Here is a 71,906-nt window from a genome sequence, read left to right as displayed (position 1 = left end):
CCACAGGCCAAGACCACAGTCACCACGGGTCAGTGCTGAGGGTGCCTTCTCTAGAATACAGGCCGTTTTGGCCTTGCTACACCATTGTTATTTTAGAGAGGAGAGGACAGCCCTCCCTGCTATTATTTTGGCGGCTGGAAGTTCAGTGTGTGTGTGTGTGTGTGTGTGTGTGTGTGTGTGTGTGTGTGTGTGTGTGTGTGTGTGTGTGTGTGTGTGTGTGTGTGTGTGTGTGTGTGTGTGTGTGTGTGTGTGTGTGTGTGTGTGTGTGTGTGTGTGTGTGTGTGTTAGAGAGAGAGAGAGAGAGAGAGAGAGAGAGAGAGAGAGAGAGTGTGTGAGAGAGAGAGTGTGTGAGAGAGAGTGTGGGCTGAAGCAGAATAGACAGGCAGACAGGCAGACAGACAGGCAGACAGGCATACAGGCATACAGGCATAAAGGCAGACAGGCAGACAGGCAGACGCCTCTTCTAATCTTGGGAAACAGTTCTCATCTCTCCTCCCTTCCACAGACACACGCTGGTACACACACACACTGTACACACTCTCTCTCTCTTTCCAAAGCAGCACCACAGAGTTGGAGTCAGTATTCACCCTCCACAGGGCCAGACTCTACTGTTAACAACAGAGTTGGAGTCAGTATTCTAACTCCGCAGGGCCAGACTCTACTGTTAACAACAGAGTTGGAGTCAGTATTCACCCTCCACAGGGCCAGACTCTACTGTTAACAACAGAGTTGGAGTCAGTATTCTAACTCCACAGGGCCAGACTCTACTGTTAACAACAGAGTTGGAGTCAGTATTCTAACTCCACAGGGCCAGACTCTACTGTTAACAACAGAGTTGGAGTCAGTATTCTAACTCCGCAGGGCCAGACTCTACTGTTAACAACAGAGTTGGAGTCAGTATTCTAACTCCGCAGGGCCAGACTCTACTGTTAACAACAGAGTTGGAGTCAGTATTCACCCTCCGCAGGGCCAGACTCTACTGTTAACAACAGAGTTGGAGTCAGTATTCACCCTCCGCAGGGCCAGACTCTACTGTTAACAACAGAGTTGGAGTCAGTATTCTAACTCCGCAGGGCCAGACTCTACTGTTAACAACAGAGTTGGAGTCAGTATTCTAACTCCGCAGGGCCAGACTCTACTGTTAACAACAGAGATGGAGTCAGTATTCTAACTCCGCAGGGCCAGACTCTACTGTTAACAACAGAGTTGGAGTCAGTATTCTAACTCCGCAGGGCCAGACTCTACTGTTAACAACAGAGTTGGAGTCAGTATTCAACTCCGCAGGGCCAGACTCTACTGTTAACAACAGAGTTGGAGTCAGTATTCACCCTCCGCAGGGCCAGACTCTACTGTTAACAACAGAGATGGAGTCAGTATTCTAACTCCACAGGGCCAGACTCTACTGTTAACAACAGAGTTGGAGTCAGTATTCACCCTCCACAGGGCCAGACTCTACTGTTAACAACAGAGTTGGAGTCAGTATTCTAACTCCGCAGGGCCAGAATCTACTGTTAACAAACAGAGTTGGAGTCAGTATTCTCCTCCAAGGGCCAGACTCTACTGTTAACAACAGAGTTGGCAGTTTGTTTTCCAACAAAGATCTACTCAAACAACAGACTTGGTTTTGTCCAAAAAGGGCCAGACAGTACTGGAAAAAGAGAGTTGGGAGTATTCTAAAAGGGCCAACATGTTAAAACAGATTTGGAACGAGGTCCAATGCCGCAGGGCCAGACTCTACTGTTAACAACTAGCTGCAGAGTTGGAGTCAGTATTCACCCTCCGAGGGCCAGACTCTACTGTTAACAACAGAGTGGAGAGAAATACTGGCCAGCTGCCTTTACCAGAGTTGAACACAGGACCAAATCAGGGCCAGACTCACAGTTGGAACAGAGTTGGAAAAAGACAACTCAGACAGGGCCAACCTACGAAAATCAACAGAGTTGGAGTCAGGTATTCTAACTCAGCAGGGCCAGACTCTAAAGTTAACAACAGAGTTGGATTCCAGGTATTCACCCTCCCAGGGGTTATATCTGTTAACAACAGAGTTGGAGTCAGTATTCTAACTACACAGGGCCAGACTCTACTTTAACAACAGAGATGGAGTCAGTATTCTAACTAGGGCCAGACTCTACTGTTAACAACAGAGTTAAGAACAGTATTCTCCCTCCACAGGGCCAGACTCTACTGTTAACAACAGAGTTGGAGTCAGTATTCACCCTCGCAGGGCCAGACTCTACTGTTAACAACAGAGTTGGAAGTAACCCTTCCCAGGGCCAGACTCTACTGTTAACAAAAGTTGGAGCTATTCTACCCTGGGAACAGGGCCAGACTCCTTTCCAGAGTTGGGTTATATCTGGAATCAACTCTACTTTCAACAGAGTGGGAACAGCCTAAGAACCCTTCCAGGGCCAGGTTCTATCTGGAATCAACAGAGTTGGAGTCAGTTTCACTATGGGAAGGGCCTAAGACCCTTTCCAGAGTTGGGTTATATCTGGAATCAAAAAGGGCTTTCTACTATGGGAACAGAGTTGGAAGAACCCTTTCCAGGGTTATATCTGAATCAAAAAGGCTTTCTAACTGGGGGCCAGACTCTACTGTTAACAACAGAGTTGGAGTCAGTTTCAAACAGGGCCAGACTCTACTGTTAACAACAGAGTTGGAGTCAGTGATTCACTCCGTAGGGCCAGACTCTTGTTAAAACAGAGTTGGTTGTATTCATTAACATAGGGCCAACTCTAAGTTAACAGAGTTGGATTCAGTACCCTCCGCAGGGCCAGATCTACAGTATAACAGAGATGGAGTCAGTATAACTCCGCAGGGCCATTCAGTAATAACAGAGGTGGATTCAGTATAAGGGCCAGATCTACTGTTAACATCAGAGTTGGATTAGTATTCACCCTCCGCAGGGCCAGATTGTAGTGAACAGAGTTCAGTCAGTACAGTTGTAAGATTAAAGAATAAAATTTTGTTGTTTCCATCCGCAGGGCCAGTTCATGGGAACAACAGAGTTGGAGTCAGTATTCACCCTCCGCAGGGCCAGACTCTACTGTTAACAACAGAGTTGGAGTCAGTATTCACCCTCCGCAGGGCCAGACTCTACTGTTAACAACAGAGTTGGTTCAAAGATGACAGGGGGATCCTGTTAACAACAGAGTTGGGTCAGTATTCTAACTCCGCAGGGGACTCTACTGGTTCAAAGATGACAGGTTGGGATCCACAACAGAGTTGGGCAGTAGTAACCCTGTGGGCTCAGGTTCAAAGTTGACAGAGTTGGGATCTAACTACAGGGCCAGACTCTACTGTTAACCAGAGTTGGGTCAGTATTCGGTTCAAAGGGACAGGTTAACAATCCAGAAAAAGAGAACAGTCCCCTTGTGGGCTTTGTTTTCAACAAAGTATGACTCTCAAAAAAAAAAAACTTGGTTTTGATCCAAAAATAGTCAACAGTGCAGGAAAAAGAGAGGGAGAAAAAGACAACATGTAAACAGATTTAGGGCTAGTCCCCCTGGCCTAACGAGGTCCAGATGCCCTACCTTCGCTGGTAGCTGCATTCTTGGGAGCTTTGGTTGAGTCCTGATCCGTGGAACTCAGTTCAAAGATGAAATACTGGATCCACCTAGAGGAACACAGGACCAAATCAGGACGAGACGTTCACAGTGGAACACACCATGAAAAAGACAACCAGACAGGCAAACAATCCCACTTGAAAATCTCTGGTTCAAACCAGGTAGTCTTTTCCAGCTTTAAACCAAAGTCACTAGGATCTAATTCCAGGTTGAACCCTTTCCAGAGGGTTATATCTGGAATCAAAAACACAAACATGGGAACAGTCCTAAGAACCTTTCCAGAGGGTTATATCTGGAATCAAAAAGGGCTTTCTAACATGGGAATAAAACTAATCCCTTTCCAGAGGGTTATATCTGGAATCAAAAAGGGCTTTCTACTATGGGAACAGCCTAAGAACCCTTTCCAGAGGGTTATATCTGGAATCAAAAAGGGCTTTCTACATGGGAACATAAGAACCCTTTCAGGGGGTTATATCTGGAATCAAAAAGGGCTTTCTACATGGGAACATAAGAACCCTTTCAGAGGGTTATATATGGAATCAAAAGGGCTTTCTACTATGGGAACATAAGAACCCTTTCAGAGGGTTATAATGGAATCAAAAGGGCTTTCTAAACTGGACCCAGATCTGTTTTTAGGCAACTGGCATTTTATTTTGAATCCCTTTACAGTCTGAACATTGACACTAGTATGTCAACTTGAAAATAGATGGTTGTACCTTGACATTAACATATTCCAAATCAAGTATAACGGGGCATTCAGTATAAGGGGCATTCAGTATAACGGGTCATTCAGTATAACGGGGCATTCAGTATAACGGGTCATTCAGTATAACGGGGCGTAATCGTCAAATCATTGGTATTACTTCTATACCCATGGCATAAGCATTGTAGTGAACAGTTCAGGTACAGTTGTAACATTAAAGAATAAAATCTTTGTTGTTTCCATCTGAGATAACAGTTCATTGGATCCACTAAGGGCTAGAAGTCCCCCTGTGGGCTCTGGTTCAAAGATGACAGGTTGGGATCCACTAAGGGCAAGTCCCCCTGTGGGCTCTGGTTCAAAGATGACAGGTTGGGATCCACTACAGGGCTAGTCCCCCTGTGGGCTCTGGTTCAAAGATGACAGGTTGGGATCCATAAGGGCTAGTCCCCATGTGGGCCCGGTTCAAAGTTGACAGGTTGGGATCCACTACAGGGCTAGTCCCCCTTGTGGGCTCTGGTTCAAAGATGACAGGTTGGGATCCACTACAGGGCTAGTCCCCCTTGTGGGCTCTGGTTCAAAGATGACAGGTCATGGGATCCACTAAGGGCTAGTCCCCCTGTGGGCTCTGGTTCAAAGATGACAGGTTGGGATCCACTACATTTGAGTCCCCCTGTGGGCTCTGGTTCAAAGATGACAGGTTGGGATCCACTACAGGGCTCGTCCCCCTGTGGGCTCTGGTTCAAAGATGACAGGTCATGGGATCCACTGCAGGGCGAGTCCCCCTTGTGGGCTCTGGTTCAAAGCACGGTGCCATTTGAAACACATGACAGGATCTAAGGTCAGTTATGCAGCATGTTTATAATCCCATTCACAACACAAACAAAACAGTCCTCGCTACATTTCACCATAAAAGGTGAGAGTCTTGCACCTCTAACATGATAAAACTATCCATTACAGTGCTTCTATAATGGCTAGAAGGCCTGTTCTACATTACATTGCTTCTATAATGGCTATAAGGCATCTTCTACATTACATTGCTTCTATAATGGCTATAAGGCATGTTCTACATTACATTGCCTCTATAAAGGCTATAAGGCATCTTTCATTACATTACATTGGCTCTATAATGGCTAGAAGGCCCCTTCTACATTACATTGCCTCTATAATGGCTAGAAGTCCCCTTCTACATTACATTGCCTCTATAAAGGCTATAAGGCCTCTTCTACATTACATCACATTACATTGCCTCTATAATGGCTAGAAGGCCCCTTCTACATTACATTGCCTCTATAATGGCTAGAAGTCCCCTTCTACATTACATTGCCTCTATAAAGGCTATAAGGCCTCTTCTACATCACATTACATTACATTGCTTCTATAATGGCTAGAAGGCCCCTTCTACATTACATTGCCTCTATAAAGGCTATAAGGCATGTTCTACATTACATTGCCTCTATAAAGGCTATAAGGCATGTTCTACATTACATTGCTTCTATAATGGCTAGAAGGCCCCTTCTACATTACATTGCCTCTATAAAGGCTATAAGGCCTCTTCTACATTACATCACATTACATTGCATCTATAATGGCTACATTGCCTCTATAAAGGCTATCACATTACATTACATTGCCTCTATAATGGCTAGAAGGCCCCTTCTACATTACATTGCCTCTATAAAGGCTATAAGGCATGTTCTACATTACATTGCCTCTATAAAGGCTATAAGGCATGTTCTACATTACATTGCTTCTATAATGGCTATAAGGCCTCTTCCACCTTCAAGGCATATCCACATATGGGAGAAGTCAAAGACCGACAGACAGGGGGACATGAGGAAGTGGCCTTTGCACAGAATTACTTCCAGGTGACATTCCTGTCTCCTTCTCTCTCTTTCTCAGTCCATCCTGTTGTCAGAAAAGTCCGTATGTTGTTGATTTTTCATCAGAATAGTCCGTAGGATTTTGTTTTATCAGAATAGTGTTTTGATTAATCACAATAGTCAGTATGGTTTTGCATTGTGGAGATCAAAAACGTGCTCAGTCTGTCTCAAACTATAAAGAAGTGGCCCACAAACTCTGCACAAATACAACTGAAGTACTAAGATGTTATATTGTCACATACAGCAGATAGGTGCCGTGTAATGTGTTGTTTTACAGGGTCAGTCATAGTAGTATGATAGGTGTTGTTTTACAAGGTCAGTCATAGCAGTATGATAGGTGTTGTTTTACAGGGTCAGTCATAGTAGATATGAGTGTAATGTGTTGTTTTACAGGGTCAGTCATAGTAGTATGATAGGTGTTGTTTTACAGGGTCAGTCATAGTAGTATGATAGGTGTTGTTTTACAGGGTCAGTCATAGTAGTACGATAGGTGTTGTTTTACATGGTCAGTCATAGTAGTACGATAGGTGTTGTTTTACAGGGTCAGTCATAGTAGTATGATAGGTGTTGTTTTACAGGGTCAGTCATAGTAGTATGATAGGTGGTTGTACAGGGTCAGTCATAGCAGTATGATAGGTGTTGTTTTACAGGGTCAGTCATAGTGGTACGATAGGTGCAGTGTAATGTGTTGTTTTACAGGGTCAGTCGTAGTAGTACGATAGGTGTTGTTGTACAGGGTCAGTCATAGTAGTATGATAGGTGTTGTTTTACAGGGTCAGTCATAGTAGTACGATAGGTGTTGTTTTACAAGGTCAGTCATAGTAGTATGATAGGTGTTGTTTTACAGGGTCAGTCATAGTAGTACGATAGGTGTTGTTTTACAGGGTCAGCCATAGTAGTATGACAGGTGTTGTTTTACAGGGTCAGTCATAGTAGTATGATAGGTGTTGTTTTACAGGGTCAGTCATAGTAGTATGATAGGTGTTGTTTTACAGGGTCAGTCATAGTAGTATGATAGGTGTTGTTTTACAGGGTCAGTCGTAGTAGTATGATAGGTGTTGTTGTACAGGGTCAGTCATAGTAGTATGATAGGTGTTGTTTTACAGGGTCAGTCATAGTAGTACGATAGGTGTTGTTTTACAGGGTCAGTCGTAGTAGTACGATAGGTGTTGTTTTACAGGGTCAGTCATAGTAGTACAATAGGTGATCTGGAACCATTCGACCCGGTGTAGATCAGTGATCTGGAACCATTGACTCGGTGTAGATCAGTGATCTGGAACCATTCGACCCAGTGTAGATCAGTGATCTGGAACCATTCGACCCGGTGTAGATCAGTGATCTGGAACCATTCGACCCGGTGTAGATCAGTGATCTGGAACCATTCGACTCGGTGTAGATCAGTGATCTGGAACCATTCGACCCGGTGTAGATCAGTGATCTGGAACCATTCGACCCGGTGTAGATCAGTGATCTGGAACCAGTTGACTCGGTGTAGATCAGTGATCTGGAACCATTCGACCCGGTGTAGATCAGTGATCTGGAACCATTCGACCCGGTGTAGATCAGTGATCTGGAACCATTCGACTCGGTGTAGATCAGTGATCTGGATGATAAGTTTAGATCAGTGATCTGGAACTTGTTATTTCGGTGTAGATCAGTGATCTGGAACCATTCGACCCAGTTTTTTCAGTGATCTGGAACCATTCCAGTTAGATCAGTGATCTGGAAATGACGGTGTAGATCAGTGATCTGGAACCATTTGAACTCGGTGTAGATCAGTGATCTGGAACCATTCGACTCGGTGTAGATCAGTGATCTGGAACCACACTCGGTGTAGATCATGATCTGGAACCATTCGACCCGGTGTAGAAGTGATCTGGAACCATTCTATGCCCGGTGTAGATCAGTGATCTGAACAAGGTCCAGATAGTGATCTGGAACCATTGACCCCGGTTAATCAGTGATCTGGAACCAGTTGATCGGTGTAGATCAGTGATCTGGAATCTTATACCGGTCAAGATCAGTGATCTGGAACCATTTGCCGGTGTCATCAGTGATCTGGAGCCAGTTGGGTGTAGATCAGTGATCTGGATGATAAGTTTCAGATCTGACTTGTTATTTCTGTTACCACATCTGCTCCCCTCCATTTTTTCTACTCCCGGTTTCCCTTCCAGTTTACAGTAATTAGAATGACTTATCTTGCCTCTAAGAAAAGCACATTTGAACTCAAGTAGCTAATTCTATTACCCACACTGGGCCTTATTATCCATGTCTAGTTGAGGTGGAAGGAGTTTTAATGTAATTCTAAACTAAACTACTGATAAAGGTCAATATTTTCTCAGACAAACAGTTAATGACAGACAGTTAATCTGATCCTAGATCAGTGGTTATGGGCATCTTATACCTCAAGCTATTGCTCCAGTGGAAATTTGCTGGTGTCATCAAACGTGAGCCAGTTGGGAGGACAGACAGACAGACAGACGTAACTTAGACAGACAGACAGTTTATTGACTTTGCTTTACAGACAGACAACAGACAGACAACAAGTCAGACAGACAGGAGAAGAAGACAGACAGACAGAAGACATTTTTTTTTTTTAAACAGTCACTGACAGACATTTGACAACAAAGACAGACAAACAATGAAATGGATCTAATAGACAGACAGACAGACAGACAGACAGACAGACAGACAGACAGACAGACAGACAGACAGACAGACAGACAGACAGACAGACAGACAGACAGACAGACAGACAGACAGACAGACAGACAGACAGACAGACAGACATACATACATACAGACATACATACATACATACATACATACATACATACATACATACATACATACATACATACATACATACATACATATAACAGTGTTCAATAGTATGTAGTGTGAACAAACTTATCCACAGAGAACACAACCTGAGCCACACACAGGTCGACCAAGATTTCATTCCTAGGTGAGGCACAGTAACCTATGGTCAGAATCTAGTCTACTGTAAATCTTTATTCTCATCTAATTCACTCACTAATCATGTTAATGTTGAACTCCACAAAGGGGTGAACATATACCAACATAGCATCAAATATACCAGACTCATTACTGCTGCGATCCCGGATAGTCAACCAGGTCTCGTAATATCCAACACATACAAAATGGATGAAATATAACCGTACCATATAAATATAATTACAGAATGTTGATTTGAATGGGGATGCATGTTCTAGAAACTCTATTTCTATGGCATTCCTAATGTATCTACAGTCTTGCGTAAGAGGCTGGTAATAACACTTCCTGTATGAGTGGCATTTTAGCCACATGGCCTGTACAGGAACAGGGAATGACAACTTAAGCTGGTGTTTTATGCCACCTCATTACACGGAAAACGACTTTGGTCACCAGCTGTCGATTTTTCTCTTTCACACCTCAATTAATGTTGCCGACAGCCACCGTCTAGTAAAACGGCACGAGGTTTTATAACATGACATGATACTGTGTTCGTGGGTCAAGCCCTCCTCACTACCAAAATGACCTTGTGCTTGTGATGCAGCTGTCAAAGCTATTTGTACCAAGAATGTTGTCCTTATGTTAGGACAAATAAAAAAGGTAACTGACTTGCTGATCACCCTTATAAAAATAATAAAAATATTGCAGTTTCGCATTCAACTGTAGTATTTTGGAATAACAGAATTATTGTTAATACAGAATAACTGCAGTTGCGTCTTTATTTCCGTAAGGGCAGCATATGTAGCATTAAGCTCACTTTTCTCATGAGCGGTGTTCAAATACCCATACTAACATACTGTATCCTACATACTTAAAAAGTATATACTAGTAGTTCATTTTTGTATACTGGAAAAGAACGGTATCCCTTCAGTTGAGTGTACTGGAGCTTCACCTGTCTACCGGAAGTTGAGGCTGTTGCTAAGCAACTTCTTGCCAACTTGTTACTTTATTACATTGCTCAACATTTTTCTTCACATTTCTCATAATTAGTTAAAGCAATGAATTTGAATCCGCTCTCGTCGGATTTCGGCTGCATTTATTCCACCATTTGCTTCAAATCTGAAAATGTTGTGAAGCCACGCCCATTGTCCAAAGAATTGCATTATGGGCCCTAAACCGACGGTAATAGTGTCCACTGCTTGTATACGTCATATTTTCGCAAATGTTGTGTGAACTAACGTTTGTACATCGCGCTGGTTCGTACAATTGACCTTATTTTAGCGCCCAAAAAAAACATACTAAAAGCATAATACTTCCAGATCAACTGTAATATCAATACCATTGTAAAGCACAATTTCTCCCGTTTACAACAAAAGCATTGACGAGACCTTCGTGATGCCCATCGCCGCGTGATTCAGGAAGGCAACGAGCTCCGTCGGGTCTTTTTAAGCATGGCGTGTGGGGAAGTGAAACCTGTTGCGTGATCGTGAGAAGGAGAGATGTCGTGTGGGTGAAACGGCTTTTTTCACTCGATCTGTCCAACTTATCGCCTCTAAAAAATCTAAATAAAACACTACAAAGGGTTTATATAATGTGTCATTACATACCTATTTGAAGGTTTGTGTTGAATTTGAATCGTGTTTTTAGTGCGGTGCTAAAGTGATCTTCAGAAGTAAACAGCGGCTTTGAGAGTCATGATGGCTTGCTGTGACGATGCAAAAAATGACTAGGTATCCCCCCCCCCTTACCCTGTCCCTTTCTTGTTTTTAAAACGATGAGAGAAGTGCCTGGTGTTGGGAGACTATGACAGAATGAGTTGCTTTATGCGTGCTGTACGTTACGACGTGACACGTCAAGATGTAGCGTACAGCGTCGAAGAGGTCTGTTTTTTTCATTACTTTTCTCCAATACTACAGAGCCATTACCATGAATAGAAACTTGGTTCACACCCCAGATTCTGATGCCAACACAGTCCCATTAGATTTCATTGCAGCCTCGTTTGAATGTCGCAGTTGTGCAAATTTTTACGGAATGGGGTTAATCACTGTTAGTGTGCCAAAAGTTCCCCGATTTCGTACTAACTGTTGTCCTTATGACCAATAAGCATACTACATACTCAACTTACATCACAAATAGTGCGGTTAGTATGAGTATTCGGACCCAGCTACGGTGTGACGTCAGTGCACAGATGCAGCCTGTGCAAATGAATCCCACTAATTTCAAACAGCTGTCAAAACCAGTCCCCTAAAAAGGTATGACAGATGAGGCCATTGAAAGTGTAAAAAAAATAGTATTTTTTTTGATGATGGCAACAGCGAAGCATATTTCTTTCTTTTTTTTTGCTGTTATTTTTGGTTTTCCCTGCATAAAAGTAGAATGAGAACGCTTGAAGCACTAATTTTGGCTACGAGGGTTAGTTCGCCCCCCCCAAAAAAAATTTTTTAGGCCTATACAATTTTCACATTTAACTTGGCTGTTGTCAAACAACAGACCATTTCTCCATATTTGTGCAATTTAGTTACTTACAGCAGCCTCTGGTTAGCATTACCGTATACAGGACCTGACATCATTGAATCCAAGAAGACCCTATAAAGCAGGAACATGCCCTTAAAGTAGCTCCAAAGTAGTTTGGATTTCGTTGATATCATTAATGATCATTTCCACTGTGCCTAACACTTGTCAGCGCTCTGGAAAAAAATCTGGAAAATTTTGTTGCAAGTGAGATACAGTGCATTCGAAAAGTATTCAGACCCTTCCCTTCTTCCACATTTTGTTAAGTTACAGCCTTATTCTAAAATGGATTAAATTATAAAAGTACACACAATACCCCTTAATGACAAAGCGAAAACATTTTTTTCTAAAAACCTGATTTTTAAACTGAAATGCCTTATTCAGACCCTTCGTTATAAGACTCTAAATTGAGTTCACGTGCATCCTGTTTCCATTGATCACCCTTGAGATGTATCTACAACTTGATTGTGGTCCACCTGTGGTAAAATTAATTGATAGGACTTGGAAAGGCTCACACCTGTCTAGATTTGACAGTGCATGTCAGAGCAAAAACCAAGCAACGAGATCAAAGGAAATGTCCATAGAACTCAGAGACAGGATTGTGTCAAGATCTGGGGAAGGGTACCAAAACATTTCTGCAGCATTGAAGGTCCCAAAGAACACAGTGGCCTCCATCATTCTTAAATGGAATAAGTTTGGAACCAGCAAGACTCTTCTTAGAGTTGGCCACCAGGCCAAACTGAGCAATCGGTGGAGAAGGGCCATGGTCAGGGAGGTGACCAATAACCGATGGTCACTTTGACAGAGCTCCAGAGTTCTTCTGTGGAGATGGGAGAACCTCCCAGAAGGACAAACATCTCTGCAGCACTCTACCAATCAGGTCTTTATGGCAGAGTGGCCAGACCGAAGCTACTCCTCTGTAAAATGCACATAACAGAATCCACTGGGATTCTCTGCCTCTAACCCTATTACAGGGGCTGAGTCACTGGCTTACTGGTGCTCTTTCATGCCATCCCTAGGAGGGGTGCATCACTTGAGTGGGTTGAGTCACTGATGTGATATTCCTGTCTGGGTTTGCGACCCCCCTTTGGTTGTGCCGTGGCGGAGATCTTTGTGGGCTATACTCGGCCTTGTCTCAGGATGGTATGTTGGTGGTTGAAGATATCCCTCTAGTGGTGTGGACGCTGTGCTTTGGCAAAGTGGGTGGGGTTACATCCTTCCTGTTTGGCCCTGTCCGGGGGTATCATCGGATGGGGCTACAGTGTCTCCTGACCCCTCCTGTCTCAGCCTCCAGTATTTATGCTGCAGTAGTTTATGTGTCGGGGGGCTAGGGTCAGTTTGTTATATCTGGAGTACTTCTCCTGTCTTATCCAGTGTCCTGTGTGAATTTAAGTATGCTCTCTCTAATTCTCTCTTTCTCTCTTTCTCTCTCTCGGAGGACCTGAGCCCTAGGACCATGCCTCAGGACTACTTGACATGTTGACTCCTTGCTGTCCCCAGTCCACCTGGCCGTGCTGCTGCTCCAGTTTCAACTGTTCTGCCTGTGGCTATGGAATCCTGACCTGTTCACCGGATGTGCTACCTGTCCCAGACCTATGATTTGACCATGATGACAACCATTGACCAACATTTGAACATCTTGGCCATGTTCTTTTATAATCTCCACCTGGCACAGCCAGAAGAGGACTTACCACCCCTCATAGCCTGGTTCCTCTCTAGGTTTCTTCCTAGGTTTTGGCCTTTCTAGGGAGTTTTTTCTAGCCAACGTGCTTCAACACCTGTATTGCTTGCTGTTCGGGGTTTTAGGCTGGACTTTGAGATATCAGCTGATATCAGCTGATGTACGAAGGGCTAAATAAATAAATTTGATTTGATTTGAACAGCCCGCTTGGAAAAAAAAGTCACCTAAAGCACTCTCAGACCATGAAAAACAAGATTCTCTGGTCTGATGAAACTAAGATTGAACTATTTGGCTTGAATGCCAAGCTTCAAGTCTGGAGGAAACCTTGGCACCATCCCTACGGTGAAGCATGGTGGTGGCAGCATCATGCTGTAGGAATGTTTTTCAGCGGCAGGGCCTGAGAGACTAGTCAGGATCGAGGGATGGACGAACGGAGCAAAGTTGAGAGATATTTTAATCCAATTTCTTTGGTACTTTTAACTCTTTTTCTCCCCAATATCGTGAAGATATCTCACTTCCTGTTTTGATTTCTCCTCAGGATTTTTCTAATCGGTAGTCACAATCCTGTCCCATTGCTGCAACTCCCGTACGGACTCGGGAGAGGCGAAGGTCGAGAACCGTGCGTCCTCCGAAACACAACCCTGCTATGCCAAACTGCTTCTTGACACACTCCTCTCTTAACCTGGAAGCCGTACAAACGGCAACCGAAGTCAGCTTGCAAGTGCCCGGTCCGCCACAAGGAGTCACTAGATAGGACATCCCAGCCGGCCAAACCCTCCCCTAACCTGGACAACGCTGGGCAAATTGTGCGCCGCCTCCTGGTACTCCCGATCACGGCCGGCTGTGACACAGCCTGGGATCGAATCGGGTTGATCCCACACAGCAGGAGTGGCTTCGGGACAAGTCTCTGAATGTCCTTGAGTGGCCCAGCCAGAGCCCGGACTTGAACACAATCGAACATCTCTGGAAAGACCTGAAAAAAGCTGTGCAGCGATGCTCCCGATCCAACCTGACAGCACTTGAGAGGACCTGCAGAGAAGAATGGGATAATCTCCCCAAATACAGGTGTGCCAAGCTTGTAGCGTCATACCCAAGAAGACTAGAGACTTGTAATTGCTGCCAAAGATGCTTCAACAAAGTACTGAGTAAAGGGTCTTAATACTTATGTAAATGTGATATTTCCATTTTTTTTTTATATTTACACATTTGCAAAAATGTCTATAAAACTGTTTTTGCTTTGTCATTATGGGGCATTGTGTGTAGATTTATGGGGGGGGGCGACTATTTAATCAATTTGAGAATCAGACTAACGTTAACAAAATGTGGAAAAAGTCAAGGGGTCTGAATACTTTCCAAATGCATTCTATGGGAAATTTCTAATGCTACATACAGAGTCAAATCACATCAAGAGAAGACCAACAAGAAGATAACATGTATATTCTTCATGCTTTCATTTATACAAAGGGTATTTCTGAATCTGTGTGTCTATTCTTTGCTGAACTGTCAAAAGATGTCCACCACTAGAACAGGTCAGATCATTTCCACCACCAGAACGGGTCAGATCATTTCCACCACCAGAACGGGTCAGATCATTTCCACCACCAGAACGGGTCAGATCATTTCCACCACTAGAACAGGTCAGATCATTTCCACCACCAGAATGGGTCAGATCATTTCCACCATTAGAACAGGTCAGATCATTTCTAGAACGGGTCAGATCATTTCCACCACTAGAACAGGTCAGATCATTTCCACCACCAGAACAGGTCAGATCATTTCCAGAACAGGTCAGATCATTTCCACCACCAGAACGGGTCAGATCATTTCTAGAACGGGTCAGATCATTTCCACCACTAGAACGGGTCAGATCATTTCCACCACTAGAACGGGTCAGATCATTTCCATCACTAGAACGGGTCAGATCATTTCCAGAACAGGTCAGATCATTTCCACCACCAGAACGGGTCAGATCATTTCCACCACTAGAACAGGTCAGTTCATTTCCACCACTAGAACAGGTCAGTTCATTTCCACCACCAGAACAGGTCAGATCATTTCCACCACCAGAACGGGTCAGATCATTTCCACCACTAGAACAGGTCAGTTCATTTCCAGAACGGGTCAGATCATTTCCACCACCAGAACGGGTCAGATCATTTCCACCACTAGAACAGGTCAGTTCATTTCCAGAACGGGTCAGATCATTTCCACCACTAGAACAGGTCAGATCATTTCTAGAACAGGTCAGTTCATTTCCACCACCAGAACAGGTCAGATCATTTCCACCACCAGAACGGGTCAGATCATTTCCACCACTAGAACAGGTCAGTTCATTTCCACCACCAGAACGGGTCAGATCATTTCCACCACTAGAACAGGTCAGTTCATTTCCACCACTAGAACGGGTCAGATCATTTCCACCACTAGAACAGGTCAGTTCATTTCCACCACCAGAACGGGTCAGATCATTTCCACCACCAGAACGGGTCAGATCATTTCCACCACCAGAACGGGTCAGATCATTTCCACCACTATAACAGGTCAGTTAATTTCCAGAACGGGTCAGATCATTTCCACCACTAGAACAGGGCAGATCATTTCCAGAACAGGTCAGATCATTTCCACCACTAGAACGGGTCAGAACATTTCCACAACTAGAACAGGTCAGATCATTTCCACCACCAGAACGGGTCAGATCATTTCCACAACTAGAACAGGTCAGATCGTTTCCAGAACGGGTCAGATCATTTCCACCACCAGAACGGGTCAGATCATTTCCACCACTAGAACGGGTCAGATCATTTCCACCACCAGAACAGGTCAGATCATTTCTGAGTTCTTTTGAGAAAGGTTAAGCTTTTCAGATGCTGCTCTATGGGCTGTGGTGTGATCCGTTTTCTTTAAATCAATAATTCAAACTCTTTAAAATGAATAGAACTTTTAGTCGGTTATACCTGAGATATACCAACGACAAGGCTACCAATGGCCCAATGTAAATCAAATGGCATGAAGCTTGGCCCGGTGATGTACTGGGCCATACGCACTACCCTCTGTCTGAAATGTAATGTGAATATCCTATGTTGCGTAATAAATCGCATTTAGATAGGCATATCTAGGACAGACAGTTTCAGATCAAATCAGCTTTTTTTTCGGGATATAGTAATATTTCATAGCTATACATAACTGGCGACACTGTATAAAGAAAGATCGGGTCAATTGTGTTGCCTGGATGATTATATTAGTGAAATAATGTAGCCTGCAAAATGGGATGACGTTGCCACAAGTATGGCTTCAGAACGTACTGTAAAACTTTTCTCCAGTTGCACTTACCCTCACTCCCACTTTGTTTCCCATTGTTCGCACCCATCCTGTGTAATGCATTATCTATTCACAGAGCTCGGAGGTATCCATCAAATAAAAAGTATTCCTACAAAAACGTGCGCGTTATATGAGGAGAAATGCGCGTGGATCCTCTTTTTTCCCCCAGCGGAAGATAGTCCCCCAAAAAACGTTCTTCTCAAACCATAAATCCAAACATAGTCAGCATGTCATTACAGATATTTTTTTACTGAATACATTTTGATTTTAAACTAAATTCTTAGAAGACGTGCAGGTAATAGTGCACGATTCCAACGACTGTTGAAGGCTAAACATGTATTTTATCTCCGAGTGTTACAAATGGAAACTTATTCGCATCCCGTTTTTGATATAAACAAAACCCGAAACTTGTTGCGTCAAGACGCAATGCCACCACTCCTGCCGAGTACGAAACCGTTACCATGTAGACATACTTTCGGCGGCCGCGAGAGGCAAAGGCGATTTGCTGTAACCCCCCCCCCCCTTTTCCCCGGAGTGTCAATAGCCTACCATAGGAATGACAAGAGGTAGGCTACAGTTTTAAAGAGACAGTGGACCCAAAAAGTAACAACCCATGATTACGTTGATATTATCCAGATACTTAGATAAGATCTTGGAAAATGAACTCAAAGATTGTTATAATATTCATTGGGGATTTTGGCGTAGCTGCAGAGGTGGGCCACATGAAGCAACTTGGACAGTTGCTTGCAGCAAAGTTGCATTTGGGTTTGCTCCCAATCATTGGTTGTCTCTTTAAAAAAAAATGCCTGCAACTTACTTGCAACTCATTACACGTTGTAGCAAAGTGAAGTGCACCCGTGTGTGCATGCGCAGATACTCTGTGTGACATACATGAGAGAAAAGTATGTATGTAACAGATTTTGGGGTTTCATGGGGATCGGCTCCCCCTGGTGGACAGTTTCTCATCCAGTGTTCCAGACATCTAGGCCAAGGTCCAGTACCAGCAGAGCTGAACCAGTTGTCAAACTGTCTGGGCCAGTGTGAACAACCCAGGGAGAGCTGCCCTCTACATGATAGGGAGGGCCAGGTGTGGGACATCAGGAAAAGCCTGCATGTGCAGTCAGCTGATGTACTCTTATTATAATAATAATAATAATAATAATAATAATAATAGATAGAAATATATATTTTTGAAATTATATATATATATATATATAATTTTTTTGAAATATATTTTTATCTATTATTATTATATATATATATATATATTATATTTTAACATTCATTTAACTAGGCAAGTCAGTTAAGAACAAATTTACAATGACGGCCAAACCTGGACAATTCTGGGCCAATTGTGCACCACCCTATGGCACTCCCAATCACGGCCCATTGTGATACAGCCTGGAATCGAACCAGGGTGTCTGTAGTGACGCCTCTAGCAGTTTGATGCAGTGCCTCCGGGAAGTTTTCAGTAAAGCTTGTGCTACCTCCCTTCCTCCACATCGTCCTTATGATTGTGCGATTTTACCTCCTCCTGGGAACCACACCGCCTCGAGGACGGATTTATTCCCCGTCTGGCCCTGAGACCAAGGCTATGGAGGAGTACATTGATAACTCTCTGGCGGTTGGAAGCATTCGCCCTTAGCCCTCTCCTGCCGGCGCAGGATTTTTCTTTGTGGGAAAGAAGGACAAGACCCTGCGTACATGTAATGACTATCGGGGTGTCAATGACATCACAGTCAAGAATCTTTCCCCGCTACCCCTCCTCTCCTCAGCTTTCGAACCTCTCCAGGGGGCAACCAGATTTTCTAAACTGGACCTCCGAAATGCCTACCACTTTGTTCGGAGACGCGAAGGAGACGAGTGGAAGAGTGCATTCAATACAGCAAGTGGACACTATGAGTGCCTGGTCATGCTGTTTGGACTCACTAACTCTCCTGCTGTCTTCCAGGCTCTGGTTAACGATGTGCTCTGGGACATGTTGTATCGTTTAGTTTTTTTGTGTACCTTCGATGACATCCTGTTTTTCTCCCATTCTGCCCAGGAACACGTTCTCCATGTGCGACAAGTTCTTCAGGGCCTTCTGGAAAACCAGTTGTTTGTTAAAGCGGAGAAGTGAGAGTTCCACCGCTCAACAATCACTTTTCTGGGATACGTCATTTCCGAAGGGAATGTTCAGATGGATCTGGAAAAAGTGAGAGCGGCGGTAGATTGGCCCCAACCCACATCCAGGGTGCAGCTACAGCGGTTTCTGGGGGTTTGCTCATTATTACCTCCGTTTCTTTCGGGGCTACAGCAACCTGGCGACTCCCCTCTCTGCACTCACCTCTCCCAAGGCTTTTGTGGATTTGAAGCAATGATTTACCACTACCCCCATCCTCATCCATACGGATCTGACCCATCAGTTTGTTGTGGAGGTTGACGCTTCCAGCGTGGGAGTAGGGGCCGTTCTTTCCCAGCGATCCGTAAAGGAACAAAAGCTTCATCCCTGTGCCTTCATGTCCCATTGTCTCAACTCAGTGGAGAGGATCTATGGCGTTGGCAACCGGGAACTCCTAGCAGTAAAGATGGCCCTGGAGGAGTGGAGGCATTGGCTGGAAGGGGTGCAACATCCATTTTTGTTTGGACCGACCACAAGAATTTGGAATAACTCCACACAGCCAAGCGCCTTAACTCTAGACAGGCCCGGTGGGCTCTGTGAATCACTAGGTTTAATTTCACCATCTCCTACCGCCCAGGGTCCAAAGATGTGAAGCCAGACACCCTTTCCCGCCTGTACAGTTCCGCTCCCACACTCTCGGAATCAGAGACCATTCTCCCTGCCTCATATTTGCCGGCTGTGGTTGTCTGGGGTATTGAGGCTCTGGTTCGCAAAGCACAACTTTCCCAGACAGACCCCGGGGGAGTCCCGTCTTACCGGATGTTTGTTCCCGATTCGGTCCAGTCCCAAGTCCTGGAATGGGCTCACTCCTCCAGGCTTACCTGTCATCCTGGTGCTCGCATTACCTTGGCTTTCCTCCGCCAGCGCTTCTTGTGGCCCACCATGGCTCCTGATGTCTCTGCCTTCGTCGCTGCATGCATGGTGTGTGCCCAAAGCAAGACTCTGCAGCAAGCTCAGTGGCTCATCGCCCCTGGTCCCATATTTCCCTGGATTTTGCCACTGGGCTTCCTCCGTCAGATGTCAACACCACCAGCCTGACGGTGATTGACAGGTTCTCCAACGCCACCCATTTCATCCCTCTTCCTAAGTTACCTTCAGCCAAGGAGACAGCCCAGTTCATGGTGCAGCACGTCTTCCGAATCCATGGACTCCGTTCGACATAGTCTCAGATCGGGGTCCTCAGTTTTCGTCCCGTTTCTGGAAGGTGTTCTGCACCCTTATCGGTCGTCGGCCAATCTGTCCTCCGGATTTCATCCCCAGTCCAACGGCCAGTCGGAGTGAGCTAATCAAGATATGGAGACGAAACTCCAGTGTCTTGTTGCCAGTAACCCCACCACCTGGAGTCAGCAACTGGTCTGGGAGGAATATTCCAGGAACACTCTCCCCTGCACAGCTACTGGACTACCTGAATGCTCCATGGGAAATCAGCACCCGCTCTTCCCAGAGCAAGAAGCGGGGGTCAACATACCTTCATCCAAGATGTTCGTCCATCGCTGTCGGCGTACCTGGAAAAGAGCCCAGGCAGCTCTTCTCAAGACAACCTCCAGGTGTCGTTGACAAGCAGACCGCCACGGACTCTGGCTCCTCGCTATCGGTTCAGGCAGAGGTCATGGTTGTCCACTCGGGACCTACCCCTCCGAGTAGAATCCCAGAAACTTTCCCCCCGTTTCATTGGTCCTCTCCACCATTTCTAGAGTCATTAGTCCCACTGCTGTCAATCTGCTGTTGCCCCGTACTCTCCGTGTTCACCCTAATTTCCATGTGTCCAGGATGAAGCCCTTGTCTCACAGTCCTCTGTCTTCCGTTTCTAGGCCCATCCCTCCCCCGGGTCATCGATGGCCAGCCGGCGTATACAGTGAGACGCCTCCTGAGGGTTCGACCACGGAGCAGGGGTTTCCAGTACCTGGTTGACTGGGAGGAGTATGGTATGGAGGAGAGGTGCTAAAGACATCCTGGACCCGGCCCTCATCGACTATTTTCACTGCCGACACCCCGGTCAGGCAGGAAAGCACACAGGTAGGACACCAGGCAGTGTCCCTAGAGGGGGGGGGGTACTGTCACACCCTGATCTGTTTGGTGTCACTTATTTTCCCCAGTGTATTTATCTCTGTGTTAGTGTATTTATCTCTGTGTTTCCTGTCTCTCTGTGCCAGTTTGTCTTGTATGTTTTCAAGCCAACCAGCGTGTTTTTCCCATGCTCCTGTTTTTTAGTATCTTTTTCTAGTCTTCCCGGTTTTGACCCATGCCTGTTTTTTCTGGACTCCGTACCCGCCTGCCTGACCCTTCTGCCTGCCCTGACATCGAGCCTGTCTGCCACTCTTTACCTCCTGGACTCAGAATCTGGTTTTGACCTTTTGCCTGTCCACAACCATTCTCTTGCCTACTCCTTTTGGATTATATATAAACTACAAAGACTCTAACCATCTGCCTCCTGTGTCTGCATCTGGGTCTCGCCTTGTGCCCTTATAAAACCTGTGGTTGTCAGAGGTGACATCTGAAATTGCCGTAAGCCTGTGGTGGTCAGAGCTGACCTCTGAAGAGGCCGTAAACCTGTGGTTGTCAGAGTTGACCTCTGAAGAGGCCGTAAACCTGTGGTTGTCAGAGTTGACCTCTGAAGATGCCGTAAACCTGTGGTTGTCAGAGCTGACCTCTGAAGATGCCGTAAACCTGTGGTTGTCAGAGTTGACTTCTGAAGATGCCGTAAGCCAGTGGTGGTCAGAGCTGACCTCTGAAGAGGCCGTCAACCTGTGGTTGTCAGAGCTGACCTCTGAGGATGCAAGGTCAGAACCCTCTGAAGAGGAAATGCAGCTCTTGGACGCACAGGAAGATGAAGTCTGTCATCTGTGAGGTCATGCTTAGTCCGATGACTTTTTTGTTGTTATTTATTTATTTTTTTACAATGGCACTGACCTGCGTGTTGAAGAGGCCGACTCACATTTCTGACCTAGCAGAGATCTGGACTACGGAGGGAGGAAGATTAGAGGGATGGTTAGATGCTTCGTGTGCGATGGTAAAAAACACCAAAATGTTACTCGTGGTAGAATGGATACGAACGAAACTCCACCCAAAGAGGGGTCTGATTCAATGGAGTGACGTACCAGGAGACAGCTAATATAAACACGCGCACAGATGCATCATTTCCAAGTTCAGATGCAGTCATAGCACCACCACGGCACCACGCCATTGTCTGACCTCCAGGGTGACATGGTTCAGAGATTCCTGATTGATTTACATGCACCAGGCCTGCCTGGAGGTCACAACAACAACAAAAAACTCTTGATCATCTGGTGCAGAGTAGAGTCCTGTACGGGTCAGTTTTCTTGGAGCCTCCCCGGCCACATCAATTCCAAGTCCCACCCGATATGCACATCAGGACAGATTATTTCTCCTCAATCCACCCACATATAATTGTTCCGGAGAGCCAATCCGAGACCCGCCAAATAACATAAATTGATTAAATTGTTTTTAGGACTCCAGAGTACTAGGCTATTAGGCTATTCCCTTTCCCTGCATTAATTAATGCACAACTCTTGCAATGACTCTATGCGCGCGCACACACACACACACACACACACACACACACACACACACACACACATGAACCAGCTCACTTGTTTTTACTCTATGATTTGACTATTAGATGTTCAATGTTTCTTTTGAAAATAATATTTAAAAGATACACTATGCAGAAATTTCTTTGCCATTTCCTGGTTCCTAAAATTATAATACTTTGGTTAATTTCAGTTTATTTGACAAAACAAGCAAATATAGTGTAGAGAATCATTATACCATCTAAACCGATGTGAAATATATTTTCCATAACCAATAACATTGCATTTTCAGCTGTTTGAAGCTGGTGTACAAAACCCAAAGTAAAAGATGTAAAAACTAAAATTAAGAACTGGAAGCATAGAAAAATTGCACATACTTGCAAATACACCATAGTGCCCTCCAAGCTCATCACTAAGCTCAGGAACCTGGGACTGGGCACGACAAAATGTGGAATAAGTCCAGGGGTATGATTACTTTCTGAAGGTATTGTACATATTACCTCAAATACCTCGACTAACCCGTACCCCTGCACATTGACTCGGTAACCGGTACCCCTTGTATATAGCCTTGTGGTTGTCATTTTATTACTATTTTTCCTTTAGTTTATAAAGAAAAAAATTCTTACTTTTTGTATATTCTGCATTGTTGGTGAAGGGCTCATAAGTAAGCATTTCACTATAAGGTCTACTACACCTGTTGTATTCAGCATTTCACTGTAAGGTCTACTACACCTGTTGTATTCAGCATTTCACTGTAAGGTCTACTACACCTGTTGTATTCAGCATTTCACTGTAAGGTCTACTACACCTGTTGTATTCAGCATTTCACTGTAAGGTCTACTACACTTGTTGTATTCAGCATTTCACTGTGAGGTCTACTACACCTGTTGTATTCAGCATTTCACTGTGAGGTCTGCTACACCTGTTGTATTCAGCATTTCACTGTAAGGTCTACTACACCTGTTGTATTCAGCATTTCACTGTGAGGTCTACTACACCTGTTGTATTCAGCATTTCACTGTAAGGTCTACTACACCTGTTGTATTCAGCATTTCACTATAAGGTCTACTACACCTGTTGTATTCAGCATTTCACTCACTGTGAGGTCTACTACACCTGTTGTATTCTCACTAAGGTCACCTGTTGTATTCAGCATTTCACTGTAAGGTCTACTACACCTGTTGTATTCAGCATTTCACTGTACACCTGGTCTACTAAGGTCTACACCTGTTGTATTCAGCATTTCACTGTAAGGTCTACTACACCTGTTGTATTCAGCATTTCACTTTACACCTGTTGTATTCAGCATTTCACTGTAAGGTCTACTACACCTGTTGTATTCAGCATTTCACTGTAAGGTCTACTACACCTGTTGTATTCAGCATTTCACTGTGAGGTCTACTACACCTGTTGTATTCAGCATTTCACTGTAAGGTCTACTACACCTGTTGTATTCAGCATTTCACTGTAAGGTCTACTACACCTGTTGTATTCAGCATTTCACTGTGAGGTCTACTACACCTGTTGTATTCAGCATTTCACTGTGAGGTCTACTACACCTGTTGTATTCAGCATTTCACTGTAAGGTCTACTACACCTGTTGTATTCAGCATTTCACTGTGGGGTCTACTCCACCTGTTGTCAGCATTTCAGGTACACCTGTTGTATTCAGCATTTCACTGTGAGGTCTACTACACCTGTTGTATTCAGCATTTCACTGTAAGGTCTACTACACCTGTTGTATTCAGCATTTCACTGTAAGGTCTACTACACCTGTTGTATTCAGCATTTCACGGTTACACCTGTTGTATTCAGCATTTGTCTACACTTGTTGTCAGTCTACTACACCTGTTGTATTCACATTTCATGGTGTCTACTACACCTGTTGTGTTCAGCATTTCACGGTAAGGTCTACACAGTTGTTGTATTCAGCATTTCACGGTAAAGTCTACACTTGTTGTATTCATCATTTCTAACACCTTGTTGTATTCAGCATTTCACCTGTTGTATTCAGCATTTCACGGTAAGGTCTACCTACACGTGTTGTATTCGGCGCATGTGACAAATACAATTTGATATGATATGAATCACATTAAATAAATATCTTCAGAAATGACTTTGTCAAAGCAACTGGGGCTTTATACTGATAGTGAAACTTGGAGAAATGTTGGGATTAATTGGATTAAAATCTTCCTAGAAGTGACAATGGGTTGACTGTCCCTCCGTTGAGTTTCGGCACTTTAGCAGGCCTTTATTTATAATAAAAATGGCCACTTCATTTAAAAAAATTGAAAATTTTGGCTTTGAAAATTCAATATCGGTTCATCATTTCTACCTAAAATATCAAAGGGATGCAAGAGGCACTCTTTTTGTGGAATGACCGATTGTAATTGTATTGTACTGTATTACACCCTATAAACATTTTCTACAGATCCCTTGGCCAAAATGTGTTTAATTTGTTAGTTATATTCATATATTTTTTTTTAAATGTAATTATTATTTTTGTATGTTTTATTGAGATCTGTCTATGGATCATTGCATACCTCGGCGGCCTACTTTGAGAACCACTGGCTTAGCTCACAGTTTAGAAAACCAAACCATCAGTCCTAGCTTGCTGTTATGAAAAACAAATTTAAAAATGCCAATAATGTTTTGAATTTGAGTTTTGCATTCAAAAATAGCTGAGGCATAGAACATGTAAAAAATTAATTTCATAGCCATTGAATTATACTGTGCATTATAAATGTAATGTAAACAAATTTGTGCTCAACATTTGAGAAAAAAAAAACTTTTTGTGTGGTTACATTTTTTTGGGGGGGGAAATATTTTATTTCAGCTCATGAAACATGGGAGCCAAACGCTACTTGTTGCTATTATATATTTGTTCATAAATGCTTCCAAATTCCAAGCCCCCCCGAAAAAAAGTGATGTTTGCTGATGAAGATTATGTCATGGTCCTGAGATCTTGTATGTTTTGTTCTATGTCTGTTTACAGCAGATCTTATTTTCAGCGTTTATCCAAAACCCCTACAAAAACTGAATTCGTTTCTCCATAGGGTTTGTTCAACGGAACCATCCCAGTCAGTGCCTACAAAAAGACAACATTACTATTACTCTCAATTGTGGTCCTGGTTAGAAGGGAACCAGTTGTCTGCTGTGTTGAATTGTGTAGTTGAGATGGGGTTTTTTTTCTTTTCATTTTCAAAGAGAGGCTGAATTTTCGGTGGAAATAGCACCTACATTGATGAAAAGGCGTTCACTTGTGATTTGTAGATTCAAATAAAGTCAGCCTATTTTAAATGGTGTGAGAGGAGACCTACTTCAACTCCAAGGTAGATGGCGACAGAGGTATTTTTTCCCACTGTTTCACTGCATTCTGCTTGATATGAGAGCAGAGCGCGACCACCGACCAGACAGCTGAGAAAGGCGGACAAGCACCGTCACCGGGCCCGGGGTACACGTATCAAGGTAGCTGCAACGCAGCATAGTAATTTACCGGCTTTTTTTTGACCGTAAGTGTTTTTGAATACTTGTGATACATTCTCAGACTGTGCGGTGTTTCGTTTTGTTAAAATTAAAACCCAAACATAATCTCAATTTGACAGGCACACTACAGTCGGTAGTGTAAGCAAACTTTAGCTATAGCTAGCTAGCTGGTTAATGTTGCTAATGAAAGCATATGTTAGCTACCGACAACCACTAGTAAACGGGAAAAACGAACGAGATACTAGTTGTTATCATGTTGTAAGGGCGTTTTTGTTGTTTGTCGATAAAACACATAGCTGACCTGTAATAACGAGCTTCTACTCAACTGATGTTAATTTGTTACAAAGTTAGCTGTGTCACAGGCGGTGCATCAGGGAAAACATTCCGTATAGCACTAGGAACAATGAACTCTACGAGCAACTGGTGCTCTAGTACTAAAACTACAGTGTTTTCAGAAAGTATTGACACGCCTTTTTTTTCTCCACATTTTTCTTATGTTAACAGCCTGAATTTGAAAAATGTTTTAAATTAATTCATTATTTTTTTGGGGGGGTGACTGCCTTCACACAGCTCCCTATAATGTCAAAGTGGAATTATGTTTGTTTTCAACCCCTTATTAATGGCAAAAATAAATCCGTTCCAGAGCTATAATAAGTGCATAACAAGTCGCATAATAAGTTGCATGGACTGTGTGCAATAATAGTCTAACATGATTTTTGAATGACTACCTCCATCTCTGCACCCTACCACATACAATTATTTGTAAGGTCCCTCAGTCGAGCAGCAAACTTCATACACAGATTCAACCACAAAGACCAGGGAGGTTTTCCAATGCCTCGGTAGATGGGTAAAAAAATAAAAAGCAGACATTGACTATCCCTTTTGAGCAGTTAATTACACTTTGTAGTGACTGGGTGTATAGATGCACCATCCACAAAGACACAGGCGTCCTTTCTAACTCTGTCGCCGGAGAGGAATGATTTCACCATGAGGCCAATGGCGACTTTAAAACCAGTTAGTTTAAAATTGCTGTGATGGGAGAAAACAGGATGAATCAACAACATTGTAGTCACTCAACAGTGTTAAACTAAATGACAAATATTCCAAAAACATGCATCCTGTTTGCAACAAGGCACAAAAGTAATACTGCAAAAAATGTGGCAAAGCAATTCACTTTTTGTCCTGAATACATAGTGTTATGTTTGGGGCAAATGCAACACATTAGAGTACCACTCCATATTTTCAAGCATAGTGGTGGCTGCATCATGTTATGGGTATGCTTGTAATTGTTAAGGACTGGAGTTTCAGGATAAAAAAAATTAAAAAGTAACAATGGGGCTAGGCACAGGCAAATTCCTAGAAGGAAAACCTGGTTCAGTCTGCTTTCCACCAGACACTCTGAGATTAATTCCCCTTTTAGCTGTACAGTAACCTAAAACAAGTCCATATCTACACTGGAGTTGCTTACCAAGGAGACAGGGAAAGTTCCTGAGTGACCCGAGTTAGTTTTGACTTAAATATACTTGAAACAAGTATATGGAAAGACCTGAAAATGGTTGTGTAGCAATGATCAACAATTAATTTGACAGCTTGAAGACTTCTGAAAGAAATTATGGGTAAATGTAGCAAAATCCAGGTGTGGAAACCTCAGATTTACCCAAAAAGACTCACAGCTGTAATCATTGCCAAAGGTTATTTTCTAAAGTATTGACTGAGGGGTATGAATACTTGTGTAGAGGAGATTTGTGTTTCTATCTTAATAGATTTGCAAACATTTCTAAACATGTTTGCACTTTGTGTGTGTGAGAGAAAATATCGATTTAAATCAATTTTGAATCCAGGCACCAAAATGTGGAACAAGTCAAAGGATGTGAATACTTGTTTCTACACCTGCATTGCTTGCTGTTTGGGGTTTTAGGCTGGGTTTCTGTACAGCACTTTGAGATATCAGCTGATTTACGAAGGGCTATATAAATACATTTGATTTGAATACTTTCTGAAGGCATTTTATCTAAGACAACTGGCAATCTGCTGCTCCCTGTAAATTATTCTCTTACAAATAATTATTACAAATAATAATAATACGTTTTGGATACTGATATGTTTACTCGCACACATCCAGTTGGAATTCCATCTCTGTTTGACTCGTTTACTGTTAAGTTATGAAAGTGCCCCGTGTGATTCTAACACTCACTAGTGTTATTATGTAAATTGACATAGCCCAATATGAAGTTTGTTGATTGATGTGAATGTTCCATCCCATGCTGAAACAAACGTTATATTCAGGCGCTTTGGTTAAATTGAATGTTGAGTAAGGCTAGACGTTCTAGTTTGTGTTGATACGCAAAAATGATTGGCTAGTTGATCGTATCATGTTTTTGAAATCCAATGCTTGTATTAGTTTTCACATTTACTACATTTACAGATCAATGCAGAGTCTGCATGCTTAAGAACATCAAAATTATGTTATTGGTGGTGTAAGCAACCACCCTAATGTGTGAGTCCATCCTTGGTCTGTCTCTTCAGGAATAATGCACCAAAGATGGCCGCCACACACTCCATGCTGCAGGAGCGTATCCAGGTGGCCCAAGAGCTGCTCAAGCGTGTGGACCAGCTCTGTGCGAGGCAGGTGCGCGATGTGGAGGGCCGGGCCAAGCTCTGCAGCAAGCTGCGAGCCGAGCTCAAGTTCCTGACCAAGGTGGAGGCGGGCAAGGTGCTCATCAAGGAGTCCCACCTGCAGAGCACCAACCTCACCCACCTGAAGGTGGGTCTTGTTTATATATTGTATGTATTTTCCAATTGAATTATGTTGAAAAGGTTCCTATTTTTAGAGTGCCCAATGGACAATTAGTCTTGCTCTATAGCTGTTCATTGTTTTACCCATCTGACAATGAGGACCATATTGGAAATATGTTGGTTGACTGTTTGGTTTAATCTTCACTGGTTTTTACTGTGCATCGTTGTATTCACATCAACTTGTATTTGTTTTCGTAAATCTGTCCAATAAACCTATATGAAAACAGGCCATTGTGGAGTCGGCGGAGTCACTGGAGATGGTGGTGAGCGTGCTGCATGTGTTCGCCTACGAGGACGCCGGCGGCACCAAGCAGACGCTGGTGGTGGACGTGGTGGCCAACGGCGGGCACACCTGGGTCAAGGCTATTGGGCGCAAGGCAGAGGCACTGCACAACATCTGGCAGGGTCGGGGCCAGTACGGCGACAAGAGTGTGGTGGAGCAGGCTGAGGACTTCCTGCAGGCCAGCCGCCAGCAGCCTGTGCAGTACAGCAACCCGCACATTATCTTTGCCTTCTACAATGGCGTCTCCAGCCCAATGGCCGACCGCCTGGGAGAGATTGGCATCTCGGTGCGCGGGGACATCGTGGCGGTCAACTTGGTGATGGCGGAGGAGGAAGGAAGCGAGGAGGAAGAGGGAGCAAACAAGGAGGGTATGGAACACTGCTACGAAGAGGAAGAGCGAGAGGGCAAGGCAGCGGAAGAAGATGAAGACGTTGAAAACTTTGTCGAAGAAGACGACACAGAAGATGTCGAGCACACGCGAGTTGACCGCGACACCATCGTGGCCAGCCTGGCATTCCCCACCGAGGTCAAGGTAGATGTGTGCCGGCGGGCCAACCTGGACATCACTACACTCATCACGTACGTGTCGTCACTGAGCCACGGCCACTGCCGCTTGGCCTTCAAGGAGCAGGTGCTGACTGAGCAGGCAGCCCAGGAGCGTCAGGACAAGGTCCTCCCTCGCCTCCAGGAGTTCATGGCGGGCAAGGAGCTGTACGCCTGCCAGTCGGCCGTAAACGACTTCCGCGTCATCCTGGACACGCTCGGCGGCCCCGGCGAGAAGGCGCGCGCCGATGAGCTGCTGAGGCGGCTACGGGTGGTACCCGACCAGCCGTCGGAGCGCACCCAGCGCCTCACTGCCAGCTCCAAGGTGAATCCCCGCTCGCTCATGATTTTCGGCACGGGCGACACACTACGGGCAGTCACAATGACGGCGAACAGTGGCTTTGTGAGGGCGGCGGCCAATCAGGGCGTGCGGTATAGCGTGTTCATCCACCAACCGCGCGCCTTGACGGAGGGAAAGGAGTGGAGGGCCACGCCCATATGAGAGAGGGAGAACTAACACCCCCACATCGGCAGGAGGAAGAAGACTGATGATGAGCGAAGGGCTCCGACAGCGAACAGGAAGGAGAAAATTAAGGAAGGAGACAATGTTTGTGGAATGTACCACTGAACAGACATTAAAGGGGTGTGGAATATACCACTGAAGAGTAATTAAATGGGTGACTGCCAGAACAGTACTCTTCTTTTTCTTTTTTGGGGGGCAGGGAGGGACACAAAATATATATCACAGCTTTTTGCTATGTGTCACTGAAATGTAAAGGCATTGTGCTCAGTTGAAAAACCACTACTGGTTTAGTTTAACAAGCAGTTGGTACAGGGGCATTCTTTTTGCAACAACTGCAGACATTGGTGATAGTTGTTGTGTAGCCTATACTGTATATGCAAAAAATAAGTTATTGATATGATGAAATATCAGCGTATTGTATTTTAGGGCAATTTAAAAAAAAAACTGCTTTTGGCCCAATGTGCTGAGGGTGAAGTATATTTTGTTTTCTTGTATTGCAAGTCTGAATTACATGTGAATAAAGCATCTCTAAAAAAAAAAAAAAAACATGTAGACATGCAATTTTATTGAATTAAGCTATTTCATTAAACATTTTGTGTGTGGCTCTAAACTGCTCCAATGACCATGGTGCTTCATTGTAATCATGTGAGACCAATGCAGAATTTACAGTACTTTTTAATCCAATTAACCATTTCAAGGCAAAGCTATATTATTGTGTCGGTCTACGATTTAAGACAGTATGCTTGAAAACAAACCTGTTGGATACTTAACCTCTCGTTATTACCAATCACATCGGCCTACTGGTTAATATAAACTCTGCATAAAAAAAAAAACTTCCTCTCACTGTCAACTGAATTTGGGAAGGAGGGGGGTCAAAATCAAAAGTTAGTATCTGATGTATCAACAGTATCTGGCCACCAACTGCATTAAGTACTGCAGTGCATGTCATGGACTGCACCAGATTTGACAGTTCTTGCTGTGAGATGTTACCCCCACTCTTCCACCAAAGCACCTGCAAGTTCCTGGACATTTCTGGGGGGAATGGCCCTAGCCCTCTGATCCAACAGGTCCTAGATGTGCTCAATGAGATTGAGATCCGGGCTCTTCGCTGGCCATGGCAGAACACTGACATTCCTGTCTTGCAGGAAATCACACATAGAACGAGCAGTATGGCTGGTGGCATTGTCATGCTGGAGGGTCATGTCAGGATGAGCCTGCAGGAAGGGTACCACATGAGGGAGGATGTCTTCCCTGTAATGCACAGCATTGAGATTGCCTGCAATGACAACAAGCTCAGTCCGATGATGCTGGGACACACCGCCCCAAACTATGACAGACCCTCCACCTCCGAATCGATCCCGCTCCAGAGTACAAGCCTCGGTGTAACGCTCATTCCTTTGACGATAAATGCGAATCCGACCATCGCCCCTGGTGAGACAATACCGCGACTTGTCAATGAAAAGCACTTTTTGCCAATCCTGTCTGGTCCAGCATCGGTGGGTTTGTGCCCATAGGCGACGTTGTTGCCGGTGATGTCTGGCGAGGACCTGCCTTGCAACAGGCCTACAAGCCCTCAGTCCAGCCTCCCTCAGCCTATTGTGGACAGTCTAAGCACTGATGGAGGGATTGTGCGTTCCTGGTGTAACTCGGGTAGTTGTTGCCATCCTGTACCTGTCCCACAGGTGTGATATTCAGATGTACCGATCCTGTGCAGGTGTTGCTACACGTGGTCTGCCACTGCGAGGACGATCAGCTGTCCGTCCTGTCTCCCTGTATTACTGTCTTAGGCGTCTCACAGTACGGACATTGCAATGTATGTTCCTGGCCACATCTGCAGTCCTCATGCCTCCTTACAGCATGCCTAAGGCACAGTCACGCAGATGAGCAGGGACCCTGGGCATCTTTCTTTTGGTGTTTTTCAGAGTCAGTAGAAAGGCCTCTTTTTAGTGTCCTACGTTTTCATAACTGTGACCTTAATTGTCTACCGTCTGTAATCTGTTAGTGTCTTAACGACCGTTCCACAGGTGCATGTTCATTCATTGTTCAACGAACAAGCATGGGAAACTGTGTTTACAATGAAGATCTGTGAAGTATTTTTACAAATGATCTTTGAAAGTCAGGGTCCTGAAAAAGGAACGTTTCTCTGCTGAGTTTAGTACCTACAGTGCATTCTCCGAAGTATTCAGACTCCTTCACTTTTTCCACAGTAAATCAGCCTTATTATTATGCCCCCCCCCCAAAAAAAAATCATTCTGCCCCATAATGACAAAGTGAAAACAGGTGTTTAGACTTTTTGCAAATTAAACAGAAATAGCTTTATTTACACCATTTGCTACGCAATTTGAAATTGAGTTCAGGTGCTTCCGGTTTCCATTGATCCTCCTTGACGTTTCTACAACTTGTTTGGAGTCCACCTGTGGTAAATTCAACGGATTAGAAAGACACACACACACACCTGTCTTTACAAGGTCCCACAGTTGACCGTGCATGTCAGAGCAAAAACCAAGCCACGATTTTGAAACAATTGGCCGTAGAGCTCCGAGACATCTGTGCTCCGACACAATGCTCTGGGAAATTGTACCAAAAAATGTCTTAAATGGATCAAGTTTAGAACCACCAAGACTCTTCCTAGAGCTGGCAGCCAGCCAAACTGAGCAATTGGGGGAGAAGGGCCTTGGTCAGGTGCTGTGGGGATGTTATTCAGCGACAGGGTCTGGAAGACTTGTCAGGATCGAGGGAAAGATGAATGGAGAAAAGTAGAGATAGATCCTTGATGAAAACCTTCTCCAGAGTGCTCAGGTCCTCAGACTGGGCGAAGGTTCACCTTCCAACAGGACAACACAGGAGTGGCTTTGGGACAAATCTCAATGTCCTTGGGTGGCCCAGCCAGAGCCCGGACTTAACCAATCGAACATCTCTGGAGAGACCTGAAAATAACTGAAGCAACACTCCCCATCCAACCTGACAGGGCTTGAGAGGATCTGCAGAGAGGAATGGGAGAAACTCCCCAAATACAGGTGTGCCAAGCTGGTAACGTCATACCCAAGAAGACTTGACTGTAATCGCTGCCACAGGTGCTTCAACAAAGTACTGAGTAAAGGGTCTGAATACTTATGTAAATCATGTTTAAAAAAAATTGTAATACATTTTCCAAGAAATTGTTTGGTCGTTATGAGTTATTGTGATGTCATTAAGGGGTATTGTGTGTAGATTTGAAGGGGAGGGGGGGGAGGGGGTGCAATTTAATCCATTTTAGAACAAGGCTGTAATGTAATAATGTGAAGCAGTCTGAATCCTTATGAATACTCCTCAATCTACTTGTCTTTCAGGAGGAAATGTTTTGTCTTGTCTATATTTTTGGGGATATGTTTGGAAAGGGGGCATATTTTTCCCAGGTGGTATCTTTTTAGGTCCGTTTGAAATTGTCAAGTGCTAATATTGAAATATCGCCGCTTGTTCAGCTAAGGGGTATACTACAAAACGGGATCATTGAGTTAGCCAGCAAACTTTCCCAAATGGTCTGTAATTACACTTTTGTATTTATTTAGGAAAGATGGCTTGAAATGAGAATGGTCTAATTCACTCAAAAACCAAAAACACATCTTAAATTTAGCTTTCTGGTTGTTCATCAAAGTTCGCTGGCTAACTCATAAATCCAGCTTTATACTATACACATCTGAGATGTAAAATGAGGCTAGATCAACTGTCCAATGGGATAAGGCTACGAGTACAGTGTTATCTGTGTTACAGGTTATATTTTGTCTGTTAGGAAGGAATTTTCACAACAACTGTGAACTCTGGAAAAATACGAGGTGTAATCATGCCGTCAGTAATCTTCAGGTCGGAAAGTCTGAGCTCTTTCCAAAGGCCCAAGTTGGACACCCCCCACTTGTGCAAATGTTGCTTCTCACATGATGATATGGAGGGTCAAGGAAAAATACGTCATACTCAATGGTCATACTGTTATCTGTTAGCTACGTTAAGCTCTTAGAATTACCGTATGACATCATGTTGTAAAGCAAAACATCTGACATCACCACAGTCCTGTGTGGCTCAGTTGGTAGAGCACGGTGCACTGAATATTGACTATAAATGTGATGTGGAATGAAGGAGACCATTTTGCATTTGTTTTTTTGCCTGTGTTTATAGTAGAATTTATTGGATTGACATACAGAATTTTGTTAAAATTTTTATTTTATTTAGGGCTGGTTGTACTATTTAATGGTTTTGATATAATGATATATTTCAGAAATTCTGAAAAAGATGTAGTATATTTAATTCAACTGCTAATAATATTAGGTACAGTTCATATTCACAAATGCAATGGTCTAATTCATAACCTAACTTTTTTCACTTTATAAATTATTTTAAACAATATGGAACTACTTTAACTAAAATGAAAAACAAAAAGCCAATGAAAACTTGTATGATTAAATGAATATAATTTGTTTGTTTAGGATTCCTGGCAATGTAAATAGTTTGTATGTATGCTTGTTTGCATGTGACTATTCGTCTTTTGTTTGTTGATATTTGTTAATTAAAAATAAAAAGTAGAGCATGGTGCTTGCAATTGGGTTGTGGGTACGTGTCACTCTGGATAAACGCTCGTGAAATCATCATTAGTTGTTGGGAGCAATGACGTATATAAACCCTGGATTGCTGATGCTATGTATTGGCCAATGAAAGGCTTTGAAGCCTCTGGTGAGTGATATTGACACTCCCCAGAAGAAACAGTCTGTCCTCCGTAAAAAAATAATGATATTCTACAGATTGAGTGTTTACTAGTCACAGGGTTGCAGGTGTGATTGCAGGGTACAGGGAAAATCTTTCATTTTTTTAAAGCTATATAGAAGGCACTATATTCAGTATTTCAAATGTTTAAGGGACAAAATAGCACGTATTGAAGTATTCTTTGTAACAGTGCTTTATAAAATTATATTTTAAGTAAACATGTATTTGTTTTAGCTCACATATCATTTAAAAGTATGCGTCGCGTGTCTGTCATATAATAAACGTGGCAAGAATAAAATGTAGACAAATGCATTTATTGCTTCCAAAATAGTATTTAAAGTGATAGGAGTGCCAAGATGGAGGCACGGTGGCTTCAAAGCGTCGTCCCGTCAGTCAAATAGTGTATATATAAATCATTGGTTGGGAGAGGCAAGAAGCTAGTATTAGTCTATTTTTCCCGGTTGTTTACAACAATATAGCCTAGAAAATATTTGTGTAAACACTAGCTACATGCGATGTATACTGGCATCATCATATTTTGTGGAGGAACTTTGACGGTGAATGACTTTAGTGATGTTCGCAAACCATAGCCACACCCCTCGCCTACAGTCATTTATTCCACGAAAAACACCTGTCTGCGTAGGAGCAAATTATTATTATTTATTTTTTGGAAGCAATTTGGAAGAAATACCCGAATGATCATAGTCAATAAGGTGAACGGTGAAAAAAAAGTTATAGGCCTATGTGATTTAGATTTATTGGCATTTTGATTTATTCGACATTTGTGGACAGCTTGAACAACGCACGCCTTCAGCATCACCGGCGGGGGCGAAATGTCTAAGCAAGCTTGATAAATAATGATGGACTGACACAGGTCTTTCTTTCTTCCCCCTTTTCTTTTTTTAATCAAAACTTACTTGGACGAGCCTTGAGAGCCGGTAAACATATATATTTACGTTACAAACGTAGCATATCTCATAATAGCTACTGGTGCGTACAGTGTCGTCGTTTGACCTGATATTTTTTTCTCCGACCAACTACTATAATCCAGTTAGTTACAGTAGCTAACTAACGTCGGCTAATTTCGGCTAACGTCGGCTAACTTCGGCTAACGTTGTTAGTCGAGCAGCAAGTGAGTTTGTTTACACCGTACACGACACCTTCATTCTGGTAAGCAGGTGCCTCGCTATAACTAACTAGTCAGCTAGCTACATAAAAGCAGTTTGTTTAAAATGTTTATAAATTATGGCAAGCATAACACTAGGTGTATATTACAAGTTAACTACGGTAATAGCTAGCTAGCTATTCAAATGTAGCCAATGAATGGATGCTTTTATTAGCTGGCGATGTGGTCACCGACAACGGCCTGAACAACTAGCCTATGGCTAGCTAGTAACTAGTAAGCAAATGCACTTGTCGATGGCTAATTTTCTAATCTATTTGATTAAATTACGACACAGGTAAACATTGAGGCTTTAGCTTATTATGGTCAGTAACAATTTGTAATGTATTGATTTCTAACCATATTGTTGAATGCATGCACCAACAAACTGGTTGACAGGCTTGATTATCGGTTCAGTATTTAAATATTCATCTCTTAGACACGTCCGTCTCTTACACTGGGTAAACATACCAACCACACCCATTCCTATATATGCGCATAAGTTACATGATGCCAACTTGTTTACTAATGGCTGTTGATTTGACACTTGTTGTATGTGAAGCTCAGGACAAAGATGTGCGATCTTCCTATGATTTTATTGTGGTGGTAAGCGAAATGTCTCGCAAGTGGGGATCGAAGCTACTTGGTTATGTGGAATCAGATTCACCTTTCTTTTTTTTGTTGTTCTCTTACCTTTGTATTCATACCCATTCGACTGAAGAGGCAGGTTTATAATGGATAAGGTGTTTGAAACCTGGCTAGGTGCATGGACATGAATGACTTCACATTTGTCGTGAAAATGAGAACAGTGTATGCTGCACAACCTGGACTTTTTTTTATTTGGGAGCACCTGTGTCCCTAGGGAGAGTAACAAATCACCAATGTAATAATTGTTGTAATGATTTCTTCTCTGTCCAGGCAGCCTCTGTAGAATGCAAATATGTGGTGGAACAGAATGAAAGCAAAAAAAGGATGAGCTTCAAAAGTAGCTAGGATTCATATAGCCCGAATGTAGACTCAAAATAATGTGTAGACTGCAAGAATCCCAAACAGATAGTATTTGACGAACACAATCATTTCCAACCTTGATTTTATTTAACCAGGCAATTCAATTAAGAACAAATTCTTATTTACAATGACGGCCTACCCCTGCCAAACCCTAACCCAGACAACACTGGGCCAATTATGCGTCAACCCTATGGGACTTCCAATCACAGCCGGATGTGATTCGAACCAGGGACTGTAGTGACGCCTCTTGGCACTGAGATGTAGTACCTTAGAAAGCTGCGCCACTCGGGAGCCCATTGGGATACAATCAATTTATGGCTTCCTGAAAAATAATTTAAAGCACGGAAAAACCTATTTTCCGTCCGAGTGTCAGGTAAAAGTAATCCCTATTGAACCCCTATCTTAGTATGTACATTTGTTTTTCATCTCTAAAATTGTGCCAGCATTGCAAGCTTTTTAAAAAAAAAATTTTTTTTATAGGAGATACCGGGGACGTGCTTAAGATCATCAATAACTAGAGATATGACACTGAAAGCAACTCGGTTACACTTGACATTCTACTCTATTATCCTGCATGACGCAGGCCTACGAGCGCTCTCTCAACACTAGACCGGAGGGTATCTTACCTTATTCTAATTCTTTATTCTGTCTCTCACTGAAAAGCCCTCGCATCAAATGCCTTCCAACATGCGGGCAGTTTCCACCAACAGACTCTGGGGACAGAGTGATGAGAGTTGCATTCACGACCAAAAAAATCCTAATTTATTTATGGGACGCAGAGGAGACCGTTTATTATGTCCCCACACAAAAAAATATATATGTATTTCTAGAATGGCAAGCTTTGGCAAAGTTGTATCCTAATGGTATAGACCGGTACTGACGCTCTTCTCTCAGATTGAATTTCTTATCTGACCCCAATCTCAAATTCACAGCATGCATACATTTTTTTTTGGGGGGGGTAGACTTCTTGGATCTTACAATCTACAAAAATAAAGAAAACAAATTAGAGTCTACCATCTTCCTGCAAGCTGCAGAGTAGGAATACACTTTTACAGTCAGTAGCCACCTTAAGCAGAACATACCGGTGGGTCAATTTCTAAGACTTCGAGGTGACTAATACAGACAGAGGTTAAGTGCAAAGGTCATGATTTTGCACACCAGTTTCCTGCAACTCGATACAGTAAGTGCTAAGCCTTGATCACACAGACAGCGTCATTCCGCAGCATCATCTGGATATGTATGCAACAACAACAGTTCAACATTCACCTTCTGCTACCGTTTCTGTCAAGCCGTCAACACATACAGTCTGATGCGTACGTTAGATACATCCAACCACACAGAACGCACTTCAACTGCCTCTGAAACGCAGCGTTACATTGCAAAATTAATGTATTTCTGGTGTACCAAAATGCACTGATGCTGTCGGTGTGATCAAACAGGCCCGGGGATAGGCTCTAGCACGGGGAGAGACTGAACGTTAAAAGCTCAATGACACTAATAGAAACCAAGACAAAACGGCAATGTGCCAGTCGTGACAAATCCATTGTTTTGAAACACTGGAACATCCTCAAGTCATCAAAATTAATTTTAATTTATTTCACCTTTATTTAACAAGCTACTTGATAACAAGTTCTCATTTACAATTGCGACCTGGCCAAGATAAAGCAAAGCAGTCCGACACAGAGTTACACATGGAGTAAAACAAACATACAGTCAATAATACAGTAGAAAAATAAGTCTATATACAATGTGAGCAGATGAGGTGAGATGGGAGGTAAAGGCAAAAAAAAGGCCATAGATGTGAAGTAAATACAATATAGCAAGTAAAACACTGGAATGGTAGATTTGCAGTGGAAGAATGTGCAAAAGTAGAGAGATAAATAATGGGGTGCAAAGGAGCAAAATAAATAAATACAGTAGGGGGAGAGGTTGTTGTTTGGGCTAAATTATAGATGGGCTATGTACAGGTGCAGTAATCTGTGAGCTGCTCTGACAGCTGGTGCTTAAAGCTAGTGAGGAAGATAAGTGTTTCAATTTTCAGAGATTTTTGTAGTTCGTTCCAGTCATTGATTGGCAGCAGAGAACTGGAAGGCGAGGCGGCCATAGGAAGAAATGGTTTTGGGGGTGACCAGAGAGATATACCTGCTGAAAATCTATGAGAGTTAACAATATTGCCCCCTCGCATTTTGTTATCCTAACGCCTCGATCACACGACGTGGCCACTGTGTACAGTGCCTTCGGAAAGTATTCAGACCCCTTGACCCCCCCCCCTTATCAATATACACACAATACCCCATAAAAACATACCTTGTTTACATAAGTATTCAGACCCTTTGCTACGAGACTTGAAATTGAGCTCAGGTGCATCCTGTTTCTATTGATACTCCTTGAGATTTTTCTACAACTTGATTGGAGTCCACCTGTGGTAAATTCAATTGATTGGACATGATTTGGAAAGGCACACACCTGCCTATATAAAGGTTCCACAGTTGACAGTGCATTTCAGCAAAAACCAAGCCATGAGGTCGAAGGAATTGTCCGTAGAGCTCAGAGACAGGATTGTGTCAAGGCACAGATTTGGGAAGGGCACCAAAAAATGTTTGCAACATTGAAGGTCCCCAAGAACACGGTGGCCTTTGGAACCACCAAGGCTCTTCTTCGGGCTGGCCGCCCAAACAAATTGAGCAATCGGGGGAGAAGGGCCTTGGTCAGGGAGGTGGAACAAGAACCCGATGGTCACTGACAAAGCTCCAGAGTTCTTCTGTGGAGATTGGAGAACCTTCCAGAAGGACAACCATCTCTACAGCACTCCACCAATCAGGCCTTTATGGTAGTGGCCAAAAAAAAAGGCACATGACAGCCCGCCTTGCCAAAAGGCACCTAAAAGACTCTCAGACCATGAGAAACAAGATTCTCTGGTTTGATGAAACCAAGATTGAAGTCTTTGGCCTGAATGCCAAGCGTCACATCTGGAGGAAACTTGGCACCATCCCTACGGTGAAGCATGGTGGTGGAAGCATCATGCTGTAGGGATGTTTTTCAGCAGCAGGGACTGGGAGACTTGTCAGGATCGAGGGAGAGATGAAAGGAGCAAAGTACAGAGAGATCCTTGATGAAAACCTGCTCCAGAGCAATGCTCTTTGTCATTATGGGGTATTGTGTGGAGAGTTGGGGGGAGGACAATTTTTATAAATTTTGGAATAAGGCTGTAACGTAAAACAAAATCAAGGGGTCTGAATACTTTCCAAATGCGCTATATATTTTGACAACACAACCAATACTAACTCTGTTTTAACACCTGAGAACAGGTAAAGAAAGCCAAAGCTTCATGTACAGCTGCAGCTGTACATAATCTATTGGTAAATAGCCCACCCATTTTCACCTACCTCATCCCCACAGTTTTTATTTATTTACTTTTCTGCTCTTTGGCACACCAATATCTCTTACCTGTACATGATCATTTATCAATCCAGTGTTAATCTGCAATATTGTAATTATTCGCCAACCTCCTCATGCCTTTTGCACACATTGTATATAGACTCCCCTTTTTTTTTCTACTGTGTTATTGACTTGTTAATTGTTTACTCCATGTGTAACTCTGTGTTGTCTGTTCACACTGCTATGCTTTATCTTGGCCAGGTCGCAGTTGTAAATGAGAACTTGTTCTCAACTAGCCTACCTGGTTAAATAAAGGTGAAATAAAAAAATAAAAAATTATAGCACCACAAATGGCATAACATTTTGGGGGCGAGCGTATAGATTCACCCGAAGGCAAAGTTTGGCCCACGTACCATCTATTGGGCAACCCTGCTGTATGTTGATACCATGGATTGTCAGTCCTTGCATTCCATAGCTCTATGAATTTGAGTGGTTACATTTCCCCAGCGCTGTCCTTCCATCTTTTACCGAAACAGTGGCGGAGAGGTGCTTTATTGTTTCAAATGCCGATTGCCGTGTTTTTCATTGTGGTCCGATTCGTTATACACTCCAATGTTTTTTTGTGCACCTTGTAATTACAACAACAACAAAAAACGTTTAAAAAAAAAATGTCACCACAGAGCCCAGAACAGTTCTACATTGATACTGGGGTGACGAGATGTCAGACAAGGGCACAGGTTTTGAGGTGACCGGGGTTTATTTCGGAGAATGTCTGTGTTAAGAGAAAGATTTGGTTTCAGATTAGTTTTACATAATAGTTTTTTCAATTGTGGAGTCATAAGGCCGGCCGAATAGTCTTCAAGGTAGTGTTTCACTTGTCTGTGTGAATTTGAGTTGATCACTGAACTGATTGTCAGCAGCATACCACCCTGTATCCCACTGCTGGCTGGCCTTTGAAGCTAAGCAGGGCCGGTCCTGGTCAGTCCCTGGATGGGAGACCAGATTCTGCTGGAAGTGTTGGAGGGTCAGCAGGAGGCACTCTTTCCTCTGGACATTGCCTTGTGCCTCATTGCCTTAATGCCTCAAATGGGACATTAAAACAGGTGTCTTGACTCTGATCACTAAAGAATCCATGGCCCTCATACCATCATGGCCACCTAATCATGGCCAGTGTCCAATTGGCTCATTCATCCCCCTCCTCTCCCCTGTAACTATTCCCCAGGTCATTGCTGTAAATGAGAATGTGTTCTCAGTCAACTTACCTGGTAAAAGGGTAATAAATTAATAATTTGCAAGTTAACATGAAAACAAATCGAGGATTGGCTAACACTTTGAAACTTGTTGGCTGTGTGACCATTGTTTTGGGTGTGTTGGCCATGTGGGAAACAATTGGCCAGGGAGAGTCCTATTCCCTATAAGGAAACTTAAATGGGACCCTATTCCTTATATACTGCAATACCTTTGACCAGAGCCCTATTCCCTCTATACTGCAATACTTTTGACCAGAGCCCTATTCCCTCTATAGTGCACTAGTTTTGACCAGAACACTATTCCCTATTTAGTGCACTAGTTTTGACCAGAGCCCTATGCCACCCTATTCCCTCTATAGTGCACTAGTTTTGACCAGAGCCCTATGGCACCCTATTCCCTGTATAGTGTACTAGTTTTGACCAGAGCCCTATGGCACCCTATTCCCTATATAGTGCACTATTTTTGAGTATACGTGAGCCTAGTATGTTTTATTTATAACTGCATACGTTTACTAAACAGTACGTTCAAAATAGTACGTAGTACGATTAGTACACAATATGTAGTTTTAGTAAGAGGAGGAAGGGAAGACTGAAAAAAAATCAAAATCAAAATATTCAAACTTTTATTTAACTTGGCAAGTCGGTTAAGAAGCCTGGAATCGAACCAGGGTCTGTAGTGACACCTCTCTCGCACTGAGATGCAGTGCTTTAGACGGCTGCGCCACCCAGGAGCCTTTGCTAGGGCTGGGGAGAGGAGACACCATCCACTTTACATCACACAAATGTCATTGGCCTATAGGTTACATAGGCAAATGACAGGCTGTCAGTTGGTTGAGCTTGTTTGCCATCTGGGTTTGGCAGTGTTCAGGCGGAGATACACTCACTGCCCTCAGGGTAGGGATGGGCGATATGGGCAAAAATATATCACCATTTTTTTATTGTTGGCAGTATGAAGGTATTTTATGTTTCTGAATAATGAACGATTAGAATTACATTTTCTGAGTAATGCATGACTCTTGAATAGCAGAAAATGTATGTATTTTAATTGTAAACTGGGCTTTCTCCATTTTGATGGGTTTTATACTCAGCCAAACTAGGAAAAAACTGACAGTGAAGTAGAACATTTTAACATTGAATCAAAACTATCGCTATTGACTATTGTAAACATCCATACAGGTATACACGATATATCATCCAGCCCGACAGAGATCCATGCACTGCCCTCAGGGTTCGTGATCAAAGGAATCCCTATTTCTCACCTCTCTGTTGTGAGGATTCAACTAGGTGCAGATCTAGGATCAGCTTCCCCAGTAAACCTTTAGTCTTTACTGGGGAAGCTGAATGCTAAACTGACCCAGGATCAGTGTGTAGGGACAACTTTAATGGCTGATGTATGAAGCTAATAAAGTGAGCTCTGATTTTCCAGCAGATAGCAAAAGAAAGAATACTACTTCCTCTTCCTTCTCCTAAACTGATCCTTGGGACCTCCCTCTGTACCCCATATGTTTCCACATACTTGCTAACTCCTGATTCAACTATTGCTATTCTATGGTGGGAGCTACCACAGATCCTGTCCTCCTGCTTGCCGTTCCCCTCACTGCTGTAAAGACCAATGTCTATTACGGACATGGTGAGCAGATGACATCACTGTCTAGGCTGTTCTCTTCATTTGATTAGCTATTAAAAAGGCAGACCGGTGTGGCATGCATTGCCAATTGCGGCACTCCCTTGCATATTTCGAGGGCCAGCTTTAAAAACTCGATGATGTTAGAGCTAGTGATTTGACACCCTAGTTCCGCTCGGTCCAGTTCAAGAAATAGGCCTACCTCTCTAGTTTTTTCAGTTGATCCAGTTGGCCTTTTATCATTGTTTTGTAATAATGCTCTTTGTAATAATGTTCAGGGTCATTTCATTTAGGCAAAATGTTTTGCAACAGAAAACGATCCGTTTCTTAAAATGTACAGAAAACCTTTCCCGAAACTGTAAAGTATTGGGCTTTCTGCCGTTTCGTACCGAACATGAATACGTAACCTTTTGTCCGACTTGTCCAGATTCACATAGAAATGTAAGATATAGATCTGTCACTCATTGAAAGCAGGTCTAAGAAGCAGTAGAACTGATCTATTCACGTTATTTCTATGCTTCTTCTTCTTAAGTTTCGGTTTTTGCGTCTTACATCCGGTTTTATACGCCAGCTTTCAGAACAGCTGAAAGTATATGGAAAAATATATTTCACAGCAGTTTAACTGGTACGATGATTCTCTCTCTATTCGTGCCTTCGGAAAATATTCAGACCCCTTGACTTTTTCCACATTGTTACGTTACAGCCTTATTCTAAAATGGAATAAATTGTTTTTTTCCCCCACCCTCATCAATCTACACACCCCGTAATGACAAAGCAAAAACAGGTTTGTAGAATTTTAGTTTCTACTCAGTACGTTGTTGAAGCACCTTTGGCAGTGATTACAGCTTCGAGTCTTCTTGGGTATGACGCACAGCTATTTTCAGGTCCCTACAGAGATCGGGTTCAAGTCCGGACTCTGGCTGGGCCACTCAAGGACATTTAGAGACTTGTCTTGGCTGTGTGCTTAGGGTCGTTGTTCTGTTGGAAGGTGAACCTTTGCCCCAGTCTGAGGTCCTGAGCGCTCTGGAGCAGGTTTTCATCAAGGATGTCTCTATGCTTTGCTCCGTTCAACTTTGCCTCGATCCTGTCTAGTGTCCCAGTCCATGCCACTACCATACTTCACTGTAGGGATGGTGCCAGGTTTCCTCCAGACGTGACGCTTGGCATTCAGGCGAAAGAGTTCAATCTCGGTTTCATCAGACCAGAGAATCTTGTTTCCCATGGTCTGAGAGTCTTGAGGTGTCTAAACTCCAAGCGTGCTGTCATGTGTCTTCTACTGAAGAGTGGCTTTTGTCTGCCTATTCTACCATAAAGGCCTGATTGGTGTAGTGCTACAGTGATAGTTGTCCTTCTCAAAAGCTCACCCATCTCAACAGAGGAACTCTTGAGCTCTGTCAGAGTGACCATGGAGTTTTTGGTCACCTCCCTGACCAAGGCCCTTCTCCCCCAATTGCTCAGTTGGTTCTAGACTTCTACCATTTAAGAATGATGGAGGCCACTGTGTTCTTGGGGACCTTCAAAGCTGCATAAATGTTTTGGTGCCCTTCCCCAGATCGGTGCCTTGACACAATCCTGTCTCGGAGCTCTACGGTCAAATCCTTCGACCTCATGGCTTGGTTTTTGCTCTGACATGTGTGACCTTATATAGACAGGTGTGTGTCTTTTCAAATCATGTCCAATCAATTGAATTTACCACAGGTGGACTCCAAGTTGTAGAAACATCTCAAGGATGATCAATGGAAACAGGATGCACCTGAGCTCAATTTCGACTCTCATAGCAAAGGGTCTGAATACTTATGTAAATAATGTATATATATTTTTAATAGATTAGCAAAAAAAATCTAAAAACCTTTTTTCGCTTTGTCATTATAGGGTGTGGTGTGTAGATTACTGAGGACATTTCTTTTATTCAATCCATTTTAGAATAAGGCTGTAACGTAACAAATGTGGAAAATGTCAAGGGGTCTGAATACTTTCCAAAGGCACTGTACTTGCTTGTTTTGTCACAAACTGAAATCAGGCTAAATATTATACATTTTAGCAACCAGGAAATGGCGGAACGATTTCTGTATAGTGCAGCTTAAAAAGACAGTTATGGCCTCGGTTGAGGTGACTAAACCCTTACCCAGGTTAGGAGGGTTTTTGATCAACCGATATCAGTATGCTTAAGGCTTTTGTAGATATTGTATTGACTAGGATTATTAAAGGACTTGTGTTGATCAATTGGCCATTGGCCCCACCACCAGAAACACAGCCTAGGGCTAGATAATGTGATGGCTGTCATTTCCACTGCCAGGGTATCAATCAGCCCATTGTCACACTTATCTTGTACTTTAGATTCTAAATGTGAGCGTCGAGAGTCGAGCGACGCCTCCGAACTTGGACCCATCACCCACATGGGTGATGTCATGGCATCTGTTATGCCAGTCCCCACCCTGTCGTGGTCTGCTGCCGTCGACAGTGACCTGATACTACAAGATACTACTATACCATACTACGCTATACTATATTAGCCGAGCCTAAATCGTTAGAAGGTGCCGCTAAACCCTCAAGCATTAAAACACGCCCAGAGTCTCGTTGCCGATAAGTACTTGACGCAGTTGGGAGGCCGTTTCCTTCTCTTGCCTGAACAAAAGCGGTACCTGCTGCGTGCCCGACCCGGTAGCTATGAATCTACCGTCTTCTACTTGTAGAATCACAATGATCGTCATTGGCCAACCACTTGACTTAGCCAATCGGAGAGCACAAACTCCCCAGCCTAGTGGTTAGAGCGTTGGACTGGTAACCGGAAGGGTGCAAGTTCAAACCCCCGAGCTGACAAGGTATAAATCTGTCGTTCTGCCCCTGAACAGGCAGTTAACCCACTGTTCCTAGGCAGTCATTGAAAATGGGGTAGGCAATTATTGTAAATAAGAATTACTTCTTAACTGACTTGCCTAGTAAAATAAATAAAGACTTCCTTCGAGCTTGCTAACCACTGTAGCTAGTATTGACATTATAAAAGAACACTCCAGTCTGAACCGAAGACTAAAACATGTAGCATAATAATTTGCCTATTTTTCTACAATCACAATATTTTAATTAATTATTAGCAGATTAGGTTTATTTTGTGGTCTTAACATTCAAGAATATAGGCAAAATTGAATGATTTGACAATGAAAAAGGTGGGAACTATTCCCTTGTCATATAATTGGAACATTTTTAATATCAATATAAGAATTACAAATATTTTTCCAAATTGCGACGCGAATATTGGACCGCGACAGACAACCTGGTTCAATTTGAGTCCCGAGGCAAAACCAGTTGAGAATCACTGGCCTAGGGCCTGTATATTTTCAAAAAAGGGACAGTAAACACTGAAATAGCGAAGGATTTCTTGTTAAACAACACCCCCCCCCACCCCCCTAAAACTACACTTCTGACTCATGTGAAATTCAATGAGGAATGGCCAGCTGCTGAGACAAAAGGGGGTGTTGTTGTGCTCTCTCCCGCCTACTCTCTGGCTTTAGAAAGGAGTGATTGTGTCCTGATGTAGCACTTCACCAGTGTTTGCTTAAAACAAACCCAACAACTGCATATAAACAATACCAATCCTTTAAGACTATCAATGGCTAGGAGAACTGGTTTGGCCTCGGACACTTTGACCGGTTTTTGGAGGCAGAGGACCTTGCAGCTGCTTGTTTTGTTGTTGTAGTAAATAACAACAAGCTTCTTTTTTTTTACATCTTATGACAGATCCTCAAATGAAATAGGGCTTATCGTCCCTTTAAAAAAAGAGTTTACAGGTAGGCCTAGACTTCACAAGACAATACTTTTCCTACCTTGAACTGAGCAACCATCAACTTCTGATTCAGAGTGCACGTGTGGTCATGTGAAAAGGTGTTCAACACGGACTAAATGCTACGTCAATGTTTAGAGTAGCATCTTAAAATGCCAGATGGACATGAATGAAGCACTGGGTGAATTCAACTTTTGTTTTCAAAGTTCAGGTCATCTAAATGATCTATGCCAACATTGGCCTACTGTATGTCTGGGGATTTTTTTTTATATGATGGCAAGTTTTAAAGCTTAAAGATTACTACTTTGAACAGTGACATGTATTCATTTAATTTTCTTCTTCACAGGGACTGTTGGATCACCCTTAATGCTGAGAAATTACCACCCTCTCCCGATTCCCTGACTTTCAAACCAACCTTTTGCCTCGGTTCCATCTCCCCTCCTCCCCCTCTTCTTTCCCTCCCTGTGAGTGAGTCTGTGTGTGAGCGGTCATGACGACCAACAAGCCCAAGGGGCAGAACTCTCTGGCCCTCCACAAGGTGATCATGGTGGGGAGCGGAGGAGTGGGCAAGTCGGCCCTCACCCTACAGTTCATGTATGACGAGGTGAGCCACTGATGTCATCAACGGTCTTCACACACCTGTTACAATAATCTTTTGTTTTCTTCCTTCCTTGAAATAAAAATCACTGTTCCGACACGACATAACCAGTGAAATCAATTGCCGTGGAAAGCTTGCATACACCAAGCCAGTCAGATCAGTGATTACTTCAAGGAAAGAAGAATGCTTTTTTTAAATCATATTCAATACGAGGCCAACATGTCCATGAAAATGGACACTCCTGGTCACTGATTTCAATTGTGGAAACTCCCCACTAAGGCCCCATTGTCTACTCTCAAAAGGACTTTTCTCTTCCTCAATTCTGTCCGGTGATGGGCCAAAATCACATTGTGGTTTAAAACATTTTTGTTATAACATAAACCTGGACTTCTAAAGAAAGAAACTCTTCCTCAATATGTCCCAGTGTAGCCTAGTGGTTAGAGCATTGGACTAGTAACTGAAAGTTTGCAAGTTCAAATCCCCGAGCTGACAAGGTACAAAATCTGTCGTTCTGCCCCTGAACAGGCAGTTAACCCACTGTTCCGTCATTGAAAATAAGAATTTGTTCTTAACTGACTTGCCTGGTTAAATAAAGGTAAAAAAAAAAATCTCTTTCTCCTACTTCTCTCCATCAGTTTGTGGAGGACTACGAGCCCACCAAGGCGGACAGCTACAGGAAGAAGGTGGTATTGGACGGAGAGGAGGTGCAGATCGACATCTTGGACACAGCGGGCCAGGAGGACTATGCCGCCATCCGAGACAACTACTTCCGCAGCGGCGAAGGCTTCCTCTGCGTCTTCTCCATCACCGAGGCTGAGTCGTTCGCCGCCACTGCTGACTTCAGGTAATGAAAAGGAGAGACCAGGTTTTGGGGTCGGTCAATTCAGGAATTAGTTCCATCCGCTCTCCAGAGATCTATAGAATGATATGACCCCTCTCCTCTCCAGAGATCATCTATAGAATGACATGACCTCCCTCTTTCCTCTCCAGAGAACAAATCCTGCGAGTGAAGGAGGATGAGAATGTTCCCTTCCTCCTGGTGGGTAATAAGTCAGACCTGGAGGAGCGGAGACAGGTGAGCGGCGAGGAGGCCAAGGCCCGGGCCGAGCAGTGGGGCGTCAGCTACGTGGAGACCTCCGCCAAGACCCGTGCAAATGTTGACAAGGTGATGGGGCTTTTATTTATTTATTTTACATACAAAGGGGGGGGTGAAATTGTTAGATGACTTGTTAGATATTACTGCACGGTTGGAACTAGAAGCACAAAGCATTTCGCTACACTGGTATTAACATTGCTAACCATGTGTGTATGTGACAATACAATTTTATTTGATTTCCCAGGCACAAAGCCCCTTCATTCCAGGCCAAAAAATCCCCTTCATTCCAGGCCAAAAAATCCCCTTCATTCCAGGCCAAAAAAGCCCCTTCATTCCAGGCCAAAAAAGCCCCTTCATTCCAGGACTTGGCCTAATGGTTTTTTATTCACATGGTGGTGCAGTCTTTCTTGATAACAGGAAGGAATGCGATTGTAATAGTTGTTTTACATCGGCTCAATTCGATTGAATTTTCATTATCCAGTTATTGAAAGAAAGAAAAAAGAAAAGAAAAAATATATATATTTTTTTTATATAGTATAGTATTTTTTTTTTTTTAAAGCGTGTTTTAGGTACTGTAAAACCAGAAGCTTCCAGGTAGACTTTCCTCACATGTAGATGTTTGAAGAGCAAGTGTATAAAACGTACTGGGCTTGTCTTTGTCCAATGTCTTTTGCAAAAAAAAACTAAAAAACAATGGATCACAAAAGTGTGTGTAGTGAAGTTGTCTGTAAACAAAGACAATGTTGTTATGGCAATGATCTATTGAATTCTAAGGCTTACTGGCAAATACAAGGCTATACAGAAGACGTGTGTTTGCGCGTGGGCGCCAGTGAGTTCAAATGCTGCATAAACATTGTTGGCGCGAAGCTAAAAAAGGACAGGGCTACCTCACACACAGGTTGAAAAGATTTGGTATCGGTCCTCAGATCCTCAAGAGGTTCTACAGCTGCACCATTTGAGAGCATATTGACTGGCTGCATCACCGCCTGGTATGGCAATAGCAACACCCTCGATCACATAGCACTGCAGGGGGTGGTGTGGACAGCCCAGTTCATCACTGGGGCTGAGCTCCCTGCCATCATCCAGGACCTCTATATCAGGCGGTGTAAAAAAGAAGATCTGGGACATTTGACTCCAGCCACCCAAGCTTTAGACTTCCCCCTGTAGCCACACAGCAAGCAGTACTGGAGCATCATGTCTGACAGCAACAGGCTTCTGAACAGCTTCTTTCCCCAAGCCATAAGGTTGTTAAATAGCTAACAAAATGGCTACACGGACGACCTGCATCAACCCTTCTATTTAATTGACCGATTATGCATTCCCAGACCCCTACACATTCATACTGCCTCCACTCTGTTTATCATATATCACGATGCCTCGTCACCTTACCCCTACATATCTACCTCCATCACTCCAGTAACCCTGCACATTGTTAATATGGTACTGGAACTGACCCTGTATATAGTGTGGTATTAACTGACCCTGTATATAGTGTGGTATTAACTGACCCTGTATATAGTATGGTATTAACTGACCCTGTATATAGTATGGTATTAACTGACCCTGTATATAGTATGGTATTAACTGACCCTGTATATAGTGTGGTATTAACTGACCCTGTATATAGTGTGGTATTAACTGACCCTGTACATAGTGTGGTATTAACTGACCCTGTACATAGTGTGGTATTAACTGACCCTGTATATAGTATGGTATTAACTGACCCTGTATATAGTATGGTATTAACTGACCCTGTATATAGTGTGGCATTAACTGACCCTGTATATAGTATGGTATTAACTGACCCTGTATATAGTGTGGCATTAACTGACCCTGTATATAGTATGGTATTAACTGACCCTGTATATAGTATGGTATTAACTGACCCTGTATATAGTATGGTATTAACTGACCCTATTAACTGGGAAATAGCTAGCAAGAGGCATTTCACTGTACTTGTGCACATGAAAAAAAAATAGTAACTTCTATTGAATTGCAGGCTTACTCACAAATACAAGACCCTCAATAGAACACTTACCTGACCCTCTCCACCTAAATGTCCATGCGGATAGTCAAGTGGCTGTTATCACCTGTGTTTGTGGATTCGTTGTTGGATCAATCAGCTAATAGTGGGGTGTGGTTTGACAACTCATGATTGTTCTTAGCAATGCAATCCAACGACCGTGAGACAGACCTGTAATCGGTCAATGATTTAATTGAAGGGATAATTCACCTAAATTACAAAAAATGACATCAATCCATGCTTTGGTTTCAGTTTCGTAACGTTAGCATTTGAAAACAGTACGGGGGGGGGGGGTATGGATTGCTGTCAAACCTTGTCCTGAGACTGCTTACAGTGTAGGAAACCCTAGTTAATTTGGCCAATTGTTTGTGATATGTGGTGGGTGAGGTCATATAAACAAGTATAGCAGGGAGGCAAAGGAATGTAAATGCTGTCTATAAACTTCTGCACAGAAAGGATTTTACAGTATCATAACTAGGCCTCTTTTTGTATCTGTTCACGAAGCCATGTTCAGTATTTGGCGACCCCCCCCCCCCCCCAGCAGAGGAAAATAAATAAATCAGTGACCAAGAAAATTCTCTTCCTTGCAGGTATTTTTTGACCTGATGCGTGAGATCAGAGCCAGAAAAATGGAGGATGGCAAAGAGAAGAACGGAAAGAAGAAGAGGAAGAGCCTGGCCAAGAGAATCAGAGAGCGGTGCTGTATTTTATAGAGGCGTTCTGTCCATCGGCTTCCTTCCCGAGCCCTCTCCACCTTGCCCATTCCTCTGGGTCGTGTTCATTTGGTACCAAATGGAACAAAATGGACTGAAACAGGGAGGGACTACCTGGACTTGTCTAATAACAATTGCTCATTTTAGCTTTCTGTTGCAAGAAGTTAAAATATCTGTTGCGTTCTGCAATGAACATTACCCAGGTTTCCCTCTCAGAAGCCATGGCCAAGGGAGAGAAAATCCTGTCTTTTTTATTTATTTATTAGTTGTTGTTTTTTTTAAAGGGGAGTTCACTAAAGGGGAGTTTGTCGTCCAATTATAGTAAACACTAAAATGGTTAAGACTACAACTGAAACCAAAAAAGGATTTTGAGGCCACAAAAGACAGACTTTACATATACTTTCGATTGTAATATTTTATCCCGAGAACAGTAATGACCCCTCTTAAATTATCGTTCTGAGAGATAGCCAATTTAGGAAAACTTAAAAACGAGTGGCTGGCTCTGACATCTGAGGTATGCCACTGGTGTCGCAGTCACAAACAAAAGATGCTATCGGAACGCTCACGCAAGGTTTGCAGTGTGATAGTAAATCACTATAGGGCGGCAGGGTAGCCTAGTGGTTAGAGCGTTGGACTAGTAACCGAAAGGTTGCAAGTTCGAATCCCCGAGCTGACAAGGTACAAATCTGTCGTTCTGCCCCTGAACAGGCAGTTAACCCACTGTTCCTAGGCCGTCATTGAAAATAAGAATTTGTTCTTAACTAACTTGCCTAGTATGATAAAATAAATAGTCCCTTTTGTATAACTCAGTTGGTAGAGCGTGGCGCTTATTACGCCAGTGTAGTGGGTTCTATTTTTTTCGGGGACCACCCATACGCACGCATGACCAAGTCACTTTGGATAAAAGCGTCCGTTAAAAAAAGGGCACATTTCTTATATCTCATGGCTCATTTCAAATGCTGCTACATTCAATGTCACTCCGGGAAGCTCCACTTCACACAGAGTAGACATGAAACCTAAGGGTGTTTAATTGAACGGGATCCCACAGTCAAACTTTAAAACGCTCTTGCACTGGAATGTCTCTCTGCCATCTGGTTCGTCTGCTGTGAAATGTGACACTTGACACTTATACTATACAGGCCATTGGTTGAGGGGATTGTACTATACAGGCCATTGGTTGAGGGGATTGTACTATACAGGCCAATGGTTGAGGGGATTGTACCATACAGGCCAATGGTTGAGGGGATTGTACCATACAGGCCAATGGTTGAGGGGATTGTACCATACAGGCCAATGGTTGAGGGGATTGTACCATACAGGCCAATGGTTGAGGGGATTGTACTATACAGGCCAATGGTTGAGGGGCTTATACTATACAGGCCAATGGTTGAGGGGCTTATACTATACAGGCCATTGGTTGAAGGGCTTATACTATACAGGCCAATGGTTGAGGGGCTTATACTATACAGGCCAATGGTTGAGGGGCTTATACTATACAGGCCATTGGTTGAAGGGCTTATACTATACAGGCCAATGGTTGAGGGGCTTATACTATACAGGCCAATGGTTGAGGGGCTTATACTATACAGGCCATTGGTTGAAGGGCTTATACTATACAGGCCAATGGTTGAGGGGATTGTACTAAAGATTACACAATAGGCTGCTTTCCTGGACATGTGAATCCTTAGCCGCTAAAAATGGTTTTTCATTTCACACTGAGCCTGCTTTATTGTCCAGCACTAGGCTTAATCGGCGTCTGGGAAACCAGGCCGATATAGTCGCCTTCATTTAAGAGGATAGTCTTTTGGTGACCATAGTTACATTAATATGCAAAGGAGTAATGCTTGTAATCTAAACCAGAGGTTGTTTTTAGAAAATTGGTAGTGTCTCATTTTGTGTTTCTGCCTGGCATCGGAATCAAGATTGAAAATAGAAAGGAGGAATTTCCAATGACTCCCTAATGAATTAACAGGTGATAAAATTAGGCCTGTAAGCACAAATCGGTGTCCTGGAAAATGGTTATGACTGGCTACTTTAGTAGGTTATCATTTAAGACACCAGAACATTCTGTAACTGCCGAGTCCATATTCCACTTGTTTAGATCCTGCTATAAAAGGTCAGGAGGAATGTGCAGGCCCTCCAATATAACATATAATGGGAATCATTCCATTGATTGCAGTTTCTATCCCATGGATTATGGACTTAAAGCTCAACCCCTTAAAAGATACGTCCAATTTCATTTAGATGGATCATCACACACCTTTATCAGAGTATTCCATAACACATCTATCCGTGTGTAGAACATGCAAATGGAAAATGTAATTTAGGTTTCCATCCCGAGGCACATCTGTATCCCTTTAACTATAGGCAGGGTAGCCTCGTGTTTAGAGCGTTGGACTAGTAACCGGAAGGTTGCAAGTTCAAACCCCCAAGCCGACAAGGCACAAAACTGTCGTCCTGCCCCTGAACAGGCAGTCAACCCACTGTTCCTAGGCCGTCATTGAAAATAAGAATTTGTTCTTAACTGACTTTCCTAGTAAAATAAAACATACCTTATATCACAGAGGTAGTCTGATAAATAACCTTCTGTCGTTTTGTTCTTCCGTATGGGTTTTTTCTGCCGTTTGTGCACAACCCCCCCCCCCCGAGTTCTGCGATGACAAAACTGAACGTACTCTGCAGATGCCTGAAGGCGTTGGGATTTTCTCACAACCGAAAACCTTGCTGCTAGACAAATGTCTCGTGCCGTTGAGAGTCAAGCCAAGGCTATACAGACCAATAACCCCCGACTGATTGTTCCATGTACTCATTTACAATATATACACACACACACACTTTAGTTAACAGACCCTTTTCATTTCAAAATAGGCTACTTTTGATATTGAAGACAGTTAAACGGGAAAATGCATGAGAAAAATGGCGTGAACATCCCTAGTTGAGAATCTTCCATGTTAACTGTGCTGCGGTGTCATATAGATGGAATGTACCAATGAACCTAAGGAGGGGACGCACTGAATGGGAAACTATTGCACCAATGGCCCATTATGCTTAAGGCTCCGTCTTGTTTGAACATTTGAGAACTGACAACTTTTAAAATATATTTAAAAAAAAAAAAAATGAAGTTAACATAGTCGCACACCGCAAATAATATCTTACACCATCTCCTCCGATGTAACAAAGGCTCTGGTCCAGTACTTTTCTTTTTTTACCAAGACAATTATTGTAACCTGGGTCTCGTTCATTAGGCACCAAATGGAATGAAACTGGGAGGAACTATGAACTTATCAAATTAGAAAAGACTCGTTTCTCGTTAAAAAAACATTTCCCACTGTGTGCCCTAATGAACACGCCCCATGGTATCCCATGCTATTGTTCTATTTGTATGAGGCTTGATATCTAGGAGCAATGACGCTATCATCAAGTCTGTGCTGCCCGCTGCCCCGATGCTGGCCGCTGGTAGCAGAGGTCCTTTCAACTCATAACATGTGGAATAGTGTAAATTGACTGGAAAATTAAGGAAAGGGGAAATTAAATAACTTACAATGTCAATGTTTCGTATTTTTCTTGGGACAACCTTACAAGATGACCAGCTATAAAAGTTAAAGCAATCTTTAATAGAAATTTCAAACCAGAGTAAACTACATGTTCACATGTGAGTGTATATACATAAGACAAAAAGTATGTAGTACTGTTGCATAAGGGACAAGCACCATGTCAATTTGTAAAATCATATGGAGAATTAAAAGTTAACAGATTATATAAGGAAGCCACTCATGCATTTACATAATTGAGTAGGCCTAAGTCTTTGGCCAATCATAACGAAGTAATAAACGGATCAGGTTTATTTAACGCTTTACTATCAACTGAGGTACCCAAAGCACTTCACATAGTATGACGACAATCACCTCGCCCACCTGGGTGATGCACAGCGACCAACGCTCACCACCCATCAGGTGAGGAGTGATATGCCAATTAGAAATGAGAGGGGGGGGGTTGATTAGTTGGCCTTGATGGAAATGGGGCTAGGTTGGGAATTTAGCCAGGACATCAGGGTTAACACCTCATGACCAGAGTCAGGACAACCATTTAACATCCCATCCAAAAGACTGCACCCCACACAGGGCAATGGTGATACACTGCGGGCAATTGTCTTAAGTCAAACTAATCACAACCGTTTTTTACAATTTTTTTGAATTTACTACAAACAATTACACCAAACTTCCAAATGATATTTCTCGACAATAAGAAAACACATATCCTTCAGAATACATATTTACACATGTAGAAACCTGAGGCAGTGACGAGTCACTGGTTTATATTGCCCATCTTGAAACACCAGTAAAATACATTTCACATGTAATATCATTAGAAATAGGCCTAGAACAAATGAGGTTTATACAGTCCATAACAGGCTAGACCCAACTAATTAATCAGTTCTTCCAATGCAATGCTAACCTGTGGAGATCAGGGCCCGTATCCACAAAAACATCAGAGTAGGAGTGCTGATCTAGGATCTGTCCACGTAATCTTATTCACTATGGTTTTATTTTAAAAAAAGGCAACACTGATTGTAGAGCAGTATTCCTACTGGGATATGCTTTGTGGCTACAGACCTAGAGATTCACAGCTGTCCTTCTGAGGGGTAAAAATAAATAAAAAGGTCCCCTTACTAATCAACACTTTATACTGACACAATGTTAAAAACGGGAAACATGTGATTAAAAAGGTACACACAGACATACCATGTATGGTATTAAACTAGCCTGCAAAATGGATAAAACAAAAAAAATTCACTAAAGAATTTTTTGAATATAATTGATTCCCTGTGTTTGGTTTTTAGTATGCTGCCATTTGCCCTGAAATTGAGAAAGTCTCACAATCAGGTTTAAAAAGTAAAGGTGTGCTGGAAAAAAGCTTCAGATAGTGGACAGTGTGTCCGCTAACAATTGCTGGTGAATCCTCTGACATCTTCAAAGACTGCTGTACTATATAGTCTGTGTTATAGGCAACTTTACCACACTTCAATGGTTTTTGGTAATAGTCCGAAACAAAAGAAAGGACAGGGCAAATATGAAACGGAAAGGTTTGAGGCCTCATCTGCATGGTTTGAAGGGGAAAGTCCTAGTTGAAATATCTCCCTGGCCTGCCTGTATGTGTGGTTTGCTGTTGGGAGCTGGTTGTGCTCGTGACCGGCACTGGCTGTAGGCTAGCCCATGGGTCCTGCAGCATAGAAGCGTTGTAAAACTTCTCCACACCACCTTGTGCCCCCTGGCCTCTGCCACCACGCGGCCCAAACGGAGTGGAATGCCGAGGGGAACCCTTCAGGGGAAAGAACCATCACGTTATGAGACATCGAAACTATAAACCAATTAGACTAACTAAATAAAATGACGGTGGCGTCGGGAGGTCAATTACAGACACGTGTGAGAAACAGAAGCGCCGTGGTATCGAAACTAAAAATAAATGAGACAAACGCCAAAACATACGATCTACTCAAATCATACTGATGGTAAAAATGGCGTTTCTTCGTCTTCTACTCACGAATCATTTAGGTTATCGCTGGACAGACAAATATATTTGTTATATCAAATGTGTAACGTTAATTACACAGTGCCTGCGTCAATTCGGAGGTGTCCGAATGGGAAATAACAGGTGAAACAAAACCGGATCTACGAGTACACAGACCAGAGGCGCTAAAATAAATGACAATTTATAACAAAAAGGGTTACTTAGTCACCAAGTGTAAGCAACAACAAAATAACATTCAATAGTTACCTGATAACCCATATGTTGTCCAGGACTTTGTGAATGGTATGGAGAATTTCTGTACGAAGCGCCACGAGGACTCGGATTCTGTCTACGCGGTGTATACGCTGGAGACGAGCCGTTGTTAAATCTTCCTTTACCCCCACTTCCACCGTGATAACCCCTACTACCGTTACCACTAAAGTCTCTTGGAGGAGTATTTGGAGAAGTATTATCAAACTGGCCAAATCTAGGCGGTCCAAAAGACGGAGGGGGACCACCACGAAATCCCCACGGTGGAGAAGGATGCATTCCCACCGCGCTGTTGTCGAATCCTGTCGGGCTTCTGAAACCACCTCGCGATCCCATTCCGCCCGGACTGGGTTGTCTGAAATCCGGTCTGTGCATTTCCAAAAATCTAAACCTAAGCTATTTCTAAGAGGGAAAAAACAATCTTTGCTCTTTTGGAAGCAAATGCCAAATGTATGTTTTCAAACCTCTGTTTACGCGTTTAGAAAACCGGAACAGGAAATACTATAAACAGGAAGAAGGGAAAACGTATCCTTCTCCGTCGTTGGCGTTTTAAACAATATCAACATTTAGCTGTGTTCTGCCACCTTCAGGTGGAAAGGGATCAACAGCAAGCAACCAAAGCGAGTCGAGGACATCAAGTAATTATTTCGTTCGTTAAAAACATTGGCAGTCAAACCATGGAGCATTTAACTATTTGATTTGGAATTTTAGGAGCCCTTTAGGTATATATACAAATATATATAAAACATTATAATTAAATATTGAATTTGGCCTTTAATACCATATCCCATACAAATGCATGGGAATAACACATACAAAAAAATAAATAATAAGGAATACGTTTTTGAAGTGTCTGTCCTACATCTAGCATATTTATATATATTTTGTACACATATTTAACCCCTTTTTTTGAGGTAGGCACAAAACGACCTCCAAACTTCTTCCATTTAAGAATGACGGAGGCCACTGTGTTCTTGGGGACCTTCAATGCTACAGAAATGTTTTGGTACCCTTCTCCAGATCTGTGCCCCGACACAATCCTGTCTCAGAGCTCTACGGACAATTCCTTCAACCTCATGGCTTGGTTTTTGCTCTGAAATGCACTGTCAATTGTGGGACCTTTATATAGACAAGTGTGTGGCTTTCCAAATCATGTCCAATCATTTGAATTTACCACAGGTATGTGGACATCCCTTCAAATCAGTGGATTCGGCAGAACACTGAGCTACAGTAAATCTCTTTAACTCTGACATCACATCAGAACACTGAGCTACAATAAACCTCTAACACTGACCTCACATCAGAACACCGAGCTACAGTAAACCTCTTTAACTCTGACCTCACATCAGAACACCGAGCTACAATAAACCTCTTTAACTCTGACCTCACATCAGAACACTGAGCTACAATAAACCTCTTTAACTCTGACCTCACATCAGAACACTGTGCTACAATAAACCTCTTTAACTCAGACCTCACATCAGAACACTGAGCTACAGTAAACCTCTTTAACTCAGACCTCACATCAGAACACTGAGCTACAATAAACCTCTAACTCAGACCTCACATCAGAACACTGTGCTACAATAAACCTCTAACTCAGACCTCACATCAGAACACTGAGCTACAATAAACCTCTTTAACTCTGACATCACATCAGAACACCGAGCTACAATGAACCTCTTTAACTCAGACCTCACATCAGAACACTGAGCTACAGTAAACCTCTTTAACTCTGACATCACATCAGAACACCGAGCTACAATAAACCTCTTTAACTCAGACCTCACATCAGAACACTGAGCTACAGTAAACCTCTTTAACTCTGACATCACATCAGAACACCGAGCTACAATAAACCTCTTTAACTCTGACCTCACATCAGAACACTGAGCTACAATAAACCTCTTTAACTCTGACCTCACATCAGAACACCGAGCTACAATAAACCTCTTTAACTCTGACCTCACATCAGAACACTGTGCTACAATAAACCTCTTTAACTCTGACCTCACATCAGAACACCGAGCTACAATAAACCTCTAACACTGACCTCACATCAGAACACCGAGCTACAATAAACCTCTTTAACTCTGACCTCACATCAGAACACCGAGCTACAATAAACCTCTTTAACTCTGACCTCACATCAGAACACCGAGCTACAATAAACCTCTTTAACTCTGACCTCACATCAGAACACCGAGCTACAATAAACCTCTTTAACTCTGACCTCACATCAGAACACCAAGCTATAGTAACCCTCTTTAACTCTGACACCCTCTGCTGGATTTTTCTAAGCAATTAATATTTTATATACTACTCTCATAAAGCACATTTCAGTTTTAAAACTATACGGCCAACAAATACATGCTTAGTAGTGTTACAAAGGTAATAACTGTGGGATTCTGATAAAGGTGTCAAAACAATGTGAAAGGTGACGAAACAATGTCACTACTACAGAGCCCCCCAAAAAACAGAAATGCACCGTTTGTCCCCATGTTGGAGAATAAGAGATTTAAAAGTCAAGATTTTAAATAACATGTCACCATTTACTGTTCCAAAAGTATTTTTAGAAAAAATAAAGAAAAAAACCATTTGATCGATCTTTTACGTAATGGTGGCTCTCTAAATGTGCAAATTCCCATAGGAACATAGCATTGTAAAAACGCAGGGCTTGTTTAATGTGCTATTTTTCTTCTTACTTTATACATATGAGGAGAAAGGTGAAGTCTCTTATCTATCCATTGTTGTATATATATATATCCTGTCCGATTCCCAGTTTGTCCACTAGATAGCGGTACGAGATCACATGACGTCTCTTGGCCACTTGAAACCAGTTGCGTCTGGTTTTTTATAGTGAGTCAATGTACCAAAATGGCTGAACGAATTGTCAAGCCTGACGTCTTAAAGTGACCGCAGCAATCAGCGTTGAAGTTATGGAGTAAAAAAATATAAAAAATAAGACACAGACAGGTTAGGAAACCTGTAACGTCTTTTCCAATTCACTTTTCCTATTGTAAACGATGACCTAGCTAAACGGCGCATGTGGATGATGCGTACAAGGTAAAATGGATGCAGAAGTAAATGCATTGTTTTACAATGACCATCAGGGTGTCCATGCATACTAAATGTTTGCACTTTTGGTAAATCGAGCATACTCTATGCAAATGAGCATAGTGCATAGATTTATGGCCTTTATGGGGGGCTGAATCCGGTACTGGGTCTGAGTTTAACAGGCTAATACTGGGTGCTTCCCAAAATGGCACCCTATTCACTACATAGTGTATTACTTTTTAACCAGGGCTCTAAGTCAAGAGTAGTGCACCATTTAGGGAATAGGGTGTTGTTTGGGACACAGACACGAGCTGTGTTCGAATACTCACACTAACTGTAGTAAATACTCATTAAGTATGTAGTATACCGTGTGTTAGTATGGATATTCCAACACAGTCAATGTCTTCCCTCTCTGTTTAATCTGGTTCATGAATAAATTTGCGTGATGTCATAAAGGAGTTAACTTTTTTAACCATTTCATATTTTCAGAACAACTTGTAACTTTATATAACACTTCCAACGCTGTAATTAGGAAGGAATTAGGAATATTTCCCTATTTAGGTGACCTAGATCTCATCCTTTTGAGGTTCAGCATTACTCACACTGCTTTCGCGACAACAAAGCTGTTCTCATTAGAAAGTACACTGGATTTCTAATCCTGAGGAGAAACCACAAAAACAGCCCATTACTGGGCCAAAGGTTAATAGCAGTCTCATTGTCGGATCTGGGCAAACAACATACACACAACAGACTGGCACATGCAATCTCCCCTTTGTCCTTTGTCTTCCTGTCACAAAACAACCCGAACGGGATGTTTTATAGGGCAAACTCACCCGCCTGATTGGCTAACCAACGAGGGTTGGGTTTCCCAAAGCCTCTGTAGGTCCTGTGTGGCTCCGTTGGTAGAGCATGGCGCTTGCAATGACAGGGTTGTGGTTTAGATTCCCATTTCATACTATATGCACGCACTAATAAGTCTAAATGGCTTTGGAACAAGGCATCTGCTAGATGGCATTTATTAGTTACTTTTCTCCACAACCAATGTGGGCAAGCTACGTGGGGCCAATATTTTAGCCTGCATCGAGCCCATATGGTGCCAATGTGGGCATGTTTTCTGGGTATCCTTAAAGAGATGTAGTGTATGGATCTGTCAATATAGGCCCTTTTTTTCTCCAGCATTGACACACTGTACATATAAAAAGTATAGGCAATGACAGGACAGAGGTAGGGCAGGACAGAGGTAGGGCAGGACAGAGGTAGGGCAGGACAGAGATAGGGCAGGACAGAGGTAGGGCAGGACAGAGGTAGGGCAGGACAGAGGTAGGACAGGACAGAGGTAGGGCAGGACAGAGGTAGGACAGGACAGAGGTAGGGCAGGACAGAGGTAGGAAAGGACAGAGGTAGGGCAGGACAGAGGTAGGGCAGGACAGAGGTAGGGCAGGACAGAGGTAGGGCAGGACAGAGGTAGGGCAGGACAGAGGTAGGAAAGGACAGAGGTAGGTTTTTAGTTTTTTTTCTAGTTTTTGATTTTTTTTTGTAATATGTGTTTGTGAAGTATACCATATGTAATGTATGCACTGACCCCCCCCTCGCCCTCACAACAGCCTCAGCTCATCGGGTCATGGACTCTACAAGGTGTCTAAAGCAGTCCAACGGGATGCTCCCCGCAGTTGTGTCAAGTTGGTTGGATGTCCTTTGGGTGGTGGACCGTTCTTGATACACACGGGAAACTGTTGAGGGGGATAAATCCAGCAGCGTTGCAGTTCTTGACACAAACCAGTGAGCCTGGCACCTACTACCATACCCTGTTCAAATGCACTTACATCTTTTGTCTTGCCCTTTCACCCTCTGAATGGCACACATACACAGTCCAAGACTTAGATATATATATTTTTTTTACCTGTCTCTTTATATCTTTATATACACTGATTGAAGTGGATTTAACAGGTTAAATCAATAAGAGATCGTAGCTTTCACCTGGATTCACCTGGTCAGTCTATGTCATGGAAAGAGCAGGTGTCCTTAATGTTTTGTACACTCACTGCATGTATACAATGTATAGCTTCAAAATATACTTCGAATTATGTCCATCTCATTGACCGTCAACCCTTGCATCCGTAGCTCTGTCTATTAATTATTTTTTGAGAGAGTTTGCCCCATTTCTGAACTTGCCAAACACAGTGTTCAAGGTCAGGCTGTTGAAATTACATATTAGGACTTTAATATTCATTTGTGGTCGTACAAGATGAACTGTGAGGTCACAGGAACCATTTCCATGCTGTCTGTATGGCATAAGCCTGGTTGTTATGGTAGCCGGGTTTCAACCAGACTGAACACTGGAGCGAATTGAATGCATCAGCTTGGCTTCCTGGTATTTGGTTCCCTGTGTGTGTCCTATCACTGTTTTTGTCTTATCACTGGATGGTCTGTACCACAGATACGATCCAATATGGAGCGAAGGCCCCCGTCTGGGCCCCCCCCTAAAAAAAGTACAGACTGTTTATTTAAAGCACTAGAGCAGTTACGTGCTCTAATAGTAAAATGGAGTCATCTGGCTTCACATGCTATTGGGACCCAGAACCTTGGAAACAATTTAATGAGTCACCGTGAAGGGAAAGGGGGGATACCTAGTCAGATGTACCACTGAATGCCTTCAACTGAAATGTGTCTTTCACAACCCAACCCCTCTGAATCAGAGAGGGCTGCTTTAATCGCCATCCACGTCTTCACAGACGGTTAGCTGCCTTGTTCAGGGGGCAGAACGACAGATGTTTTACCTTGTCAGCTCAGGGATTCGATCCAGCAACCTTTCGGTTACTGGGGTATATGAGGAAGGGTCCACTGTTGGCAATGTGCTTCTACATGACATGTTCCACTGTGTTGTTGTACCTTTGGAAAAGTACTGTATGTTGGCAGACTCTGAATCCAGGATGTTAAATTGGCCTTGATGTTAAACTGGCCCTGGTGTTAAACTGGCCCTGATGTTAAACTGGCCTTGATGTTAAACTGGCCTTGATGTTAAATTGGCACTGATGTTAAATTGGCACTGGTGTTAAACTGGCCCTGGTGTTAAATTGGCACTGATGTTAAACTGGCACTGATGTTAAATTGGCACTGGTGTTAAACTGGCCCTGGTGTTAAACTGGCACTGATGTTAAACTGGCCCTGATGTTAAACTGGCCCTGGTGTTAAACTGGCACTGATGTTAAACTGGCACTGATGTTAAACTGGCCCTGGTGTTAAACTGGCACTGATGTTAAACTGGCACTGATGTTAAACTGGCCCTGGTGTTAAACTGGCACTGATGTTAAATTGGCACTGATGTTAAACTGGCACTGGTGTTAAACTGGCCTTGATGTTAAACTGGCCCTGATGTTAAACTGGCCCTGGTGTTAAACTGGCACTGATGTTAAACTGGCACTGATGTTAAACTGGCCCTGGTGTTAAACTGGCACTGATGTTAAATTGGCACTGATGTTAAACTGGCCCTGATGTTAAACTGGCCCTGGTGTTAAACTGGCACTGATGTTAAATTGGCACTGATGTTAAACTGGCCCTGATGTTAAACTGGCCTTGATGTTAAACTGGCCCTGATGTTAAACTGGCCTTGGTGTTAAACTGGCCTTGATGTTAAACTGGCCCTGATGTTAAACTGGCCTTGGTGTTAAACTGGCCTTGATGTTAAACTGGCCCTGATGTTAAACTGGCCTTGGTGTTAAACTGGCCCTGGTGTTAAACTTGCCCTGATGTTAAACTGGCCTTGATGTTAAACTGACACTGATGTTAAACTGGCCCTGGTGTTAAACTGGCACTGATGTTAAACTGGCACTGATGTTAAACTGGCCCTGGTGTTAAACTGGCCCTGATGTTAACCTGGCCCTGATGTTAACCTGGCCCTGAGGTTAAACTGGCCCTGATGTTAAACTGGCCCTGATGTTAACCTGGCCTTGATGTTAAACTGGCCCTGATGTTAAACGGGCACTGATGTTAAACTGGCCCTGATGTTAAACTGGCCCTGATGTTAAACTGGCCCTGATGTTAAACTGGCCCTGATGTTAAACTGGCCCTGATGTTAAACTGTCCCTGATGTTAAACCAACATGGATATAATACAGCAAATGGAAAAATCTATATTTTTCCCTTAAAGGAAAACTCTACCATCCCCCCCCCCTGCTAGATCGGTTGTTCCCTTAAAACTGGGGGATTATGGTCTTACTTTAGTGTAGTCCAAACATAAGAAACCGGATTGAGCTCTCTCCTGTCAAACATATGGAACGTTTCTAAGACTTACACACGTGCAGACTCTGGTACTTGTGGTGTCAGATCTGACACACACTGTGATGAGGGAATACACCTGAGAAAGGTGTAGAAATGAACCTGCCCATAAAAAAATAAAAAGATCCAGCTCATCCAAATCACATTTAAACTAATAGCCACTCTTTGTGTTCAACTACAGTTGGCTAATGCATTCAGTTTGTTGTTTTCATCTGAGCTTGGTCAATAGTTCGTAGGTCCTCCAGTAAAACATGTAATGTATTCTTACATTTACATTTACATTTAAGTCATTTAGCAGACGCTCTTATCCAGAGCGACTTACAAATTGGTGAATTCACCTTCTGACATCCAGTGGAACAGCCACTTTACAATAGTGCATCTAAGTCATTAAGGGGGGGGGTGAGAAGGATTACTTATCCTATCCTAGGTATTCCTTGAAGAGGTGGGGTTTCAGGTGTCTCCGGAAGGTGGTGATTGACTCCGCTGTCCTGGCGTCGTGAGGGAGTTTGTTCCACCATTGGGGGGCCAGAGCAGCGAACAGTTTTGACTGGGCTGAGCGGGAACTGTACTTCCTCAATGGTAGGGAGGCGAGCAGGCCAGAGGAGGATGAACGCAGTGCCCTTGCTTGGGTGTAGGGCCTGATCAGAGCCTGGAGGTACTGCGGTGCCGTTCCCCTCACAGCTCCGTAGGCAAGCACCATGGTCTTGTAGCGGATGCGAGCTTCAACTGGAAGCCAGTGGAGAGAGCGGAGGAGCGGGGTGACGTGAGAGAACTTGGGAAGGTTGAACACCAGACGGGCTGCGGCGTTCTGGATGAGTTGTAGGGGTTTAATGGCACAGGCAGGGGAGCCCAGCCAACAGCGAGTTGCAGTAATCCAGACGGGAGATGACAAGTGCCTGGATTAGGACCTGCGCCGCTTCCTGGGTGAGGCAGGGTCGTACTCTGCGGATGTTGTAGAGCATGAACCTACAGGAACGGGCCACCGCCATGATGTTGGTTGAGAACGACAGGGTGTTGTCCAGGATCACGCCAAGGTTCTTAGCGCTCTGGGAGGAGGACACAATGGAGTTGTCAACCGTGATGGCGAGATCATGGAACGGGCAGTCCTTCCCCGGGAGGAAGAGCAGCTCCGTCTTGCCGAGGTTCAGCTTGAGGTGGTGATCCGTCATCCACACTGATATGTCTGCCAGACATGCAGAGATGCGATTCGCCACCTGGTCATCAGAAGGGGGAAAGGAGAAGATTAATTGTGTGTCGTCTGCATAGCAATGATAGGAGAGACCATGTGAGGTTATGACAGAGCCAAGTGACTTGGTGTATAGCGAGAATAGGAGAGGGCCTAGAACAGAGCCCTGGGGGACACCAGTGGTGAGAGCGCGTGGCGAGGAGACAGATTCTCGCCACGCCACCTGGTAGGAGCGACCTGTCAGGTAGGACGCAATCCAAGCGTGGGCCGCGCCGGAGATGCCCAACTCGGAGAGGGTGGAGAGGAGGATCTGATGGTTCACAGTATCGAAGGCAGCCGATAGGTCTAGAAGGATGAGAGCAGAGGAGAGAGAGTTAGCTTTAGCAGTGCGGAGCGCCTCCGTGATGCAGAGAAGAGCAGTCTCAGTTGAATGACTAGTCTTGAAACCTGACTGATTTGGATCAAGAAGGTCATTCTGAGAGAGATAGAGGGAGAGCTGGCCAAGGACGGCACGTTCAAGAGTTTTGGAGAGAAAAGAAAGAAGGGATACTGGTCTGTAGTTGTTGACATCGGAGGGATCGAGTGTAGGTTTCTTCAGAAGTTATTTTAACATGAAAGGGGATGACAACGACGTGGTACAGAGAAGCCCATTGATCAGTGTGGGTTTATTTAGAAACGGATTGGCAAAACGTCCTGAATAGATTTGATTTTATCCCCTCGGACTTTGTCGTATGGTAATACCGATGACTGAAAAGGTGTTCCGGTCTGATGCTTGTCCCATTGTCTCATAAGGGGGGCATAAGAAGAGACATTCCTGAAAACAAAAGGATGCTAAATTGGATGCTAGCAAAGAATAGCTCTGTAAACATTACATAATGAGATGGTTTTGGTCTTGACTGACTGCCATCCTGTCCTGGCTATGGCTTTATGTAATACCCACGGCTATTCTAACAGTGATGCTCTTCTTCTCTTTGCCTAACTGAAAAACACTGGTTCCTATTAAATAATGTTATCAACTATTAGCAGTAGAAAGCTTGTCGTGGAAGACAATAAACCCCCCCAAAAAGTTAACACTTTCTACGAGGCACAAACATAATGCCTCATAGAGCATTCTAACACTTGCTATAAGCCATCATAACAACCATATAATATTTTTTTAAACCTTTATTTAACTAGGCAAATTTGTTTTTTCAATGACGGCCTAGGAACAGTGGGTTAACTGCCTGTTCAGGGGTAGAATGACAGATTTGTACCTCGGCAGCTCAGGGGTTTGAACTTGCAACCTTCCAGTTACTAGTCCACTAGGCTACCCTGCCACTCTCAACTGGGATTCATTATATGACCAAAGTGTATGATGCAACATTTTCAGCAAAATAGTATCATTGGCTGTATTCATGTGGCCTTTTTTCTTCCCTTGTTCTATGAAGTGAGGCGGCAGGGTAGCCTAGTGGTTAGAGCATTGGACTAGTAACCGGAAGGTTGCAAGTTCAAACCCCAGAGCAGTCAGTCAAGACCAAAGCTATCTCATTATGTAATGTTTACAGAGCTATTCTTTGCTAGCATCCATCTGTCATTCTGCCCCTGAACAGGCAGTTAACCCACTGTTCCTAGGCCATCATTGAAAACAAGAATTTATTCTTAACTAGTTAAATAAAGGTTTAAAAAAATCATTCTATGAAGTTGGTAATCACAGAGATGTACACCAGCGTAGTTCCCCCCTGCCACCTCGTGTCAGATTGGGTGTCTCCCTTCGGAAGAGAGCGAGGGGAAGTAAAGCAATCTAGACCAACGATCCTACAGTGAGGAATATCATTGACACCTCCTTGTGGAAGTTTACATTGACGAAACACCCAATTTACCTTGTACAAGTCTGGTGGTTTTTATCTGAGTCTGTAAGAGATGGTCGGGGCAACTCCCCTTTCCTGCCACAGAATGGTCAAGGACGTGCAGACCTGCAGATGGTAGAGTCTAAATCACATCAATTAGAACAAACCTTACGACTGTGAGCACAACAGGGAGGAGAGGCACAGAACAGATGACATCAAAAGGCTACCAAGAATTAGTCACTAACTCTAAAATAGACATTTGTCAGATGTTTTGAGACCCCAAAAGTAGTCCGATCCGTCGACAATATTCATATCACTCGACGTATATTCCACATTTTGTTGTTACAGCCTGAATTCAAAATTGCTTCAATTTATATTTTTTCTCACCCATCTAAACTCATTACCCCACAATGACAAAGTGAAAACATGTTTTTAGATATTTTTGCAAATCTATTTAATAATGAAATACAGCAATAGCTCATTCACACAAATATTCACAGCCCTGATTCAATAGTTGTAAGAATCACCTTGATTCTTGTTTGTTGTTGATGGTTGTTGATCATTGCGAGACAGCCATGTTCAAGTCTTGCCATAGATTTTCAATACAATTTAAGTCAAAACTGTAACTAGGCCACTCAGGAACATTCAATGTTGTCTTGGTAAGCAACTCCCGTGTAGATTTGTCCTTGTGATTTAGTTTATTGTTCTGCTGAAAGGTGAATTTGTCTCCCTGTGTCTGTTGGAAAGCAGACTGAACCAAGTTTTCCTGATTTTGCCAATGATTCGCTCTACTCTGTTTCTTTTTATCATGAACTCCCTGGTCCTTGATGATGGCAAGCATACACATAACATGACGCTGCCACCACCATTCTTGAAAATATGAAGAGTGGTACACTGTGAAGTGTTGTGTTGAATTAGACCCAAATATAACGCTTTATATTCAGGACATAAAGTTAATTTCTTTGCCACATTTTTTGTAGTTTTACTATAGTGCCTTAATGCAATCAGGATGCATGTTTTGGAATATTTGTATTCTGTACAGACTTCCTTCTTTTCACTCTGTCATTTAGGTTAATATTATGGAGTAACTACAGTGTTGTTGATCCATCAGTTTTCTCCCATCACAGCAACTCTGTAACTGTTTTAACATCACCATTGGCCTCATGGTGAAATTCCTGAGCAGTTTCCTTCCTCTCCGGCAACTGAGTTAGGAAGGACGCCTGTATCTTTGTAGTGACTGAGTGTATTGATACACCATCCAAAGTGTAATGAATAACTTAACCATGCACAAAGGGATATTCAATGTCTGCTTTTTATTTTTACCCATCTACTAATAGGTGCCCATCTCTGAGCTATTGGAAAACCTCTCTTTGTGGTTGAATCTGTGTTTGAAATTCACTGCTTGGCTGAAGGACCTTACAGATAATTTTATGTGTGGTGCACAGAGACGAGGTAGTTGTCACGACTTCCACCGAAGTTGGTCCCTCTTCTTGTTCGGGCGGCGTTCGACATCACCGGCTTTCTAGTCACCAGCGATCCATGTTTCATTTTCGTTTTGTTTTGTCTTCATTATACTCACCTGGTTTCCATTCCATAATCAGTGTTCCTTATTTAACCCACTGGCTTCCCCTGTTGTTCTTCACGTGATTGTTTTTGTAAAGTGGTTCCGTGTTCCGTGTTCTGGATTGTTTATGTTTATCCTTGTTGGATTATTGTTGAATTTGAGTAAATATCGTGGCTTTACTCATACCTGTGTCCTGCGCCTGACTCCGCCTTATTCCATTCACCTAGAAGATTGACAGTAGTCATTCAAAAATCATGTTAAACACTATTATTGAACACAGAGTAAGTCCATACAATGTATTATGTGACTTGTTAAGCATAGTTTTACTCCTGAACTTATTTTGCTTTGCCATAACAAAGTGGTTGAATAATTATTGACTCAAGACATTTCAGCTTTTCATTTTTTATTAATTTGTAAAAAATCTCTAAAAACATATTTCCACTTTTACATTAAGGGGTTTTGTATGTAGGTCTGTGATACAAAATCTAAATTTAATACATTTTAAATTCAGGATGTAACACAACAAAATGTGGAAAAAGTCAAGGAGTGTGAATACTTTCTGAAGGTGCTGTATCTCATCAAGATCTTCAGTTTCTTGGCAATTTATCGCATGGAATAGCCTACATTTCTCAGAACAAGAATAGACTGACGAGTTTCAGAAGAAAGGTCTTTGTTTCTGGCCATTTTGAGCCTGTAATCAAACCCACAAATGCTGATGCTCCAGATACTCAACTAGTCTAAAGAAGGCCAGATTTATTGCTTCTTTAATCAGGACAACAGTTTTCAGCTGTGCTCACATAATTGCAAAATGGTTTTCTAATGATCAATTTATTGAAAGAAGTTCATTATCCAGGTGTTATAAATACATAATACATGCATTATAATTATGATAATTGTAATATTATATTGTAAATAGAAGTTCAATCTGTACCTCAATGTACATATGGTGTGCATTATAAAATGAGGATGAAAGACGGTGTGGAGAGAGGTGAGAACAGTGGCAGGCAGTATATGATTAATGAATTACAGTGCTACCCTAATATTCTCTCAGTTCATCACAATTGCGGTGTCTCCTAACCAGCCTTGGGCCCCCAGTTGGCCCGAAGGTTATCTTAAGAGGGTGTGAGGTGGCGATGACGGGACTGGCATCCTCTCTCACATCAAAACATATCTGCAGACGAGAGACAGATGGATAGAGAGAAAGAACATGGTTAAGCCTTGTTTTCTTTATTCTAACACGGTCAGTCATCATAATCATCAGGAGGTGAAATGCAAAACTGACCCTGGATCATTAACTCTGGGACTACTACATCTCTTTAATAATACTTCCTGTATAATATAAACTGACCCTGGATCATTAACTCTGGGACTACTCCATCTCTTTAATAATACTTCCTGTATAATATAAACTGACCCTGGATCATTAACTCTGGGACTACTACATCTCTTTAATAATACTTCCTGTATAATATAAACTGACCTGGGATCATTAACTCTGGGACTACTACATCTCTTTAATAATACTTCCTGTTGACCCGACCAAGTGACCTCTCACCTCTGATCATGCTGTGCCCCCTGTATCAGCCAGTTCAGATGCGGGAGGGGTTCACCAAAACAGCTGATATAACCCAGAGGATTTAGGGAGAAGGGGGAGAGGGATGAAGTGAAGGAGAGAGACTGTTACTGTGTGTGTGGTCTCACCTGGTGTCCACACTAAGTGGCTACAGAGGACTTTATGCTGAAAAACAGACATGTGGACAAATAATAGAAGATAATGTCAATAGAAGATACTGTATGTGATGCAGACACCTGTCGGAGTGTATCTGAAACATTTAAATATAGAGGGCTATGTGTCTTACCACTTGGTTATTGCAAGGCTAACCCCCAGGGGAAATAATGACTTGGCAGAAACAAATAGCAACAGATAGTCCAGTGAAAATGGCTGTGTTAATGTGGTGTAAATCTGAATATTAGCAGCAGACATCTTAAGTTTTTTTTTATTAATGCACGTGAGACAGGTTCCATGTACAACAAGACAGGCAGAGAGGAAGAACTCAGAACAGTTCAATTACCTCTGGCTGTGGACACTTTCGCCAGCAATAAAGCTTCCGCGGCCTGTTCCTCAGACAGTGAACATCTGGCAATATCTACATATTCGACCCCTTGATCAGCTCGCTCTCTGAAAGTAAAGAAAATAGCTTATTTTTTTTTGTAGATATGAAAACAATAACTGAGATATGACCGTTCAATCTACAGCAGCAGATGTCATTTTCAGGATACGTCAATACAGCACAGAAAGCTGAACACCAGACTGGTTTTGTGGTTGTTCATTAGGTGAAATATGATTCCTGCACCATCAACACACTGCACAGACTCTCTAACTCTTCGTGACAGACATATTGTGTTTCTTTCATCCTTCTGTAAAACAAAAACGAACCGTTACACTGTCATGAAATATATCGACTATGAAACAAATATGACATGGCTCATGAGTTGCCATGAAAGAATTAATTCAACTGAAAATGGCGAGAACAGGCGTTTGTAGCTAAATGCTTTTGGTTAGCTTGAGAATAGTAAATGATTCATCATTCTACGGTATTTTTTTTTAATTTTACCTTTATTTTACTAGGCAAGTCAGTTAAGAACAAATTTGTATTTTCAATGACGGCCTAGGAACTGTGGGTTAACTACCTGTTCAGGGGCAGAACGACAGATTTGTACCTTGTCAGCTTGGGGACTTGAACTTGCAACCTTTTGGTTACTAGTCCAACGCTCTAACCACTAGGCTACCCTGCCGCCCCATGTATGTAATATAGTAGAATGTAATGAACCGACACTGAATCGTAGGAGCTAACTACTAGCCATGTAAAAGTTGGACAGAAGAACGCCTAGTGCTGCTTACC

The 71,906-nt window shown here is 42.9% G+C and overlaps 4 protein-coding genes and 1 long non-coding RNA gene across 11 annotated transcripts in view; 2 read left to right on the top strand and 3 right to left on the bottom strand.

The window, feature by feature from the left end:
• Positions 1–3,576, bottom strand: part of fbxl7 (F-box and leucine-rich repeat protein 7) — a 71,802-nt gene extending 68,226 nt beyond the window's left edge. Inside the window, exon 1 of the mRNA XM_064992094.1 lies at positions 3,534–3,576. The gene's annotated coding sequence lies outside the window, so the exon portion shown is untranslated. The remainder of the gene's footprint in view (positions 1–3,533) is intronic.
• Positions 3,577–25,692: 22,116 nt separating this feature from the next.
• c17h7orf25 (chromosome 17 C7orf25 homolog) lies at positions 25,693–30,572 on the top strand. Of its 2 annotated transcripts, none has more exons than XM_064992093.1 (3): positions 25,693–25,794; positions 28,339–28,576; positions 28,836–30,572. In XM_064992093.1, exons 2-3 carry the CDS (start codon positions 28,355–28,357, stop codon positions 29,934–29,936), a joined length of 1,323 nt encoding a protein of 440 aa, XP_064848165.1. In that variant the 5' UTR covers positions 25,693–25,794; positions 28,339–28,354; the 3' UTR covers positions 29,937–30,572. The 2 variants fall into 2 exon arrangements, with proteins under 2 accessions (XP_064848165.1, XP_064848164.1); XM_064992092.1 differs by having other exon boundaries at positions 25,720–25,838.
• Positions 30,573–34,988: 4,416 nt separating this feature from the next.
• Positions 34,989–54,867, top strand: LOC135558345 (ras-related protein Ral-A). 6 transcript variants are annotated; one of them, XM_064992089.1, is made up of 5 exons: positions 34,989–35,401; positions 47,235–47,492; positions 48,122–48,330; positions 48,477–48,651; positions 51,196–54,867. In XM_064992089.1, exons 2-5 carry the CDS (start codon positions 47,379–47,381, stop codon positions 51,316–51,318), a joined length of 621 nt encoding a protein of 206 aa, XP_064848161.1. In that variant the 5' UTR covers positions 34,989–35,401; positions 47,235–47,378; the 3' UTR covers positions 51,319–54,867. The 6 variants fall into 6 exon arrangements, with proteins under 6 accessions (XP_064848161.1, XP_064848157.1, XP_064848160.1 ...); XM_064992085.1 differs by lacking the exon at positions 34,989–35,401 and adding an exon at positions 35,410–35,626; XM_064992088.1 differs by lacking the exon at positions 34,989–35,401 and adding an exon at positions 35,410–35,678.
• A 44-nt stretch (positions 54,868–54,911) lies between these two features.
• mplkip (M-phase specific PLK1 interacting protein) lies at positions 54,912–57,618 on the bottom strand. Its single transcript, XM_064992090.1, has 2 exons — positions 57,094–57,618; positions 54,912–56,637 (listed from the first exon to the last, which is right to left on the bottom strand). The coding sequence occupies exons 1-2, from the start codon at positions 57,469–57,471 to the stop codon at positions 56,440–56,442; spliced, it is 576 nt and encodes a 191-aa protein (XP_064848162.1). The 5' UTR covers positions 57,472–57,618; the 3' UTR covers positions 54,912–56,439.
• A 13,458-nt stretch (positions 57,619–71,076) lies between these two features.
• LOC135558121 (uncharacterized) overlaps positions 71,077–71,906 on the bottom strand; it is a 21,906-nt gene continuing 21,076 nt past the window's right edge. Inside the window, exons 2-3 of the long non-coding RNA XR_010458304.1 lie at position 71,906; positions 71,077–71,182 (exon numbers count right to left, since the gene is read on the bottom strand). The exon at position 71,906 is cut by the window's right edge and continues 51 nt beyond it. This is a non-coding gene — a long non-coding RNA (uncharacterized LOC135558121). The remainder of the gene's footprint in view (positions 71,183–71,905) is intronic.

This window comes from Oncorhynchus masou, chromosome 17 (genome assembly GCF_036934945.1).
Source record: "Oncorhynchus masou masou isolate Uvic2021 chromosome 17, UVic_Omas_1.1, whole genome shotgun sequence".
NCBI classification, from domain to species: domain Eukaryota; kingdom Metazoa; phylum Chordata; class Actinopteri; order Salmoniformes; family Salmonidae; genus Oncorhynchus; species Oncorhynchus masou.
Note: the sequence above shows the minus strand (reverse complement) of the source record. Positions and strands in the feature narration are given on the sequence as shown.

Bases quoted from the DNA above. Each gene is read 5' to 3' on its own strand.
- LOC135558345 (XM_064992089.1), top strand. From the start codon at position 47,379: ATGACGACCAACAAGCCCAAGGGGCAGAACTCTCTGGCCCTCCACAAG. The intron at 47,493-48,121 runs GTGAGCCACTGA...TCTCTCCATCAG, and splicing joins TACAGTTCATGTATGACGAG to TTTGTGGAGGACTACGAGCC. The intron at 48,331-48,476 runs GTAATGAAAAGG...TTTCCTCTCCAG, and splicing joins GCCGCCACTGCTGACTTCAG to AGAACAAATCCTGCGAGTGA.
- mplkip (XM_064992090.1), bottom strand. From the start codon at position 57,471: ATGCACAGACCGGATTTCAGACAACCCAGTCCGGGCGGAATGGGATCG. The intron at 56,638-57,093 runs GTAACTATTGAA...TTTCCCCTGAAG, and splicing joins GACAACATATGGGTTATCAG to GGTTCCCCTCGGCATTCCAC.
- c17h7orf25 (XM_064992093.1), top strand. From the start codon at position 28,355: ATGGCCGCCACACACTCCATGCTGCAGGAGCGTATCCAGGTGGCCCAA. The intron at 28,577-28,835 runs GTGGGTCTTGTT...ATATGAAAACAG, and splicing joins CCAACCTCACCCACCTGAAG to GCCATTGTGGAGTCGGCGGA.